General features: G+C 38.7%; 5 protein-coding genes across 9 annotated transcripts in view; 4 read left to right on the forward strand and 1 right to left on the reverse strand.

Moving 5' to 3' along the window:
* The first annotated feature begins 201 nt into the window (after positions 1–201).
* Positions 202–14,522, forward strand: xpo1b (exportin 1 (CRM1 homolog, yeast) b). Of its 2 annotated transcripts, XM_043262505.1 has the most exons (25): positions 202–562; positions 2,222–2,353; positions 2,673–2,774; positions 5,058–5,130; positions 6,002–6,063; positions 6,152–6,196; positions 6,363–6,544; positions 6,648–6,696; positions 6,872–6,991; positions 7,317–7,445; positions 7,523–7,681; positions 7,777–7,974; positions 8,069–8,207; positions 8,280–8,461; positions 8,544–8,700; positions 9,030–9,193; positions 9,312–9,446; positions 9,532–9,715; positions 10,125–10,231; positions 10,875–11,069; positions 11,244–11,412; positions 11,507–11,641; positions 11,867–12,026; positions 12,532–12,628; positions 12,971–14,522. In XM_043262505.1, the coding sequence occupies exons 2-25, from the start codon at positions 2,228–2,230 to the stop codon at positions 13,115–13,117; spliced, it is 3,216 nt and encodes a 1,071-aa protein (XP_043118440.1). In that variant the 5' UTR covers positions 202–562; positions 2,222–2,227; the 3' UTR covers positions 13,118–14,522. The 2 variants fall into 2 exon arrangements, with proteins under 2 accessions (XP_043118440.1, XP_043118441.1); XM_043262506.1 differs by lacking the exons at positions 202–562; positions 2,222–2,353; positions 2,673–2,774 and adding exons at positions 3,481–3,534; positions 3,734–3,800.
* A 3,293-nt stretch (positions 14,523–17,815) lies between these two features.
* Positions 17,816–30,090, forward strand: si:ch211-63b16.4 (kinesin-like protein KIF3B). Of its 2 annotated transcripts, none has more exons than XM_043263745.1 (22): positions 17,816–17,999; positions 18,823–18,905; positions 19,062–19,153; positions 19,308–19,391; positions 19,482–19,632; positions 20,016–20,089; positions 20,884–21,022; positions 21,152–21,232; positions 21,672–21,703; positions 21,865–21,888; positions 22,569–22,673; positions 23,195–23,274; positions 23,372–23,528; positions 24,262–24,321; positions 24,799–24,970; positions 25,047–25,447; positions 27,014–27,205; positions 27,291–27,386; positions 27,850–27,897; positions 28,265–28,454; positions 28,553–28,685; positions 29,467–30,090. In XM_043263745.1, the coding sequence occupies exons 2-22, from the start codon at positions 18,842–18,844 to the stop codon at positions 29,597–29,599; spliced, it is 2,508 nt and encodes an 835-aa protein (XP_043119680.1). In that variant the 5' UTR covers positions 17,816–17,999; positions 18,823–18,841; the 3' UTR covers positions 29,600–30,090. The 2 variants fall into 2 exon arrangements, with proteins under 2 accessions (XP_043119680.1, XP_043119681.1); XM_043263746.1 differs by having other exon boundaries at positions 24,265–24,321.
* LOC122362320 (protein FAM161A-like) lies at positions 30,082–35,682 on the reverse strand. Of its 2 annotated transcripts, none has more exons than XM_043263748.1 (4): positions 33,246–35,682; positions 32,785–33,038; positions 32,485–32,566; positions 30,082–31,119 (listed from the first exon to the last, which is right to left on the reverse strand). In XM_043263748.1, the coding sequence occupies exons 1-4, from the start codon at positions 33,339–33,341 to the stop codon at positions 30,226–30,228; spliced, it is 1,326 nt and encodes a 441-aa protein (XP_043119683.1). In that variant the 5' UTR covers positions 33,342–35,682; the 3' UTR covers positions 30,082–30,225. The 2 variants fall into 2 exon arrangements, with proteins under 2 accessions (XP_043119683.1, XP_043119682.1); XM_043263747.1 differs by having other exon boundaries at positions 32,785–33,053.
* An 8,793-nt stretch (positions 35,683–44,475) lies between these two features.
* On the forward strand, positions 44,476–56,647 carry b3gnt2b (UDP-GlcNAc:betaGal beta-1,3-N-acetylglucosaminyltransferase 2b). 2 transcript variants are annotated; one of them, XM_043263214.1, is made up of 3 exons: positions 44,476–44,610; positions 51,229–51,356; positions 52,993–56,647. In XM_043263214.1, exon 3 carries the CDS (start codon positions 53,011–53,013, stop codon positions 54,202–54,204), a length of 1,194 nt encoding a protein of 397 aa, XP_043119149.1. In that variant the 5' UTR covers positions 44,476–44,610; positions 51,229–51,356; positions 52,993–53,010; the 3' UTR covers positions 54,205–56,647. The 2 variants fall into 2 exon arrangements, with proteins under 2 accessions (XP_043119149.1, XP_043119150.1); XM_043263215.1 differs by lacking the exon at positions 44,476–44,610 and adding an exon at positions 44,617–44,761.
* Positions 56,648–69,795: 13,148 nt separating this feature from the next.
* Positions 69,796–70,797, forward strand: part of ehbp1 (EH domain binding protein 1) — a 110,727-nt gene continuing 109,725 nt past the window's right edge. Inside the window, 1 exon segment of the mRNA XM_043262698.1 lies at positions 69,796–70,160. The gene's annotated coding sequence lies outside the window, so the exon portion shown is untranslated.

The raw sequence follows: 70,797 nt of genomic DNA on the forward strand, positions 1-70,797 counted from the left end.
GGCGCTCGAAAGAGTTGAGATTGATCGACGTGCGCGTCGTCCAATGGACCACCAGTAAGGACGTGCTTAGCAACGCTGCGTCCAATGGCAAGCCTTCATGGGCGTGACGTTAATCCAAACTTTTCGCGGCGCCATCGGCTGAAAACTAAACCGAGATGGAATCTCCCAGTCTGAACCGGTTTCAACCGGTTACGAGTTTGTTGCTTGTGAGAAGAAGAGGCACAGGCTCAGTCTCTAATACCGCCCTGGTGCAAAATATACTTCAGTACAGAGCACATTTCTTAATTAAGGTTAACTTTGTTTCGTAAAATGAACCGGACTGAGAAAATACAGAACTCGCCGTGATTGTTGGTGCGGAATTCACATCCTAGTGGTCCTTATATCAAGCAACTAGCTCGTGTAGTCTTCACAGAGGAATAGTGTGACTGGCCAGTCAACGGCTCATCCTAAAGCCAGAAAGCGTGTACAAACCAGGCACCAACGATACTGGATCAAATAAACATAATTTTAGCAACTCTGGCAGACAAGCCCACCTTCTTTCACTCAAAGGCTTGGACTTTAGGTAGGTAAATACGGGGTGAAAACTTGCAGCTAGAGTGCTTGGGTTGGTTTGTGCTCTGTGGAGAATGATGATGCTGTGAGATTGTGTAGAAATGCCTAGAAATTGCACGTATGGAGGTTAAGGTCGAGAGAAAGTGAAATGGATTTGCTGCCGAGGGTTTATGAGGGATGTTGCGGGCGTGTTGCGTGATGGCTCGTGTTCAGCACTGGTGTGACGCTCGACTGAATAATGTATCAGGGTTTTGTCCTTTTTTAACAATCGTCGGTATCTCACGTAACGTCAAAACAGCCACAAAACATCACTAGCTACTAACGGCTAACCATCCGCGCGGTGTTGTTTCAGCGAGCAAAATTCAATCGCGAAATTCATTCAGGACGATTGTGGAGCTGTAGCGTTCGTTTGAAGAATTAACGGCATATAAAAACGCGGTCTATTTCTTACCTGGTTTAACTGCTAGTAAAGCCTGCAGAGCTTTCAGGTGAAGGGTGCAGAGCATGCTGTTGGTGGGAGGGGTTGCTCTGGAGTCAGGGAGGGAGATCCTTGCAAAGTCACCCCCGTAGAAGTCATCCGAGACGGGTGTAGACCGTCAGAAACGTCGGTGTTTGTTATGGGCAAGGTGCTCTCTTGACCGTTTTTAATGTCAGTTGCGCACTAAAGCATTTGCCTTGCCGTCCATTTAAGCGCATTAGTACGATAGCATGCATGCGGAATTGTTGCCACCGTATGTAAAGCGCTGCGTTATTAGGCGTTTAACGCGTAAACGTGGCTAAACGAGCTACAGCGACAGCATCGGTAATAAGTTAGCGCGTTGTTGCGCTCCTCTGCGTGCATCTTAGTCCAACCCAGTTATGTTTTGAAGACGTGTGCGTGAAACCAGCTGATAAGTAGCTCTGTGTTAGGAGACGGGTCCTATTGTGGCCATTGCTTAGTGAATGAAACAAGGTGAGGTGTGGAAAAGGCGGGTAAATCAACAGGTTGCGCAGTACAGAGGACTGGTTATGGCACCATCGCTTTATTTAGGCCGGAGAGACCCGTGGTCCTACAAAGCCCGACTGTGTCGTGTCCAATTCTTGAAATTTCTTCCAATGCCAAACTTTTTTTTTTTTTTTTTCTTCTGGGTTCTTGGCCGTAATGCTTACCTCGTTACGCAATAGTTTGGCTCCGGGGTGCAAATTGAATTAGCTTGAGCGTTGGCCTTTCAAGTGCCCTTCAAACCGTATGTAAGCATTATTTAAGTCTCGCGGTCTTATAAATGCTCGAAACGAGTAAAAAAAAAAGTTTGGAGAGCTCGGTAAGTCTCTTGTGTTATATGTAAACAGAATGACGTCAGCGAAAGGGCTGCCTAGCACGTGGTCTCATTCAGAGAATAATGGCTCATGTGATCACGAGCCCAGTGAGTGGCCCTTGTTTCTCGGACATATTAGGATATTCATTCCGCAAGCATGTTACCTTTATCGCACCACCCACCTATCCCATTGTTATTGAGGATTAAACCCTTTAGATGGCATTGGCGTGTTGGCAGGCCAGGTCATATAAGGCTTTTTGGATGGTCCTGGGTCGAGGGAGGGGGGTGACGGTCAGCTGTTTGGATTTGTGAACCCAAATGTTCATTTCACTTGACTTTGCCCCTGCTGGATGTTTCCTCCCTGTCACCCACAGAGCTCTATGCCAGCAATTATGACAATGTTAGCCGACCACGCAGCCAGACAGCTGCTGGACTTTAACCAGAAACTGGATATCAACCTGCTGGATAATGTGGTCAACTGTCTGTACCATGGGGTTGGGCCACAGGTGAGTAAGATTTTTCACAAACAGGTGAAGTACAGTACCAAAAAAAAAAAGGAAGGACCAATTACATTGAACAGAAGTGACAATAACACATTTACGATGCTACAAAAGATTTCTGTTCTTTTGAACTTCAGTAAAGAATCTTGAAAAGAAATATCACCATTTCTACAAAAAATTATATTAGGTAGCAGAACGCACATATACAAGTATGCATACATGTGTGCATTTATACACCACTGTATGCACTGGCATCATTAATATTTATCCACTTTTTGTTGTTGTTGTTATAGTGAAAGTTCTGACAATTGTTTCTCTATTTTAGCAAAGAATGGCCCAGGAGGTGCTGACTCATTTGAAGGAGCACCCAGACGCTTGGACACGTGTTGACACTATTCTGGAGTTTTCTCAGAATATGAACACCAAAGTAAGCTGAGTCCCAACTTACTCAGGTGGAGGGTCATGGTTTCTATACTTTGAGGAAGATCTGATCTCTTATCACACATTATACAGGAACACAATTTTGTTTTCTTTCCCTTCAAATCAGCAATACCCATTTCTTAAGTGTATTGGGGTTGCTTAGCATCCTGCCAAAAACAGATTCCTCTGTACAAGTGTGAGATCACATTTTCCTACACCTCTCTTCACATCCTTGCCCTGGTCAAGCAAAGTCATAGTTAAAATTGGTGTGTGAGGATCCTCGGTTGATGGTGAAATACCTCAGTACCTCCATCTGCACAGCAGCCAGAGGTGTTAATGACTGACTGTTTAGGGTCATGATGTATAAAACGCTTATTTCATTTTGTTTGTTTTCCTTTTTTAATGCATAGTGTAGAATTTCAAGTACACTGAAGCATAATTTCTGCATTGGTAAACTGCGTAATCCCATAGTTCATATCAATGTAGTGTTTTTGTTTACTTTCTAGTGTGTAGACTGAATGTAAAATCATTTAGTAGTGTGTGAACAGTGTAGTATGTGGGATGAATTGTCTTCCTCGGTGTGTTAATAGACTTCCTCAAAGTACTGCTGACCCATTTTGCCGTCTGCTTGCCTTTTAAGATTGCTCTTAACACTCTGGTCATTACTAATGTTTGAGTTGGTTTATCAACAGTATCTGTAATTTCAAAATGATAATGGCCCAAAAGTGAGGGCTCTAGAAGAACAGACAGGAAAATATACAGAGCAGGTAAATTCTTTGAATTTGTCTAAATTCATCAAGCAAAATACAGAAAGAGCACATTAAAGTGCTTTTGAACATTTGGCTTTTTGCTTAATTTATTTACAGCCTTTTTTGTAGGTGAAAAAGCAAACAAAAGACAATTAATTGAAGTTGTTCATATTTGATATTAATCACAATGTTCCATTATGTTGATTGCTTGTAATAGGACGAAAAGGGGTGTGTCTTCCTGTGCACCTTGACACAGCTAGGCTTTGGCGGCAGGCCTCCACAAGGTCTACCTTTTCATTCCCTTACTCTCAATTCTGCTGTGCCTCCATTCACACTGCACATGCCTCATATGGAGCTCAGAGACGGCAGGGAGATAGGCAGGCAGTTTACCCCCTTTTTAACCTCAGTTATGGATAGTAACAGTTATTTCCACTGTAGGGATCATCAGTGTCTCTGTGTGCTGGTTCCCCTTTTTTCCCAACAAGCATTCTTCCTCTACCCTAGTCTACCCTATTTTCTTGTCTCGGTCATACACCAAAACATATTGCAACATCACATGTGAGCAGTTTGATGCTTGATGCTTTGTGTGAGGTTGCAATGTTTTTCTGTCTTGCCTTCATTTATTTATTTATCGATCTATGAAAACTTAAAGGTGAAAGGATCCTGGTGATTTTTTTTTTACAGGGTTAAACATGTCTGTATACAAGTAACCTACTTCTCCAGGCCTCACCTTTAAAATCCTCACTTAGTATGTGACCTGTATTCCCTGTTTTGCTTTAACACATTAACATTTTTTTCTCTTTTCTCATTAATCCCTACAGTTGAAATGCTGTTAATCCAAATAACACTAGTGACCATAACAAGAACACTAATGCACCATGAATGCCCTTTTAAGAGCAGTTTTTAAAACATCTTAAGGCAGTCTATAGACCCAATCCTGTGGTGCGTCTTGCTGTTCCTGAGACCCACACCAGTTTCCGGTGAAAACAGTAGTGTCGCATAAAGACAGAAAGGGATTTGTTCTTTATTTGACCAACGGGAAACATAGCACTGATGATTAAAGCCTTGTGAGTGGCTGTTGACTCTTTTTGGGAAACAGTCGTTGCGTTGCTCCCCCAAGTTGCTTGCCTTGTTGTGGCCGGGCACAGAATCAAACCATTAGCTGTTTGCCATTAACATCTTCTTTCCTGTCTTTCACATTCTGGTGTGACATGGCCAGAAACAGCAAAACCTCTGCAGAATCCCATACAAACATTGTATAGTTTTGATGGGGGATTATGGATTTTTTTTTTTTTTTTTGGTTCTGTTTTTGAATATAATAAAATTCTTACTGAAGTCAAATCTGCATGATGTGTTTTTTTTGTTCGTTTGTTTTTGTTTTTGAATCTGAATTAATTTGAAATAAACCAAAGAGTGTTGTTAGGCAGTCAAAGTTAAGAGCAATTTTTTTTTTGTTTTCCTTGTGTAATTGTACACCTCTGGCAGATTGGCTGGTTAATGTTTGAATCATTAACTCTTGATTTGTTCTTTTGGCATTACAGTACTATGCTCTGCAGATTCTGGAAACAGTTATTAAAACAAGATGGAAGATTTTGCCCAGAAACCAGTGTGAAGGTAAGACTGACTCACAAGAATTCCCCTCACCACAAGTAATTCATAGCTCAGTCTAAATCAATTCTTAAGTCATAAGCAGCTCAAAGGCTGGATTTGGACAAGCGGTGAAGGGATCATTGAAATGTAGAAGTAAACAGTTCACTCTGCGATGGACTTGACTCTTCAAGATGTTTATAGCAAGCCAACACATTCATTAGAATCAAGTGTGTGATTGCCAAGTTGAGCTGAATTCCCCTTTTAAAAATGCATGGAGGGTCGTCTGCTCAGCTTAATGTTCATCTGTTTCCGGAAAAAAGAAAAACAGAATCTGCTCTGTGGAAGATCACATGAAATGAAAAATGTGATGTAAGATTTTTCAATTCGTAATGAATCATATCTTAGATACTTGTAAACAATATTGATGTCTCAATGTCCAAAACATGTCCCTGTATGAGCTGTCAGTCTGCACCCAGCCAAATGAATAAATAGAATATTACACAAAGATTTTGGCTAGTTTGACTAATGCTGTAGACACCGAAAGGGGAAAGAAAATAGCATAAATACTGTGGCATAACATTTATAGTTTCGCTGTATATATCATTTTTTATTATTATTTTTTTGTGTGTGTTAAATTAAGCAGTATTTGATATTCAGTCATCGTTGCATCATTCACTTTAAAACATTTCACTTTTCAATTTTAATTTCAAGTAGTGTTCTTGTTTCTGCAAATGTGAGAAAGGCAGCAAATCTTTAATATGCTGATGCAGATCTGTAGATGAACAGATAACAAGTCCTCTGAGACAAGCTTCTTTCATCTGGATGGAGAGCTCTTGGGGTTTTGTGCTCCTTTACTGTATGCATTGACGCTCTTTGCTGCTCTGCTTTATTTCAGGCATTAAAAAGTATGTTGTGGGCCTCATTATCAAGACATCATCAGATGCAGCCAATGTTGAGGTCAGTGAACTTCCACTTATTTTGTTTACGGTCTTCCTGTGGTTTCTGTCCGGCTGTCTGGTTTATGCTATGCTCTGGCTCTTTTCAGAAAGAGAAAGTGTACATTGGAAAACTCAACATGATACTAGTACAGGTGAGGTTTGTTTAACTTTACATTAGATATTCATAGCTACAGGTTTATGAACAGCAGTAAATGTCACATAACATAATGATGTGTGTGTGTGTATTTGATGACTGCAATGAAAATGTCTTTTACCTTCCAGTTTGCGTAATGCTTTAATTGATGTTTTTGTGTTTAGATACTGAAGCAGGAGTGGCCGAAACACTGGCCTACATTTATCAGCGATATTGTTGGAGCGAGCCGCACCAGTGAGAGCCTTTGCCAGAACAATATGATCATTCTTAAGCTCCTCAGTGAGGAGGTGTTTGACTTCTCCAGTGGTCAGATGACACAAGTAAAAGCAAAACACCTGAAAGACAGGTATGATGGTATTAAAAATATTTAATGTAGAGAATGAGTTCACGTTCACATTACCTGTTCCTGACTAACCCACATTGTTTTGTGGTCTTATTTCTATCCGCAGCATGTGCAATGAGTTCTCCCAGATATTCCAATTGTGCCAGTTTGTGATGGTATGTGCTGTTTTCATATTGTTTCTTGCATACAAGAACAAATATTTCCATTTAAGCACACACACACTCAGTATATTGTTTTAGTTTGTGATTTTAATGATCACCTTTATATGCGCAACAAACAATATGTTAGTTTTAGTGGCCTAAAGGCTTATTTCTTTCCACACAATTTTAGGAAAATTCCCAGAATGCTCCACTTGTGCATGCTACATTAGAAACTCTGCTGAGGTTTCTCAACTGGATTCCCTTGGGCTATATCTTTGAAACCAAACTCATCAGTACTCTGGTGTACAAGGTAACATACCTGGAGATTTTCTTATTCTTACATACTTGGCTGTAGTAGAATTCTTTTGCTGTTTTTTGACAGATAATTTCTTGTGTACCTGATATTATCCAATACAAAATTGTTTATTAAAAAAAAAAAATCTTAGACTGCAGCTTGCGTGAATTAGTCGAATATACCAGACAATAGTTAAATAACTGGATTAGTAGCTTCTGTTTTTGTTGTACAATGAAATACAGTTACGTAGTAATGCAAGTATAACTGCAAAGATTGTATTTAACACTTACAAAGCAGTGGCTAATTGTTGACCCCTATTCTCTGTTGGATTGATCTGTAGTTTTTAAATGTGCCGATGTTTCACAACGTGACGCTGAAGTGCTTGACTGAGATAGCAGGAGTCAGCGTCAGCCAGTATGAGGAGCAGTTTGTCAGTCTCTTCACTCTGACCATGATGCAGCTCAAACAGGTAATTCTATAGTCTCTATAGTGCTCATATATCAGATGCTTTTGGGCCAGTCTCATGCTCTATTTTGTTATTTGAAGATGCTTCCTTTGAACACCAACATTCGATTGGCGTATGCAAATGGTAAAGATGATGAGCAAAACTTCATTCAGAACCTCAGCCTCTTCCTCTGCACCTTCCTCAAAGAACACGGACAGCTGATAGAAAAGAGGCTGAACCTCAGAGAGACTCTTATGGAGGTAAACACTCATGGACAAAACATCATATAGTTATGGAGAATCTGTTTCAGTCACAGATGCCAATGTTTTAAGGCCCTGTTTGTGTGTCTGTTTAGGCTCTACATTACATGTTGCTGGTGTCCGAGGTGGAGGAGACGGAGATCTTTAAGATCTGTTTGGAGTACTGGAACCACCTGGCAGCTGAGCTTTACAGAGAGAGTCCTTTCTCAACATCCACCTCTCCTCTCCTCTCAGGGAGCCAACACTTCGATGTACCGCCCCGCAGACAGCTATATCTGCCGGTGCTGTCTAAGGTTGGCTCACAAACAGAAGGTTCAAGAAGAAATTTTACCTGAAGTGGCAATTTTAAATAGAAACTATAAGGATGTTTGTGTTATTGTCCTGCAGGTACGTTTGTTAATGGTGAGTCGCATGGCCAAGCCAGAGGAGGTGCTGGTGGTGGAGAATGATCAGGGGGAGGTGGTTCGGGAGTTCATGAAGGACACAGACTCCATTAACCTCTACAAGAACATGAGGGAGACGCTTGGTGAGAGTTCTGCTCCCTTATATTATAAATGCATAGGTTTTGGCCACTAAGTTTATATTTTTCTCTCTACAGTTTATCTTACCCATCTGGACTATGCCGATACAGAGCGTATTATGACAGAAAAGCTTCATAATCAGGTGAACGGTACTGAGTGGTCCTGGAAGAACTTGAACACGTTGTGCTGGGCCATTGGTTCCATCAGTGGAGCCATGCACGAAGAAGATGAGAAACGCTTCCTTGTCACTGTCATTAAGGTGCAGAGATCCTACAATTCAAAGATCCAAGGTCTTGTATTGTAAAACTAGAACTGTAATAATGTGCCCCTGTGATCTACAGGACTTGCTAGGTCTATGTGAGCAGAAAAGAGGGAAGGATAACAAGGCCATCATTGCCTCCAACATCATGTACATAGTGGGCCAGTATCCACGGTTCCTACGTGCACACTGGAAATTCCTTAAGACTGTTGTCAACAAATTGTTTGAGTTTATGCATGGTGAGTCACAAAGTCTTTGAGTCTTAGAATAGAATCAGGCATTTGCATCTGTGTGCAGCTGTAATATATTTGGATTGATCTTTAAATAGAAGCAGATTTGATGTCACATTTGATAACACATACACAGCCGTGCTGCATTTGATTCAGTTATGAAGCAGCTCTGGTTTTATTTTTATGTATGTATGTATATGTGTGTGTGTGTGTGTGTGTGTGTGTGTGTATATATATATATGAACTTCTAATTTCAGCTTGATTACGAGGAGATCATGTTCTCTTATATATATAATCTTATATTCTCTTAGTAATATTTTAGCTTTCTTTCTTCATAGAAACTCATGATGGAGTGCAGGACATGGCGTGTGACACTTTCATTAAGATTGCTCAGAAGTGCAGGAGGCATTTTGTGCAGGTGCAGGTGGGAGAGGTGATGCCCTTCATTGATGAGATCCTCAACAACATCAACACCATCATCTGTGACCTCCAGCCCCAGCAGGTACCAAATAATAACCCCATCCATCTCAGTTAGCCTGCTCTGTGTGTTGTTGTGACACAATGTGCTTTATATATAGCTTTTGGGGAAATGTTGCAGCGTGACCATTTGCTGTTCTCAGGTGCATACATTTTACGAAGCTGTCGGCTACATGATTGGAGCACAGACTGACCAGGCTGTACAGGAACACCTTATAGAAAAGTACATGTTGTTACCCAACCAGGTGTGGGATAGCATCATTCAGCAGGCCACCAAGGTGTGTTTTGATTTTGCTTATGTTTGTTTTTTCCCCCAAATTTTTTTGAAACTGACCTTGAATGAATGCTGTTATCCTGCTGTAGAATGTGGACATCCTGAAGGACCCAGAGACAGTAAAGCAGTTGGGCAGCATCCTGAAGACCAATGTCAGAGCGTGTAAAGCTGTTGGACACCCTTTTGTTATTCAGCTGGGCCGAATCTACCTGGACATGCTAAATGTATACAAGTGCCTCAGTGAAAACATCTCTGCTGCCATCCAAACTAATGGTGCGTTTCTCATCATAGATGGGCATGTGTTTTAGAATTATCTTATGCATGTGCATCTCTGTTGGTTATCTCAGGGTGATGGATTCACATTAAACTGAAGCCAGTTTGATTACACAAACTCACTCAGCTGGAAGACAAAAGGCTGCTGCAGAGCTAAGCTCCATGTGCATGTGTGAACAGCAGTCCATTTCAGGGCTGTCTGAGCAGCTATATATAGCACTGCAGCTAGAACAGAATGAGTGAAGTTTAACTAAATTGTTGCCCAAAGATAATTCTTACTAATGAGGAAGTCATTATTTCTCTGAACCTTTTTCTTTTTTTTGCGTGAACATTAGATAGTTGACTGCACTGAAGAACCGCAAGTGCTGTTTGTCTCTTTATTTGATTTGTTGTTGTCTGTTTTAAACAGGTGAGATGGTGACAAAGCAGCCTCTAATCAGGAGCATGCGCACAGTGAAGAGAGAGACTCTAAAGCTGATATCAGGCTGGGTCAGCCGCTCCAATGACCCACAGATGGTGAGACACAAATCAGTTTTATTAAAGCAAAGGGTCTGTACTGAAAGTGGAAAAGAAAATCAAACTGTTAAATTTGTAGTTGACAAAATATGTCTTGCAGTATTGCATTCTTACAGCGTTCTCATAAAGTTTTATGAGTTGTTTTACTTTTTAAAATAAAATATCATAGTCACAATGTTACCAGCAGCATGAAGTAACTTTTATTTTTTGACAACATTTTGTAATCATTATAGATTATTATAGAAGGCTATTAAAATATAAAATATGCATGCAGCATATTTTTACTTTTAAATCTTTGACACAGCACATTTAAAGTTAACTAGTGACGGTAACAGAATCCAGACGATACACTGAACTAATTTTAAATACGAAATCTAGATTTTGTGATGTTATGCAACAACTACCTACAAGCAGTTCATTACATCTTATCTGGGAAGCAAGTGCAGCTTGAGGCTTTCAGATCTCATGTCTTTGTGTGGGTTAGATCCAGTATTTGTATATCTGTGCAGATAATTCTGTTATACCTGCTTCAGGTCTGTCAGTCTGGACCTGTTCAGATTAGTGCTGTCCTTACACAACACATACTTATCCGCTCATCCTTTAAGCCTGTCTGCGCATGTGTGTGGTTTTTTTGTCTGGCCAGGTGGGGGAGAATTTTGTTCCTCCGCTGTTGGATGCTGTGCTTATTGATTACCAGCGCAATGTCCCAGCGGCAAGAGAACCTGAAGTGCTTAGTACCATGGCAACAATCGTAAACAAACTGGGTGGACACATTACTGGAGAGATCCCGCAGATATTTGATGCAGTGTTTGAGTGCACATTAAACATGATCAACAAAGTAAGCTGCCATTATTAATCCCTGTGCTAAATATTTAATATTAGGTATTATAACCAGATTTTGTTTCTTTATTCTATTGTAAAGTCTTTTTAATTTTTTATTTATTTATTTAGAAAGTGCGTAATATTCCTTGTTTGCACATGGGTTTATTTTATTTATTTATTATTTTTTTAGGATTTTGAAGAGTATCCAGAACACCGGACGCATTTCTTCTACCTGCTGCAGGCGGTGAACTCTCACTGTTTCCCAGCATTCCTGGCCATCCCACCAGCTCAGTTTAAGCTTGTGCTTGACTCTATTATATGGGCTTTTAAACACACTATGAGAAATGTGGCAGACACTGGTGAGAACACTAATGCATTTATTGAAGCAATGCTTACCCTAATTATTTATCATAACATGCATACAACAACTGTACCATGAAATATGTCATGCAGGTCTTCAGATTCTCTACACACTGCTGCAGAACGTGGCCCAGGAGGAAGCAGCAGCTCAGAGCTTCTATCAGACATATTTCTGTGACATCCTACAACACATCTTTTCTGTCGTCACAGATACATCACATACAGCTGGTCAGTTCTGGCCACACTCTTCTATCTCTTGCATTAAAGACACTGTGTAATCATGTAGTTATTGTGTGTATTAAGTTTTTATCAATGTAACTATTTTTCTGTTATATTTTAAAATCCATTTTTATAGCAATTAGTATTTATATAGTTTATATAGTGACAGAATATGATTAAATCTATAAATGCATCTTTTTCTGTTTGTTCAACGTCTGCATATTTGTCTTGCAGGATTGACCATGCATGCTTCTATTCTGGCGTACATGTTCAACCTTGTCGAAGAAGGAAAAATCAGTGCAACTCTAAACCCCTCAAACCCAGTCAACAACCAAGTGTTTATTCAGGAGTATGTGGCCAACTTGCTCAAATCAGCTTTTCCACACTTACAAGAGTGAGTATCCCACAGTGCACCTTAAGCTTGTGCACTCCAAAGACTGCATCTGTTCATGAGATACATGCACTTTATTTTAAAATGTCTTTGTTATATGTTACATGTAATTATTATAATATACAATAAATGATGCAAGTAACCCTAAACTAAATCCTAATCATAACCATGTCATAAGTATGTGTATTAATATTACATAATCAGAATTTACACTGTAACAAGGACATCTTAAAATAAATTGTAACTTTTTTTTATTTTTATTATTTTATTTAAGAAAACATAGGTCCCTGTAAATACAGCAATTGCAGTTGTGATGATTTTTGCATTTGGTTGAACAACATATTTTTTTGGAATAAGCTTGCTGTCTCTCAGTAGGCATTTTGCTCTCAGATTAATTAAAAAGTGTTTTTGTTCCACAGCTGCAGCCTTTTTTGAAGTTTTTGAGTTTATGTCTGGTTTTAATAGTATTTTTTGTCTGACTTCATGTTTGTTCTCTTCTTCTTTGTAGTGCCCAGGTCAAAGTATTTGTTACTGGCCTATTCAGTTTAAACCAAGACATCCCAGCATTCAAGGAACACTTGAGGGATTTCCTTGTACAGATCAAGGTGAGCTGCAAGGATACTGAGAGCCGTAGTTGATCGTATAATAACTGTTCATAAAGTCTTATCTGCCATATGCAAATGTTAGGATATCAGTAGGAATAGTATTTATTCGGCGGGGAGTGTGTGGTACAGGAAATGGAGATGTGTGAGAGAGCGTGCTGTCACTTGACCTTTAAAGGATCGTGAAGCATGGTGTAACTCTATGGGTCATCTGGAGTGCACGGGGACAGAAGGTGTGTGTGTGAGATGCAGAGAGCGATTATAGCAGAGATGACAGCGTTCTGGCAGAGCGGTCAGGGAAAGCGGACTGCACAAATGCTTACCCGTTTCTCTGTGTACCTGTAGGAATTTGCTGGTGAGGACACCTCGGACCTGTTCCTGGAGGAGAGGGAGGCGTCACTGCGTCAGGCCCAGGAGGAGAAACACAAGCTGCAGATGTCAGTGCCTGGCATCCTCAATCCTCACGAAATACCAGAGGAGATGTGCGACTGAGTTCGCACGCAAACGCCCAGCACACACACTGCGCTGACTCCTAAACAAACTAAACACACGACTAAAGCAGTGTCGTGGCTGCTCTTCTGTGGGCTGTCTGTGTGTTTTCTCGTAAGCGTGTGTGTGTGTGTGTGTGTGAGTACTTTAGGCTCTTCCTGCAAGGAGACGATTTCCGCACTTGGCTGTCTCTTGACCAAAACAATGCCAATATGTAAAAGATACTGTCACCCAGTGGCCCTATTTGCATAGTACGCGTTTCATACAGACACTTTTACGTATTACCTTTCCATTGTTAACTGCTTTCCGTTTGGTCACTGTAATCCGAATGTGCATGAAGTGTCACATCTGTACAATTAACTCGCTTGTGCTGGCTTTTATTTTTGTTGCCCCTCTTCCCTTCTATTTCCTCCTCTTCTTCCACACATCATGTATTTGTTCATGAATATTATATATAAAGACCAGAGTGCAGTTTGTTGTGTTTGCGGAGGGCTGTATGTATTCTGGCAGCGGGTAGATGGTACCTGGTTGTCAGTGTGTGTGGGCCAGTGAGCGACGCACCTGGTCCAACCTATGAGAATGTCAACGAATGTCTGTGATTGGTGAGTAAGCAGAGGTGCTGTGCGCTCATTGGTCTGTGATTCGTGTGTGTTGGGTGAGCAGCATGAAGTGGTTCGGGACTAAAGTAGCTCTCAGCAGAATGTGAAGCGGATCGCTGAGTTGAACTGTCTGATCGATGCTGCTGTGGTTGTGAGTGGCGTTTCGAAACGACACTCCATTCGCTTTTTTTCCTGCACAGGAGTGTTCAGTAGCCCCTCTACATGTTCATATCAGCATTACTGTACAGCATCTTTACTATCATGGGAACACGCGGATGTTTCGTCCTGTTTTGTTGTGGGTGTGAGAGCGTGCGTGTGTGTTGTCGCTAAGCCGACATCAGGTTTTTTGTTTTCCTCAATGAGGACGGTTGCTCCTTTTGTGAGCTTTCATTAAATTGAAGTTTAAAAAAAAAAAGTGGTTGAAATATTTATGGGTTCTTGTAGGCTACACCTTTATAACTGCTCATGTTAACTCACTCAGAGACTGCTTTGGAGTTTTTCAAATTGTACTAATTTACATTGTTTACCATGCTGTAGTGCTGCAGGACACTACTTAGAGCAAAATAAATCTCAGTTTACATTTAATTTTGTATTTTTGCATTTTTTTTTTTCATTTTTATCTTTAAGTCCTGTCCTAATAATAAAATGCAGGGGTTTATTTGGGATACAACTGCATTAATGCCAACATTCTCATTAGGAAGAAGAATGTACCAATCCAAATACTGATTATCAATGGTGAATTTCCCCCTTTACTATGTGTTGCATTTGTTGTGAAACTTTTTGAACTGATTAAAGTTGGAAGAATTTTATAATTTCGTCTGATTTTTCATATTTTTCTGTGTAAATTGGAGATTTAGAAGTACATGGATAGTTCACAGAAAAAATGTAATTCACTTATCCTCATATGTACTTTCTGCAGAACACATAAAAATATATTTTTTGTTTATTAATAATTAAAGTCGATTTAGGGTCTTTTTTGGACTTTTTTTTTATATGCACTATACTTAACAGTTTCTTCACAGTGATGCTAAGAGGAATCATTTTTGGTTTCATGAAGAACAATCTCTAGCTTTTTATAATATGAAGAGCATTCCTTTGCAGCAAAGTAATTTTTCATGAAACACAAATGTACTTCAGATGTCATTGGTTCTTTATGGAACCTTTTAGACAAAAAGCTTCTATGGCATGAAACTCCTTTTATTTTTAATAGTTTATTTAACGTATTTTTATGTTTTGTTTAATTTTCGTTAACAACACTTTCACAAGAATGTCATGCGTGTTTTGAATGACATGACTGAGTAAATGACGAGGATTTTAATGTATGAGCTATGTCCAGCACCACATTGGTAAAAAAAAGAAAAGAAAAAAAGTTATATATATATATATATATATATATATATATATATATATATATATATATATATATATATATATACACACACACCCCCTCACACCACACCAGCTCAAAACAAGCAGCTGGAATCGAACCAGCTGATCTTTACGAATTCTACCCTCCACCTGCTCGTTTCTAGCAGCTGAGATCCATTTCCGCACTAATGCTTCTCCAAGGCCTCGGTTAAAACGAAACCCGTCATCCACTGAGCCCTTAACAGTATCCTGCTGTTTGAATAGATCTCGAGAGCGATGTGACTGGCACGGAAGAGTAGTGTTGAGTTTCTCCTCTGGTGCATTTTCCTTGAATAGTTTACTCTGATATGCACATCCCAAGAAACGCATCTCTTTCTGTGTTCTCACGAGTGATCCGCACGCAGACGCAGGCCTCATTTGACATGCTGTGACAGTTGTTTGAGCGCACGGCCGCTGTTTGTTTTTGCCAGTACCGCATCCAACACAGCTCTGGAGATACGATTCAACAAAGTCTCTGGAATGCCCGGGGAATGCGTTGGAGTCTAGAACTTTTCAGAAAACACCCAAGTGACATCCCGAAGCCCTCCGGATTCCACCGAAGTTCTAGAACTCTGAAAATCCTGCGACTCTGGGTTTGAAGTTTTAAACTGTGCCTGTGTTGTAATTGCTAATAATCTATTTCCTGTGTGCTTGTGTGACAAGTTAGATGCCTGCAGTAAAACTCACTCCCGTGGAAAGATGAGCTCTCTCCCTCTGACCCACTTTACAGCTGGAATCTGGTCCAGTGGGTTCCAGTAGAACCTCTTCCAGAATTCTGTTCAGGGGTCGGTCAAGTCCAGCCCCACTCATTTAAACAGGCAGTTTTTGTTAAACGAACCTATTTAACAATTTAATTTAGAATGAAAAATGTGAAGTTTGCAAACAAACAAACATAATATTAATAACATCTGCAGCACTGTGTTAATCGAGCGAGGATTTATGTAATAACGCACAAAAAGGGGCATGTTTTATATAATGTAATATACATGAATGTTACATAATCATACGAACAGAACGAGATAAATGATTCTTTCTTCCTTTGCAATGTGGCTCCCAACCTGTACTATCTGGTGTTCACAGTGTTGTAAATCCTACACTGCCATCTATAGGTGTGATTTGCACCATTATTTCAACCTTTTTGATTCCAAGGCCTTGGGCGCCATTGTCTTGTAACAACACAATAATTATATTTCATAATTCCAGACGTTTTAAGCGTCGCATGTACTTTAGGATTCTTTTTTTTTTAAACCAGTGAATTTATATTAATGAATAAGGATTAAGAAATTTTCTTTTTTTACCTGATGAAATATTTTTGAGCTTTGAGTAGTTCGAAAAATGTGTATTTATGATAAAAAACCCTTTTTAGTAGATGGTTGTATTTTACTGCTTGTTTTGTATCATTTTAAATTCTACTGAGAATCGCTCAAAGGATTTAAATGTTAATATTGTTCCGTCTAAAGTAAAAGTAAAATGGATTGTGTTTATTTCCAACAATAATAATTGCACCCAGGGGTGCCTCTATGATTTCTGGGCCCCCTGTGATCGTGGTTTTAACCTAACCTCTCCCCTATTAAAGTTCCCCCCGTATATACGTTTATGAAATGATAACAGATACATTTTTATCCCTTTGGAGCTAGTTTTAGAGAAAGGATAGATCCGTGGTGAAGTGACACAGTTACACTAGACTGTAAGACACCGAGATACAGAGCATCAGGAATCTGTGCCCTTTGACACTGACACAGCTGGCAATGGCAGCACTAAGCTGTGTCCCATCACTCCTCTCTCTCCCTCTTTGTTTCTCTCGCAGTCCCTGGTACAGTATGAAATACAATGCTATACACTGAGTAATAGTTCTTTGCTCTCATTGTGCGTATACTACATCTTCATTATTCAATTATGCAGGCTCAAATCGAGCAATATTTCTGACAAATGTATTTTGAGGTTATATCAAAAAGTCCATCCACTGGCTCTGTCCCCCCTTGGATATGTGGGACTCCTGTATTGCGTTTGTGCATCAGAAGCTTGAACGTCCCATTTTATGATGCACATTCCTCCTCCAAGCACCTTGTAAAGGAGTAAAGGACGCTGCTGGAGGAGAGGTACAGGGGGTCAAGAGGAACAGCCATAAGCTGTCACACACAAGCATTCCTGACTGGTGCTCCGGCAACGTCTGGGTGTAAAAGAGCGTGGCATGGTTGGAAATACAGCCCTTTATGAATAAACAAATATGGCCATGGTAGTTATTTAAGAAGCAAAGCTTATTCAAAAGTCACATACAGGACAGAACATTCCTGACACATTAAACCACCTTAAAATTATTCTCTGATTTTAGCTCTTCATTTTGCTGCTTTGCTGGTCATATCGGACAGTTTTTAGATGAGTTGGCTGGGGAAATTATCTGTGAGACCGTCGTAAACCGTCAAGAACACCTTCTTATACTGGTTTGTGTGTTTTTGTAAGGCTGTTTTGTTGGGCATTTGAATATAATAAAATGACACTTAGGTACAAATCTGAATGTAATTTGCAGTTTTTTTAGCGGTTCAAAAATGTTTAGATTTTCGGAACGCAGACACGGTCCGAGCGAAGCGTTCACACGCCTCCATGCGCGCGCGTGGATCGCATGAACGCCAATTAAACGGCGCTCGAGACCGCTCGCTCATCCGCGCGACCTGAGGTGAGGAGTGATTAACAACGGGAGCTCTCAAAATATTAAAACAAAAACATGTCAGCAACACTCCAAGTGTGACACTCCAAGCAGCTCTGCAGAGACAGGCTGGTTATCTGGAAGCGGATTTCAAGGTTGTTATTCCAGGAGTAATGTGCTCTGGAGAGACTGTAGCTTGATTTCATGAAGAAACAGCTGAAGCAGTTGAACAGAGGTAGGTCTCTCCATAAATTATCCCACACTGGGTTTTTTACTTGACGATTTGAAGCGCGTTAACTATAGGATCAATTTTTAAGCAAACATTTTTATGTCGTTTTAGTCAATATCAGATTAATTTCAGAATATGTAATAATAATCAGGTACAGTTTACGTAGGCCAACTCTCGCTTATTGTATTTTTTATAGTTTCATCTGTTTTTACGTGTAAATTGTGGTGTTTATCGTACACTTTATGCTGCTGGGTAAAGGTTTAATGTTATTTAAAAGTCATAGGTATTACTGGGATGGTGTTTTGTATTTGTGTGTAGGCTTTGACAGAGTACATTAAATCCAATACAAACATAACGGATTAGTCCTTATTTACCACAATGGTTTCTCAGTATTTTATGGTCATTTCTGACAAACAAATCTTTACTGCATTTAAAAGCAATAGTAATGCTAAAAAAAAACCTAAAATAAAAAAAAAAAAATTATTTTTAACATTCATTCCTGTGAAAATGTAAATTTCCTTAACACAATTACTGTTACATTATATTTTATATATTATATATTTTTTTTACATATTCATACATACATGTTCACACATACAGTATTTTACAATGTGATGAAAGTTTCTTACTTTCTATAAAACCGCTTTACTTTTTTTTGATGATCTGTCTCTGTCTTGCTAAGAAAACAGGTATCAGTCATTAATATGATCATGTCTGGTTAAAATGAAAGCTGCATTATGCTTGAATTTAATTAGTAAATTATTGTTCATGATTATAATCGTGCATCTATATCTCTGTCTTTGTCTACAACATTTATCCAATGGGCAAGACGCCAAAGTTTGAAGAGGATGTCTGCGGCCAAACGCCTAAACACAGAGAGGAGTTTCAGAGTGGTTGTCCGTCTGTGTGCCCGTGAGAACACACACTCACACACGTACATTAAAACAATGCATATAAGCGTCTGCACGACTTTTACTGAAGATTGCGTGTTTACTTTATTTCATTGTATTACCTCATTCCATTGTACTTATCTTGAAACTATTTAACCCACATTTTTCAATTCCTCAGTGAACAGACCAGAACATTCTGTGTCTTTAGATGAACCCAGGGCCTCCATCAAAGTGACACATCTCAACAGAGTAGTTGTTGACACTGGAAGGGTGAGTGTTGATTTGAATGAGATCAAAGATGTCACTTAATTAGATTCACCGTGCTCTTTTGCAAAAAAACAGAACGAAATGATTCAAGTGAAACCAAAGTATGCAATAAAGTCAAGTTGAAGGTGTTTTCAAAATGTTTTTTGTCCTTCTCCAGAGTCACAAGCCTCATATTATAGACCTTGATGCAGTCTTAAATGAGGAGGCATCACAGAGCGATGTTTATGAGTCCACAACAAAGGTTCAAAGAACGTTCACAGCAACACATTAGTACTTAATATATTTTATTTGTGCATTGAGATACTAATCTATCTCTGTCTTTCTGTGCCAGTCTCTGGTCGAGCATCTAATGCAGGGTTATAATGGCTGTGTAATTGTCTATGGCTCTCCGGGCAGCGGGAAAACTCATACCATGCAGGGATGCAGCGTGTCAGCCAAACACAGAGGCATCATTAGCCGCGCTGCTGAGGACATCTTCACCTGTATCAAATCTTCAGGCTGTGGGTTTTAGAAAGTCACATCTTTAAAGGAATAGCTTGTCCAAAAATTAAAATTCTGTCATCATTTACTCACCCTCAAGTAGTTCCTAATCATAGTATTTTTTTTTCCTTCTATGGAAGTCATTGGTGACTCAAACCTTTTTTCAGTATATCTTTGTGTTCAGCAGAACAAAGAAATCAATACAGGTTTGGAACTACTTGAGGGTGAGTAAATAGTGACAGAATTGTCATTTTTGGGCAAATTATTTCTTTAAGATTTCATGTTCTGTTTTAGGTAAGAGATATTTAAAACACATACTGTTTATTGTACATAATAGTACCTGTTCATTACCGTCCTAGAACAATCCTTAATTCAAATCATCCAGCCCCCAAGGCATCTTACTGCAAAGTCAGAGTCTCATTCTACCACATTTTCAATGAAAAGATTTATGACCTATTGGTAAGTATTTGAAGTATAATTACATTACTGCATCAATTAAATCAATTACAATTATTATACATTAATTAATTGGGCAAATAAACCTTTTTTTTTAATTGTATACTTTTATCAGTTCAAGGGAATATTTGAGTTATAAGAACAAAATATTAATTAATATTATTCATCAGCATTATGACATCATAAAGCATGATTCTTATTACAACATTTTAATGTTTTTGGAAGACATCTTAATAAAAATATAAACATTAATATTGTAAAAAAAATTACAATTTAAAATAAGAGTTATGCATTTTAATATATTTAAAAAGTAGTTTCTGTGAAGGCTAAGGAGACATCACTCCAGGCTTTAATGTCACATTATCCTTCAGAAATCAATATGCAGCTGAAAAATTGCTTATAACAGTGCTTGTTAATATTTTTGTGATTTTTTGTTTTTTGTTAAAAATGTATGTATGTAAGTGTATATTCGTATATATACGTATATATATATATATATATATACAAATTAATACATTTATATATATATATATATATATATATATATATATATATATATATATACATACATACATACATATATATATATATATATATATATATATATATATATATATATGTTTTGTTTTGTAATAATTTAAAAGTATTTTGATTAATGCATCCTCGCTACACATTTAAGAAAATTGTACTGTAGGACACCAGTAAATTGCGGCATTTAAAAAAACCTTTGGAATATATGAGACATGTGAAGTCTAAGTGTTCAGATGTTCTTTTGTCTCTCTTCATGATCTTTTCAGGATCCAAAAGGGAGTGAGGTGATCTGGGTGCGTGACAGTGAGGAGGTGGTGCGTCTCGATGGGTTGACGGAGGTGGAGGTGAACTCCGCCCAAGATCTGCTACAGGTGCATCGCCGCGGCTCTGCCCTCAGACACACAGGTTAAGAGCCAGTAACTCAATCTGATCTGATGAGCAAATACTATTTCATTTAAAAATATGAAGATCAGGGTGAACTAAGCTTGCTTTATTAAATCTTTTCATTTGTCACAACTCTCTTACATTCTTCAGGGATTTCAAAGGGAGATTTTTCAAGCCGATCCCACATGGTATTCAACATTGTGGTCATTAACACAATGCTCCAGTCCCCTGGTAGGTGTTTTTATGTTTCCAAAACATATATGTCTTACTAAAGTCTCCCTGAATTGTCTAAACTGTCATTTTTTTTTTTAAATCTTAGATTGAAAAAGATATTATATAAAAAAATGTTATTCATACATGATGCTTCAGGAGAGTTACACTTACAGTCTTTAATATTTTGTTTGTTTTTAATGGGTAACTTAGTCCATTTGTCGGTCAGTTTCTCCCCGCAGTCAACCCCCTACGCATTAGTCAGCTCTAGGAACCTCTGCCTGCAGTCTGATTGTTATTGTAGGGAGATATGAACATACCAGAGCCTCCCACAGGGTCTCCCTGTACCCCCCGCAGTGGTGTGTTGCAAACTCACAATGTCGCGGCGTAATTATGTTCTATTAATACAAATCTGATTAACTACCCTCCCTTCGTGTGTGTATGTGCTTAATGGTTGCAGAGGGAGTTTTGACAGCCAGCAAACTCACTCTGGTAAGATGATAGCATCTTAGACTCCTTTTTTTGGCATGACTGAAATATTAGGTATTCTCTGTGTGAAATACACATTCTTGGCATACTTGTAGTGAGCACCATATTTGTGGATTGATTAAGATTTATGAAACTCACAAAGCACGATTTTTGCTTTTTGTTAGGTGGATCTGGCAAGCTCAGGAAAAGTAAGTTTATGTTACTCTGAGATGTTTTTTTTTGTCAGATCATGATATTTTAGTAAGACATTGATTATAATAGTAAAATATTATGATTATTCTAAAATACTGACCACTGTTTTAACCAAGTTTCCAAGTTGAATTCTGTTTTTAACGTTTACCTAAAGAAAAAAAGTCTTTCTGAACTAATCATTATCAGTGATTGACCATCTTTATGAATGATTCGCCTAAACGCTAATGCCACACATGTCTTAATGATAAAGTCTTTGAATTATTGAATTATTGTTTGATCCAGGCATTAAATGGTGATTTGTCTTTATAATTAAGTCTTTGAATTTCATCTATTTAAATGATTCGTTCAAAATGGTTGATTCAGTTGTAATGTAATAAAACACACAAATCTACAAAATGTTGCTCATAGAGGCACAACAACATGGCTTTGTGTGTAAAGTTTTTTTTTTTTGTTGGTGCACAAATAAGCTGAAACAGTAACTGTATCTATCTGACATGCGATTTTGTCCAGTATTAACTAAAAAGAAATCATGTGATGTTTTTCTGAATATCAGTACTGTTGATTAGCTGCTACAAATGGTCAAGATATTCCAGTTTTGTTATATACTTTAATACAGGTTTGGGTTACAAATAATAGAGTTAAAATTGTAATGTTTACTTTTTCTCTCAACCCCCAGTGTCGTAGTTCTGTGGTTCCTGACATTAGGAGAACTTTTAATGCCACAAATGAAAGCCCACAAGAGACCAAGATGCTGAAACGTTCCCTCACCATATTCGGAAATGTTAGTAATACGTCAGACATGTCAGCAAAAAAAGAGCATGCTTTATCTATTATCACTGTTGTCCTGGTCAGACTAACAGCATTTTTGAAGAGCAGAGTTTGTTTTGAGTATCTCAAGACATACTCCAGTGATTATTTATCAGTCTAAGAGCCCTATCTTAATCATATCAATGTGTTGGCTGCATATGCAGGAAATTAGACACAGGAAATGATCTGTAGGATTACATAGCTTTCCATTTAGGGAAGGGAAGATGTCATGTCACATTAACACAGAAAAATGATTTTTTCTGAATATTGACCTCTTCTTTTGATTATTTACGTTTAGATAATGTGGAGGCCTCTTCTTCCTGATGCGGCCTCTTCTTGTTCTTGTTCTTTTGAAGAAAAAATTCCATAATATGAGAGTCATTTTGGACATAGATTACATTAAAAATGTTTTGATACCTGTCCTGGACTACAGAAATTATACTACAAAAAAGTATTAAAATGCAAAATACAGAAAATCTCACTCCTTTCTTCTAGGTGATTTTTGCTCTCAGCTCTGCAGGGTCCCAGCATGTCCCATACAGAGAATCCAAACTAACCCGAGCTCTTAGAGACTGGTGAGCATCATCAACTCATCATCGCGTGCATTCTCCACTCTCTTCAACATTTGTTGACTGCTTCTGAGTTTGATGTTTATTTTGTCTTCTGGTTTAGTTTGGGAGGAAACTGCCGGACATGTTTGGTGATCACAGTGTCATCTCAGTCATCTTTAATATCTGAAACTCTCAGTTCTCTACAGTTTGCCTCCAGAGCCATGGCTGTTCCTTCAAGACCCATATACACATCTCAGTTACATTACACACCTGAGCAGGTATACACACTCTTCCTAGGAGCATTTTCATTCTGAAAACACATACTTTCAGAATATGCATCACACTTCAACAAATGCTCATACAGTCTTCCCACAATACGACATGTAACTCAACTTAAAAAACCCCCCCAAAAAATTATTGTCCTATAATAATAATAGTCTTTTTACAAATATTTGCTGACAGTTTTAACCCTTTTTACACCTTAAATTTCTTGAACTTTTACTCACACTCAGGCCATACAACATGTAGATAAGTTTGTTTCTTCATTTGTGCATTTTTGAAGAAATTTAGCTTTGCGTCGCTTGCTCACTATTTTATCCTCAGCTTTGAATGGGTTCAAACAACTGATAAACTTTATTGATGGACTGGACTCATGTGGATTTTTGTGATGTTTTTATCAGCTGTTTGGACTCTCATTCTGACAGCACCCATTCGCTGCAGTGGATCCACTGGTGAACTAGTGATATAATGCCAAATTTCTCCAAATCTGTTCTGAAGAAAAGACAAACTCATCTACATTTTAGATGACCTGAGCGTGAGGGTATTTTCAAAAATCTTTAATTTTAAATATAAGTTATAAATAAATAAAATATACATCTTTGGCAGTGACTACACTTTCATATCAAGTCTTACACACACCGCTCTTATCTAATTGTTTTATAAAATCATGTTCATCATCATAAATTATGTAATCTCACAAAAATAAATTTATGTGTGTATTTGAATGGGAAGAAGGACATGAATCACCTGAACAGACAGCAGATTTTACCACCAGTCGGATCTGACAGAAAGGTGAGATTTAAACCCACACACATACACAGCACATATTCACGTAGACATAATTTATAGCTTCACTTTAAACCCTGAATGTGTTTGTATGTCAAGTGCCCTTTTGCAGCTGAGTGAGTCGTAAAGATGAAAGGGGCAACTTTTATTGTGCTCATCAGTTTGACTCTTCATTTGAATAGTTTTGCCTCTAGTGGCCTGTTTCTAAAGTTACAGTATAGTGAGAGAGAACATCATCAGAACACTCTGAGCCAGAAGTGGACAGTGTTAATCTGAATATACAATATACAATGTTTTATTAAGACATTCAGTTTGTCAAGTACATTTTAACTATACAAGTTAAACTAAACAACTATACAAATACCATAAAATTCCCATGGAACAAGCCAGATGGTACGCTAGACATTTAAAGCTTTATTTTAAAAATCATTCACATGAGAAAGTATCTGGTCTGGTATGTTCACGTTTGTCGTTTAATTTCAGCTTCCCAATCTTTTGAGTTCAGTCAGTCCAGTTCAGCTCAGTTCAGGTCACTGTGGAGATGGGCAGGAGCTCAGAACTTTTCTTCCCCAGCTGGAGAAACCAGGACAAATCGAACCACCTGGGCATTACAGTCGCGGATCTCGACCTGGAGATGAGAAAAACAGAGCCGATGGTAACAAACTGCAAATTTTCAAATAAAATCAGTAATCACTTTAAACGCTAACAAGGAACTATTAACTACTTTGCAGGTAGGACCCGCTCCCTGCCCCGTTCCCTCTCCGGGGCAGTTCTCTATGATGCTGGAGGGAAAGAAAGAACTGTAAAGACATCAGAGTTTTCAACTTCACAGCGCCGTTCTGTAGAGAGGTTCTCTACATCTTCTCTTGAACCTTTTTCAGCTCCCTCAGCAGCTGTGGAGTGTCCTAACTGTTCCCGGGAACGAAAGATCAGAGAGGAATATGACAAGATTATCGTTCAGGCTAGGAGAGACAAAGATTCTCTCAGTCAGAAAGTAGCAGAAATGGAGAATGAATTGAGAGCAAGAGCAACACAGGAGAGACCAGAGGGACTGAGCTGGGAAAAGACAAGAGGAGATGAAGAATCTACAAGCAGTACATCTGCAGATGTGGGAGTATTAAAGACTGCAGAGGTACCAGTAATGCGCTAGATTCTGTCATAGTATGTCACTTTGTTCCTATAGAGCAGCGGGTCTTAATTTCAGTCCTGGCGTACACCCACTTTGCATATTTTGCATGTCTCTCTTAGTTAACACACCTGATTCTGATAATCAGCTAGTTAGAAGAGATCTCCGTGCATGAACTGTGTTCCGACTGATATGGTCCCTATACAGTGTTCACTGCTCCCTACACCGTGAAGGGGGAATCCATTTGCGCTGTGCAGCATCTTCACATGGACAAGGGTAAAATATATTCCTTTGTAAATAAATGTGATTTAAATTCATGTCTCGCATGCTTCAGTGCCTTTTGAATGGAACATATATGTTTGCTTTTGAACAAACATTTGAAGCGATAAGAAAATGTGCCAAGCGGGGGTATGCAAGGACTTAAATTGTGAAATCACTGCATTTATCGGATCAAAAATACAGTAAAAATTCTACTATTGTTACATTTTCAGCATTTTTACTTCAGTCTTTAGTGTCACGTGATCCTTCAGAAATCATTCTGATATGCTGATTTGATGCATAAGAAAAATGTATTATTATTCATATTCTGTGCTGCTTAATATTTCTGTGGAAGCCTCCGGATTCTTTGATTAACAGTTCAACAGAACAGCAGTTATTTAAAATAGATAACTTTTTTTACATTCAACCTGGTCTCATAAAAATATGTACCTCCTTTCAAAGTTTCAAAAAGAGGTGTCCACAGAGTGGTGCTAAAGCATAGGTTCATTGTGTAAACCCTAGCTCATTATATTACATTGATATTGATATGAATTGCGGTGGTTCAAAATTTAAATATTCATGGGCTGTTTCTAAAAGTTAATGCTCTTCGTGTAGGACCCGATAGTGTTAACAAATGCAAAACTGATATAAAAATGCATTTGTTGACGCAACCGTGCCATTTCAACTTCCTTTAGTGCAGATTTGAACTGTTTTGTCGAACCATAAGTTACACAGGATTTGAACCGGAGCTCCTCACCTCCAGTATAGCTACCGAACAAACCTACCGTCTTTGAAAACACAGATATGACGTTGTATATGTGAGATGCTAACATTAAAAAGCATCAGTTTTCAAATATAAGCATATCAATATTGTTTTGAAATCATAAATCACATTCTTCAAGTAATTGTGCAAAAAATTACGCTTTATTAATCAAAACTTTGTAAATCTTTGTGAAGAGGAATAAAAGGTGTCAGAGTTTTGCTGCCTCTAGTATTCATTTCTTTTATAAAACTGATATTTTCTTGCATCCTTAAATGTAGAAAGAGTTTATAATAAAAATAGAAAATTAATAGCAATAGAATAAAAAACCTTAAATGAAAATAACAAATAAGTTACTCAGTTATGTAAAAGTGGAGTTAAATAAACAGGTAAATATTTGTTAATGTTTTGACATTTATATTTTAAGAAAGATGGTAATTTTGTGATTTCGTCTGTGTGCCATTTTCAACACCAACCTATAGATTAAAATGCAAATTGTATGTTTTGTGCCATAGACAGTGTTGAGTACAGTAATGTCTCTGCCTGTCCCTTAGGTGTGTTTGCAAACAGAAGCAGAGGAGCTGAGAACAGAGCTGAGCTCATGTCGTGAAAGAGAGAAAATGCTGACACAAACGCTGCTCTCTGAGAGAGAGAGACTGACCCAGGACGTCCAGAAACTGCTCACACAGCTCAACAGCACCAGAGAGAGAAACAGCCAGCTTGTGTCAACCCATAACAACCAGCGGGTACAGATCACATACAGCCTACCAATGTTGAGTTTTAGGACATCTGTTTGATTATGTGAACGTGATATTATTGTGCTTTTTGTAGGAGAGCTTGTTAGCAGAACTACAGACCAGCAGAGAAGAGCTCAAAAGATTTCAAGAGAGTGTGTCTCTTTCGCTCAGCCAGCTCAAGACTGAAAAGGTTTCATGTTTCATTCTGTCCTTATAATCTTAAAGTATTATTCAGTTATTTTAGACTTTTTCTTAAGGTCATCTTCTACAGATCTTTCTACAGAAACAATACACCATTACCAAACCATTACCAAAGAAGTGTGTAATTTCGGTGTTTCCACCGACACCAAAATAGTAACTTCAAACAGTTTTATAAATGCTCCTCCTGTGGCATCGGTTAGTCAAACATAGTCTCACCTCGAAACTCACACCATAGTTTGAGTCAGTGTTACATTGTGTCATTGGGAAGCTTTAAACTATTTATTTTTTTTACACTTTTTGGAAAAATCAGCCTACACGTTGCTTACTTTCAGATGTCTCTGGATATTTATAGAATAATCATAAATGTTGAAAAAACTGGAGAATGTAAAACTAGATGTGTATTACCCTTTATTTGTAGTTTAAGTGAATTTCAGTTTAATTTCATTTTACAGGTTGAACTGATGACACACTTAGAGGACACAAAAAGTTCCTATGAAAAGGTAACGAGTTGGTAGGATTTGTTTATGTTTTTGAAAGAAAAATAACCAGGTCTGCATCTAAATGACAAACAATATAAAATTGTAATATTGTAAAATATTATTACAGTGTCTTTAGGAATAATTTAATTATCCTTGTGATGGCCAAGCTACATTTTTAGCAGCGGTTACATGTGTTACATGATTCATCCATTCTTATCAATATTGAAAATATTTTTGCTGATTAATTTAACATTTTTATTTTATTAGTTTTTTGGAAACTTAATTTTTATTATTTCTAAAAACATTGTTTATTTTAGTTAAAAGAGCAGTAACGCAAGTAAACAAAAGATGTTTATGTTCTGCTTATGTATGCATGCTACTTCTGCAGGTGTGCTTGGAAAATGCTGGTTTGAGACAGAAACTCAAGTCATTTCTGAGGGAGATCAGCTCGGCACCGTTCACAGAATTAGGCAGTCCAGATACAAAGACTTCTCACTCTCACGCTGTCACCACGAACACCGAGATGATTGTCGTCTCACACCATGTGTCTCAGCAGTGTCCTGCAGGTGTCACACAAGGCAATGATCCATATATTCTCCTTTATATCTTTTGAAAAAAACGTTCATTATTCAGTATTCCTTTTAATGTTTAAGGTGTTGTTTTGTCATGCCAACAGGAAGTGAATGCTGCTTTAGTCAGTGCGAAGAGGTTCAGCATCCTGAGGAGGAGTTTACAGAAAAGTCTGAAACCACAAACAACAGCAACTGTGAACAGCCTCTTTATAAACCTCAAAACCTCTACAAGCAGTTGTGAGCATCCGGTTTTTTTTTTGGTTGTTTTGCATGTTTGTCACACTTTAATGTTTCAGATTAAACACATTTAAATATTACTCGGTGGAAGATAATACAGGGGGAAATAAAATCCAAACCCAAATGGCCCTGTGTGAAAAAGTGCTTGCTTCCCAAACCTAATAACTGGTTTGGCCACCCTTAGCAGCAACACTCATGGCCCACTCATCTTTGCAGAATTGTTGTAATTCAGCCACATTGGGGGGTTTTAAACATAAACTGCCTTTTTAAGGTCATGCCACATCATCTCAATAGGATTCAGGTCATGACTTCGGTCTAGGTCACTCCAAAGTCTTAGTTTTTGCTTTTCTTCGGCCATTCAGAGTTGGACTTGCTGGTGTTTTTTGGATCATTGTCCTGCTGCAGAACACAAGTTCTCTTCAGTCTAAAGTCACGAACAGCCATTGCGAGTCATTGCCCTACAAGATTTTTTTGGTGTGGCAGTAATCAGGCCTGGGTGTGGTTAGAGAAATTGAACACAAGTATGATAAACCACACTTAGGTTTTTTCACACAGAGCAATATGGGTTTGGATTTTGTTTTGCCTTCATAATAAAATTCATGTAAATACTACATTGTGTTTACTTGTGTTATCTTTATCTAAATTTGTGTGATGATCTGAAACATTGAAGTGTGTCAAACATGCAAAAATAAGAAAAATTCCAACACTTTTTCACACCATAGTATGTGCATGACATTTGATTGTCAGAGTTTATGTGGTTGGTTCTGTGTTGTTTCTGCAGGAGGAGGGAGCACAGTCTGTTACTGGATGTGATGCTGGTTTTGTACAGAAGAGAGTGGTTTCTGCAGGACGCCATTCCATATGTCAGACGTACTCTCAGGAAGTGTGGACTGAGGCCTGAGGATATAGACTAAAGGCTGTACTTGTGTGTGAGTCAATGAGGGATGTGAAGAGTAAAAGTTATCCTGTAAGGTTAATCTTTCCACCTTTGTATTTAGCCCTGTATAGTACATATGAATACCTTAAAGGTACATATTAGTACTTTTAAGTACATATTATTAAATAAAATGTAGAGATTAGTAACATTTGCAAGGGTACTGCCCCAATGATCTTTTAAATTTTTTTAAATTATTTTTTCATAATTATATAATTTTTTAAATTAAAGTTTTAATTAATTGATAAAGAAGCATTCATATTTCGAAAGCACTGTAAAAAATATATATTTTAGTTGAACATAGAACCCTAAAACTGATATGATAATATACTTCACTTAACTAAAGAAACATTAAAGAAAAAGCACTGCTAATAAAGTAATGAACCTGACATCCGAAGTCATTTCAAGTTATTCAGTGCAATAATTTGAAAATGAATTCAGTCAAGACGAGACATGTAATAGAAATTAATAAATCGGTTTTTAACTTTATTTATTGTTTACATGATTTTATTTCTCCAAAGTAATACAAGGAAAAAACAAAACAATATCTGTTTCTATAGAGTTATAGTACTGATGATATATTTTGTAATGTAGGCTGCTTCAGATTTAAACACTGATGTAGTCACTCTTGCAGGTGTTCAGGGGTTCTTGCGTGTGGCATAGGCTGGTTCTGCGTAGGGGATGAAAGTAGGACCAGTCTTTGTCTCTTTCCCTGTTCCTCTTTCTCTCTATCTCTTCCTCCACCTGCAATGCAGCCTTGTTCTTCCATTTCCTGAGGTTGCTGCTGCAGCGTGATATATCTGTGCTCTGTGGCCTTGAAAATTCATCATCATACTCATTCTCGGTCTCTTCTCCCTCCTCCAGTGTGTCACCCAGAATGCTAGGAGGCAACGCTGAGCTTCTGTGATTCAGATGAACTGCCTCGTATATCTGGCAGGTTGGTGAGGTGGGCCTATATAAAGATCTCGGTACGGGTCTGGCTTTGAATGCCCTTCGTTCTGTTTTGGGAGTCAGGTTATTTAGCTCATCCGCTAGTTTTTTCTCTCTTTTCTTTCGCTCTCTTTCAATGAAGCTAAATTGCTGTTGCGGAAGAGGTGGGGATTGGCCTTGGGTGCCTTGTTTGTGTTGGTTTCCATGGTGATCCATTTGGTTGATTTGATTAGACTTTTGCCGCTGGAGCTTATTTGGGCTCTTATTGATGATGTCATAGAAGAGCAAATAAGTGGAGGGGGGGGCTGGTTTAGCGCGAAACTTTTTGCTACATTCTTTAAGCTCGTCCAGTTCTTTCTTCAGTCTCTCATTTTCCAGCTCCATCTCAGAGCGGGTTTTCACATTGCGCCGTTTGCGATCCTCTTCGCGAAGCATCATGCGAAACGGTTTGGGAATGGTTATTTTGGAATTCTGTCTCAGGCTGTCCATGCCCTGATTGGCTGCACTGAGAGATGAGTTCTGCTGAGAGTGAGACAACTTCCTTTGCTCCTCCAAGGAGTTCTGCCGAGCCTGCATTGGAAGAAATTCAAATTAAATTTTATATTTTTATACTGTTTTCTGCAACTCTTTGTACATTTCGATCTTAAATGGAGTTTTGATTTTTAAATCAGTACAAAAAATGGTCAAAATAATATGCGATGTGACTTTGTTTTAAGTGTGCAGTGCATAGATATCTAATGGGTATCGAGGGTTAGTAATTTTTTATATTTTTGTTTTCTTTGCTCTCAAAACTATTTTTATAGCGGCATAAAATTATGGTCGATGGTCGATTTATGGTCGATGTCACATGCATAACTGACGACTGACTATGTTATTGATGACTTTATTACCTTTCTGGGCCTTGAATGTGGTAGTTTCACTGTCTAAACAGGGTCAGAAAGCTCTTTTATCAAAAATATCTTGTTTGGTGCTATGAAGATGAATGAAGGTCTTGAAATGCCATGAGCATAAGCAATTCATAACATCAAAATTAAGAATTTTAATTTTAGAGCAAACTGTCACTTTAAGAATTATAATTTAGACCAGTGGTTCTCAACTAGAGAATCTCAGCAAACGTCCAGGGCCAAACATAAATATTTAAGATATGTAGCTAGCTTGATAAAATTACACTTTTAAAATAATGTACCAAATTAAATTGGTATAATATTTTTAAGTTTGTTTATATTATAACAGAAATGTATGTCAGCTTATTTTACTCAATTTCATTGATTTCAGTATTTTCCCTAAATTACATTATCAGCATACCACTCTCACAGAAATTTAGTTTTTAATATTTACATGAATTTCAGAATGCCAGTATTTATTTTGTTCCCCTTTTGCTTAAATGACATCAATACTATAATAGAATATCTTCACAAGTTTGTATGACACCTGACCTAATGATCATATACCTAAAGAGGATCTTGTGCTTAAGTGGACCCAAGATCATCTTATGATCGGTACAAAAGTGGTTCACATGATTAATGTTACAAATTTGCTTACTCTATTAATGACATTAACACTGAGCAGTGAACAAACACTGAACAAACTGAACAGTGTGGGTCTCTCAGCTCTCCCTGCTAAAACCACAAAGCATTTAAAAGTAACCGTGTCCTGACTCATAATGGTATTTCAGTGGAAACTGTCTCTGTTTTTTTATAGACAGTAAAAGTTAGTTGCAAAGGCCAGAGAATGTTGCTGATTAAATTTAAGCTAGTTATTAATTTGAGGGGTTTTGTAATGCACATACTTGATATGTATCCAAATCAACCTTCAGGTTAAATCCTGGGTTTTTTTTTTCAAGTACCTAATACAGCTTGTCTTTTTTCAGAGAGTGTTAAAATATTTGATGAAAAAAAATCCTTGAGTAACTCAGCTCCAGGTTCACTCACTGACCTTTAACTTCAGAGGAGAAACACCATTCTTCAGATGGCCCACTGAAGCCTTTCTCCCAATCTGGATGAGCTCCACCTGTTCACTAATGCAAGAGGTCAAGGAAAAAACACCATGGGTGTAATCTGAGGTTTTTAAGATACAAATGAGTGAAGAAAGCACATTACAATTAATATAAGCCATCAGTTTCAACAAGTAGTTGAATGTTTGAAAATATAATTTATTTCGAATTGCATTAAAATGGCAGTGAGATTTATTTCAACGTATTTTCCATGTTCTGTTTAGCTCATTTGACTCGCACACCTCTCTGTATCTTCTCCATTTTGTCTCCAGCAAGCAATAAGCTGTTTTTCTCTCTGACCAGGTTTGTTTTGGCTCAGGTAGACTTTTTCCAGCTCAGCGATGTTTCTCAGGTGTTCTCTCTTTAGCTCGTCTAGTTTGGTGTAGTATTCCTGTTTGGAGAACACAGGTCCCTGCAGATGAGGGGCTGCACATGGCTGCCCGTAGTCAACATCAGAAAGAGAACTCAAGTCGCACGCCGAGGTGTCCCCTTCAGACTGCAGCTCACACACCCGAGAGACCAAAAGCAAACAAACCGTAAGCAAACTACTGTCCAAATGGTAAATTGAAACCAAAAATGTTACAGTCAAGTATAAAAAAGTATACCCAGTGAGTCTTCCATTACAGAGTTTATATCAGTTCACCTTAAAAATGTTTAATTATGAGGTGAATTAGTCTTTTATATTGTACATTCAGATATCTACCTCTGTGTGATGAACAATATCATTGAGGGAGCACGAATAATCCTTCTCCTCTCCAAACATAGCCTGAAGTTCACTCGGCTGCAGCCTCGCGGTCATGGTCCAGGTGCTTTATTCTTCGGTGAATCTGCTTTCATATAGCTTCAGATAAGTATTTCTCTGCTCCCTTTCGCGTCTTGATTTCGTTAGCTCCTCTCGTAGGTGAGGGACCGCCACACTGCAGTAGGTCAGGATTTCTTACCACACATTTAGATGTGCCAATCACAGTTCATCCCTGTGGATAAGCCCCTAAGGGTCACGATTTAGAGGCCCACGCCTGTTCACCATATGTCCCATATATTCTTTAAACCCCCGATTTACACCTTCAAATGTGATTTGAAGTGAACCGTCCTATTCCAAACCTCAAATTAGATTTAGAGCTTAACAACAACTTCAATTACAATGCAGGTCCAGAAATGTGAAAGGGTTTAGCTAAAGATTTCTTCATTTAGTTATTTTTTTGTCACAGAAAGGTGCAGCATCTTGCGATTTGCAATTTTTATTTCTCACGATTATGACAAATGCAACTTACTTTTTCATAATTGCACCTTTTCTCATTGTTGAGGCTTGGCATGCCAATATTGTTACTTTATGCATTATAAATGTTGCTTGATAAGTGGTACTTTCTTTTTTTAAAACTTAACTCTCCATGACTTCCATCTGAAACGGTTTGCCTAGTGAATACATGTGTTTGCTTGTGCTGTTGAACTCTGTGTGTATGTGTTAAGGGTTAATCAGTTTACTGTTGAAACCTGTGTCCGCACTCACAGCTAACCTACACCTGACACCTCAACCTGCCAAGCCATCTGTTCCACAAATAATAACAAACACATGCACACAACAACCTAATTACTAGACTAAATCTGACACCCTACCATTTACTGGACAGGCTTAGCACAATGCCATCTATGTCCATTGTCTTTTCTCTGTAATTCGCTCTTAACTGAGATTTCCAGATTGTCAGCCGCTCTGTCCAAACACAAAGCTTCCTTTACACAGCTGAGAGAATTTGTGGTATATGTATTTGTGGGGCCGAAGATGAATTTCCACAAGTGTGGACAATACATTTCTTTTCTATTTTCCAGAAGGGGGCGTTGTTGTTCTTAAGTAGTCAAGCTGATTTTGAGATTTGCGAGGTGGAAATGATGCAAAGGGCAAAAAAGGACAAATTTTAGGCCCTGTAATATGTAGGGATGAATACACTTTGTGAAATGTCTATCAGTATTAGATCAAAGAGGAAATTTGCCTCACTAGTCTATTTATTGCAGCATTACTCTTACGCGTGTGCACCTCTCATGAAGCAATCCATGTAATTATGAGCGCAGTTAGGCTTCAAATTCAGCTGTTAGTTTCACCTTCCTTCCTCCCTTCACTTCCCTAAATTTGTCAAATCACACTTGCGTAAGCGTGACCTATAATCACAAGTTCCTCACACCAATGCTCTCATACAAATGTGTGAGAAAGTTTTCCTTCGGAGGTCATATAATCCAGAGTACATAAGTCAATGATTAGCTACATGCCTTACTCGAGGTCAGCTATGAATAACGGAAAGTTACAGAATGTGTTGATAGGCTAGTGTGGCTGAAAATGTCCTGACCCAGAAGAGCAGTTCGTAGACACACAGTCATTCTGAAGTCTGGTATCATAATGAGGTGTCTCCTTCTCCTCCTCAAGCATTGCCTGGGTGGAGTGTCACCGTTACGTCACGTGTGCTCTTGGACAAGACTGTGATTTTCTTGTTCTGATCTGGATATGAAAGAGCCCTGTGTTCTGTAAAAGGACAGTTTGTGTAAACAAGTCTTGCTCCCGCTGTAGCCAAACATGCATGAATGCGTGTGTTTAACTTGGAAGTGCTAGTGTGTCACAGGAGAGTCAAGATCTCACTCTCTGCTATAAATGTGTGGGGTCAGAAAGCGCTGAAATGCTTTTATGCAAGGAAAAATATCTAAAAAGTCTTAAAACGTGTACTTGTTATATGAAAAAAGGTCCACAATATAATTTAACATAACATTTTTTTAGGATTATTTTAATCATGGTATGTATACAAGCTTCTTAACTTTTAATTTAGATAACTAGAGATCTACATTTACGTTGTTTTAAGAAAAAACCGTAACATTATTTTTTTAGATGTTTCGTTTTCATTGTAATTGTTTAGTTTTAGTAGCTATTAAACTTAGTTTAAACATTTTATTTCAGTTGGAAAGCAACATTTCTAATCTGTGTGTTATGCTTGTGTTGTGATTTACAGGAAATCAGTGGAATTTTAACTTCGTGAAATATTCATTTATAGCAAGATACAAATGATATGTGCACAGTTTCTTGTTTAGAACATTTATGTTTGTAATGGAAAACAGGACTTAAATGCTTTGCAGTGAGGGTACTGTAATTTCCCCTGCAGCCACAGAAAAGCACACGCTGCTCATGCTGGATGCTTGAGGTTCAGCAGAATTCTCCTTCCTGTTCTGTTCAAAACCACATCAAAGGGAAGTGTTCAAGAAACCTACAAGAATGAAAACTGAAAGAGAAGTTGCGCGCAAGTATATCGTGAATCATTGTCTCTCGCGCACACTTTCTTATATGTTATTCTTTCCTTTCTCACTCTTATCATAACTTCCTCTCTCACATGACCTGTCGTGCCTTCCTTCAGATTGCCATTTTTGCGATTTATATTCTCCTGACAATCTCTCCTCGTGGTTAGACTTATGCAGTTGGATAAAAACCGGCTTCACGTAATTGCGTAATTGTGTTCTGGTGTAATTTTGTCCGGTTACTCTAAGAACACAGGCTTCCTTTATTTTCCAGATTTAATCAGCGCTCTAGATCTCAGAAGGGCCTTTTCTTTCCTCTACTCTCTCTTCTTGATAATTTCCATGCTGCTTCATTTTCTGAGGTGCATACTGAAAAACAAAAACCAAACCTTGAACCTCTTTGTGTAATTCTTCTCCATTCCTCTGTGATTCCATTGAGAGGAGACTCTGAAGGGAGCTTGTTCTCTGCCTTTCAGGTGTGTGTAGTCTGTTGGTTCCATAAATAGTGTCTTGCATTTCTGCTTATCTTGTGTAGCAAGCATTTAAGAACAAATCAATCCTGGTCAAGAGTCTGTGAGGAGATTTCATCTGGCTGAGAGTGAGATCAAGGTCTGAAGCCTTTTGTTTTTTATAGCTGGAGAAAGAAGTCTGGACAAAGTAAACAGTGAGTGAACTACTGCGCTCCTTCCTCTTCCTCTCGCTCTCTTTGTCTATGGAACATTACCAATCTTCCAAGCCTGTGTTTACATGTCTGCTGGAAGTTAAATGGCTTATATTTATGTGCTCGCTCTCGTTTCACAGTACAGAGATCGTGTTTCGCAGGAGATGAGATGGAAGACAGAAAGCAGAAGGGAGGTGCTGTGTAAAGTTCATTGTTCACCTATAAAACCCTATCAGAAATCCTTTTGTTGCCTAATATTCTTTATAGGGATTTGGTGCAGAAATCCCTTTGTGTATAATGCAAACTTGGGATGTTAGGATTCTGGGATTTTCTGTTTATTTATAGGGCAGTCATCTTTGTAAAACATGTGATCTCAATCTTGTAGGCCTGCTCATTATGAAATATTTGAATAGCCTCATTTTTTTTAATGACCTAATTTTATACCTCATGAGACTTAATGCCTTTCTTAGGACTGTTTAATAAGTCAACTTGGTAGTTGCATTTAAGTTACAGTTTATTATATGGCAAATACACATTTAACAAAATGAGTGTTTTTCAAAATGAATTTTTGCCTAATTTACTAGGATAGGAACGTTTATGACATAGGAAGTCCTTGAGCCAGGGCGCTATATGTCCAACACAAAATAATAGTTGCTAAAGATTTGCACAATATATGTAGCTTGTATTGCATTTCTTGCATGTCTTTCTGCGCATGCACAAGATACCTGCAAGACAAAGATGAGCTACGACTGACCCTTCTCAAAAACCCTCCCTCCTTAGACACTGTTGCTATGTCTGGTAAGCCACGCTGCTCTCACGCTACACATCATGTTCTCATGCAGTAAAAAACACAATTCAGAGCAAAGAGGAAACTGACAACACACTGATAGAACAGAGTAGGTTACTTCTGATAGGAGCCAAAGTCTTAGTTTTCAAATTTTATCAACATCAGAATGTATTTTATTTCAACAAAAGGTAATCTGCTCACCTGTCTGATTTGCTGTCGAACTAGTTTGTGGATATAATGACACCTGTCAATCAAGCTGTTTGCCTATGGTCTCTCTCTTTCTTTCTTTCTTTTCTGTCACCTACTGTACTGGGGTGTGTAAGATCAGGATTATCCGTTAAGGGTCAATTGCGTCAAATCGGACTGGTCTTTAGATCTCTTTACTAAAAAATTGAGTTAGTGAAACAAGTCAATTTGGAGATTAGATTTTTTAGAGTAATAAAGAAATAAAGAGCCAGATCATACCTAGGATAATATAAAGATGCAATTCCAGATGTTTTTTTAATTGTTTAGCACCGTGAAGGTAAAGTACTTCATTTTAGGTTGGTTTTGTGAAGGCACATCCTTTAGGTACATGTGACTGTTCCCCTTGAGAACAGCTGGTCCTCTGTGTCCGAGAGAACGGAGAACGCCCACGTGGATTCAGTGACTGCACTGAAAGACAAGCTCTTTTTTTCACCCCATAGTCAGCAGAACAGAGATCCAGCAGATCTGGTGGTTTGATGTTACAAAAAGTACTGACCCCGAGTCAGAGCAAGGTCACATCCTAAATTAACAATAAAGAATTGCAAAAGCAGAAATAACGGCATGGATGCTGGTGGTAGCCAGGTCAGTTACAAGCCAGGGTGAACTTCAGATCACCTGATCTATCACCAATAGTGGTCAGGTCAGGTTCCTGCAGGTAGGTGGTTCCACAGATAGTAAAGTGTAATTGGCTTTACATAAGAGACATCTGCTACATGGCGAGATGCTCAAACTGAATTACAGAGATGGGAGATATTTCACCTCTATATGTTGATGTCTTTAGAACATAATTTGCTCTTTGATTCAGTAGTTACCGTCTCATAATCAGATTATTTTCTGTTCCCCTCTTTTGATTGATCTTTTACACCACAATGTTTGTTGTGTTGCCATGGCAACAGAAACAGTGGAATAAATGCACTGGGACCACTGCATTATTGATTAGTGGTAATAATTAAAAGTGTGACAGAATGTGTATAAGGTCTTTAACCTGACCCATTCCCTGCTGTGAGTGTATGGGCCTTGTATTCACAACACCGCGGGAAACATATAGTCTCAGGTAGCCAGACCTTCAAGACTAACGGCTGGAGGTCTGCAATACATAGTAACTTTTATTGGCCAAGGCCAAGTAGCTAGTAGATTTTGGGGGGGAAAAAACACTAGCCACAGTGGCTGGTGAGCAAAAAAGTTCATATCAAGCCCTATATATGTAGGTGCATCTCAATAAATTAGAAAGTCATAGAAAAGTTCATTTCAGTAATTCAACTCGTTGTTTTTGTTAAACTTGTAAATTCAATGCACACAGACTGAAGTCTTTTTTTAAATCGTGATGATTTTGGCTCACATTTAACGAAACCCCCCCAATTCATTCAAAAAATTAGAATATGGTGACATACCAATCAGCTAATAAACTCAACACACCTGCACCTGGGCCTGTCCGTTTGGTTCGCTAGGCTAAACAATCACGGGGAAGAAAGTTGATCTGACAGTTGTCCAGAAGACGATCAATGACACCCTTCACAGACATTCATTACCAAAGAAGCTGATGTTTACAGAGTGCTGTATCCAAGCATGTTAACAGAAAGTTGAGTGGAAGGAAAACGTGTGGAAGAAAAAGATGCACAACCAGCTTTATGAGGATCGTCAAGCAAAACTGATTCAAGAATTTGAGTGAACTTCACAAGGACAGGACTGAGACTGGGATCAAGAGAATTAAAAGTACCAAAGGCTTAAACTACTTCAGTCTGTGTGCATTGAATTTAATAAGTTTCCCACAGTTGAATTACTAAAAAACAACGGTCTAATTTATTGAGATGCACCTATAATACATATAGGCCTACACCTCATTTAAAAAAAAATTACGATAAAAAATTATACAAATTAATAGTTTTATTCAGCAAGGATGCATTCAATTAATCAAATGTGACAGTACACATTTGAACTTTCTATTCACCAAAGAAAAATCCATCACAATGACCACCAAAATATTGAGCAGCACAACTGTTCTTAACATTGATAATAATAATAAAAATAATAATAATAAAATGTTGCTCGAGCACCAAATTGGCAAATTAAAATAGTTTCTAAAGGATCATGTGACACTGAAGTCTAGAGTAAAAATTCCTCTTTGCATCACAAAAATAAATTACTGCACATATTAAAATACAAAACAGTTACTTTTGTTTTTAATGTTTTTTTTAATTAAAAAAACAAAAAAAAACAAAGGAGACCTATACCCCTTTTTACAATATTTAATATAATTACATTAATATCATTACATTTTAATTAGTCTCAGGTGTCCCTATAATGTGTTTATGAAGTTTCAACAATAGTCCACAGATAATTCATGATATAATTCTAAAAAGGCAGAATTTAAGTGAAGGCAGAAACACAATGTTTTCGTGCATGTCTTTTTAAATGCAAATGACCTAGGACTGTTTGTTTTAGAACATCTGTTTGGTTTTGATGTCACGCTGAAATCATGTATGGCTTTCTGAGCACGCGTCTGAAGAATGCACATAGCACATAGCACATCTAAGTTATCTTTCATGTCTGTTTACGTTTAAACTGTCAAGTACATACAGGTTTATGTTAAAAACAAATGAGTTACAAAAACAGGTTAAACTGTGAAAGGTAAACAGAAATTGCAAGTTTATATTAAACGTGTGGCAGCATTGGAATATACAGTAAATCAATAAATTGTCTGTGCTTGTCAGAGCTTGAACTTTTACCATGGCATTAGAACTGCCGGAGATGGAAAGATAAGGGGCTGTAATATTCTAAAAAGACCCCCTCTCTTTATAACAGGGGAAGTGAAAGCTGAACTTACAGAGAAAGGCTCACCAAAAAAATTTTTTTTTTTTTTTTTTGGTGAATGCACTGGGGACCCAGTTATATCACTTAAACAGAAAAAGATTTTTATGACGCATATTCTTTACGAGACCGTTTTCAAAATGTTGTTGACCTCAAATGTTTGAATAGCAGTGTATACGAATCTATATATAATATATAACAGCACACATGAACTAGCTTTGAGACTTAAAGCAGAAGCACAACTCTCACACATGTGACATGCTGTATGACTACAGATAGCGTAGGTTATGAGTTTTATATGTCACGAAGACTGCAGGAAATTAAGCCTAATAGTCTGCCTAATGTGTATTAAAAAGACAGCCCTCGGGGGGACGCCGAGCTAATGGTCTCAAATGGAAAACAGTAGTCTGTATTTTGCTCTGTGTATCTGCGCTTTTAAAAAGCTTGGTTTTGTTTGCATAGGGCAGCTTTACATGCTTCGAGCACTAATAAAAAAAAAATGTGACAAGAACAACGAGACCTTTTCACACTTCTGAGGTGACACTTCATTTCAAAGCAGCAGTAAGAAGGAAACAAGAGGGTTTTCTTTGAAAATGCTCAAGGAGGGGCCTCGCGTAGAGAACATACTCTCACGAGACTCTCTTTCGTTACCGTGGCTCTTTCTCCCCTGGTGATGATAATGTTCTCTTCCTTACCATCTCTATGGTTACAGAGTTCCATATACCAGAAAACATTTAGAATTCTACTGTACTGAGAGCTTGTAAGCTAGCAAAATAAACAGCACAGAGCTTCTTGGTACTTAATGGCCTTTGAGCAGAGCTGGTCACAAGACCACAGAACAAAGCATGTGTTGTTGTTCTCAGCATGTCTTGGTGGATTAACATCTTAATGTCAGTGATCTTAACCTTGCGCACTGTATAATCTGTAATGATGCAGCAGTGGATTGTGAAGCGAAATACAGAATAAGTACTAAAATAACATTTTGACATGTCAAGCATTGTCTTTTTTTTGTGTCGACATTTAAACATACAGATTCAAGAGGGGTTTTTCCTTTAAACCACTATGGGAATCCACAGAAATCAGTCACAGAGTTTTGACCTACTATGATACTGAGCTGTATGACGATCTGCTTAGAAATCATTTATGTACCAGATCAAATTCATTTACTACTGTATACAACACACAAGTGATATTTTTAAAATAACAGCTAGTAATTGTCATTTATTCTTTGTCCCAGCAGAGATACTCTCAGCCAAAATCAGTGGATAAGCATGAATGCTTGATTTTTAGGTTTGAGAAAGGTTAAGCAATATTATATATAAAATATATTAAATGTTGTATTTGGTAAAGATGTTTTTTTTCAGTTGGGAAGCTGTCACTCGAGATGCATTTTTTATGACTCCTTTGGCAGACAAACTTCTATTTTTGTTACATATTTTTCTAAAACAAACAGATTCTCTATTCCTCATTCTCACAATATCGTGTGGTTCGTGTATCGTCATCGTCATGCAACACAGACTGCACAGGCGTTATGTAGAAACTGTAGGTTACTGTGATATTGTAATAAACTGCTGTTTACGCTTCGGGAAAATATTTTCTTTGTTTAATGTATTGTAGGGTATATTTGATACTCTACTAAATGTCAACAAAGAGTTTTCTACATTTTATTTCGTCTATAATGTTGCCACAGCAGTTTCCAAACAACAGGATGTTTGTGTACACACACACACACACACACACACACACACACACACACTAAATATTTGACCATATCCTTTCACATGACCTCAGATGTGGATCATATTCCCAAACTTTCTATAAAAGGGTTAGCTTACTCCAGAATAAAAGTTCTGTCATTAATTACTCACCCTCATGTTGTTCCAAACCAGTAAGACCTTCATTTATCTTCTGAACACAAATTAAGATATTTTTTTGGATTAAATCTGATAATTATCTGACCCTCCATAGACCACAACACAACTGAAATGTTCCCAGGTCTGGAAATGTAATAAATACATTGGTAAAAAGAGGATGTGACATCAGTGGCTCAACTTCGGTTTTGTGACGCAATGAGAATACATTTTTGCAACAGAAAAACAAAAAATAACTTACTTATAATTTACTTAGCCAATCTTCTGTTTGAAGAGAAGGTATCCTCATGAACGGAAAGCGTGCATATGCTTTGTGATGATCTCTAAAATGGTGAGGATGTGACTTCTCGTAGCGTTGTGAAATGTAAGTTGATCCACAGAGGTCACATGGACTGTTTTCCCGATGTATTTACTACATTTCTGGACTTGATCATTTCAGTTGTGTGGAGGGTCAGATAGTTCTCAGATTTCATCAAAAATATCTTAACTTGTTTTACGAAGATGAACAAAGGTCTTATGGGCTTGGAAGGACACGAGAGGGAGTAATTACTTACAGAATTTTCATTTTAGTATGTAACTTTTAGTAGTAACTTGGGATGAAAGATTAATCTGAAGGCCAGAACACAGTTTTAAGAATGCAAAAAGAAGATATTTTGAAAAAAGAATTACTATTATATATATATACTCAAGTCAATGGGGTCCAAAACAACACTTTCACTGCAAAGTAATCCATTAGACAAAAAAAGACAAAATAATCTTCTAAGTGATACATCTTCCTTGAAAAGCAACGTGCTTAGTCTAGATGCGTTCATTTTTGTTTCAGAAAACAGGCTATAATAATGAGATTGATAATAATGATGATAACTGAGATTAGAGCTTTGGACATTGTCGGGGTCTTTTACAAATTGCTCTAAAATGCTCTCCAACCCTAACTAATCTAATCTAACTAATCTAATCACACTAACACAGTGCTCTTGATATCATTCTTTTATCATCTCTTCAGTTCCTCTCACTTGCCAAAGCAATGTGGTATTATCTGTTTTACTCGAATCTCTGTTTTCTTGCATATGGAGTGATTGAGTGATTTGAGCAAAATGTGAACTGAATCTCTTTTTATAATCACTGATGTGGATGTTTTTGAGTCTGTGATCCTTGTGTGACCCATAGCCATACCAAATGCTATAATTTGTTCATTTTTTGCATAACTATGGATCTAGAGTTGCTGCTGCCATGGCTGGCATGCAAACCAGCCTGGAATTATGCAAGAGACATGACTGGCCGATGTTAGGAGGCTTTCGTAGTCCATATGTGTGTCCGTATAGGAATGTCTATTTTAAGTTACAGGGGGTAAAAGAGAGCTTGGTCTTCAGTCTAATTTAATTTAAATATTTCAAAAGGTCATACTTACTGGAACAGTATTTTGAAAAAAACAAAACAAAAAAAAAGCTATATTAATATATGGAATGTAGATAGGTCTGGTTTGTCTCTCTTGGGGTGGAGCAAGAATACCACAAGATTTATTGTAAGGAATGAGGTAAGAGCTGTTTATACTTCCCCAGCATTGTGATTGGTGGATTCATGTGAACACGTTCCTCCTGAAGCCGCTGTAAGGAGGATTATATCCACAGTTGTTAGCTTCACCTGTCCCTTCAGATGAAAACAAAAAAGAACATAACCAATGAGGACGTGTGATCTCGTTCAACTCAACGTTTCAAATATACCCATTGTTCCTGTTAAGCAAACTTACCTTTTAGTGTTGAACCAACAGACAAAGAAAAGAATGGACAGAGACTTTTTAGACAGCGGGTGCTTTGTCTGTGCTATGCAAACAATGGAAAAACTGAGATTCATTCAAAAAGTAGGCTTATGACTTATTTCCTCTTGTGACAGACCACAAAGAGTCATGCTCAACACATGACCACACTTCAGTCAGACTGGAAAATAAATTTCTACACTAGCCTGGTAGTTTACTAGTGTTCCGGGCTGGCTTTCGAGTCGTTTGTTTTGCTTGTCCAAGTCATTTGCTGGTCTTTAACCTCAAGCCAGCTGGTAAGTGGTTTACTGCACTAGATAGAAAGCTGTATTCTACAGCATTGTTCCTCCTCAGATTTACGCTAAGAAGTAATTACAAGTAAATACGTACATTTCATACTATAATTCGCCAGGTTAACACTAAAAACCGATGCAAACCCAAAATAAAACAACCAGTCGAAGTACAAGGAATTGCCAGAAGTCTTTCCAGGTAACATTAAAGCAAACACTTTTCGGTTTTCATTCGAAGGAAGCACTGTAAACAAAGTGGATGTATGGTAAATAGAGCGGTAAATAAGGAGGGTTTACACCCCGCCCTGGGAGGAGTGGATGCATCATAAGCAGATCTGGAGACAGGCAGGATGTGAACGCGCTCTCGCGCAGCTGGAGCTAAAAGGTAATAATGACTTTGACGAAGATAAAGGCAGAAGTTTGGTGTTAGATCAGTTCGGTTCCAGTCTGTGTTCGCTGAGTTTTGATAGCAAGACGCAAGCTTTAACTTTCATGTTTCGTGGCGAGGAGAGCGACACGGAGTCGTCCGCGCGCGGGTGAGTTTTGACGTTAGCAAGGTCCGCTAAAACGCTCCTTTTATTTGAGTTACGCGTTTGTTTAAATAAAGGTGCACGCGGCTTCTTTTCACATGCCGTTTCAGCGAAAGCTGATGTGTCTGGCGTGTGTCTCTTCGGCATTTTACCGGTCAGAAGTAAAGTTAGTTTGTTAGTATCTCTTCGGCGACGATACCTGGCTGAGATGTGAGGCGCTGGCGCGGTTTGCTTATCATAGTTAAAATAGTAAACAGCTTCGCGAAATAACTTGCAGGCAACTGGTAGGCTGATTCAGAGAAATAACTAGGCTACTCCAAAACAGTCTAAAATTAGTCGCTGACATGGTTAGTGTTATTTATAAATAATGCTCACGTGTGTGTCTGCAATGTCCACGTTATATTTTATCAGGTAAGGTTGATGAGGCGGTGTGATTTTAATAGATAAATATTAAATGAATCCTCGTTAGGTTGTGCTCGTGGTCTTTGTCAAGTTGTGACCTGCCTAATCATGTCAGTACAAGGGGTGTGTTTACTTTGACAGTTGGTGTGGTGTAACTGGGTTTAGTACAGCCACAGCACACTGAATTCGTAGTAGGAACAGAAACATTTATGAAGTGTATCATTTAATCTAAATTGACTTTTAACCAAGCACTTTGCACAGTTTTATGGTGCGTGCCTTGTTAGCATGTAGTTTATGTTTTGGTTCCTGTACACGGTCAGGTTAAAGGGGAAGCAAAATGTCAGTTTAATTAAAAAAAAAAAAAGTACTTTTAGGGAATCGAATGTCAACTGTTAAAACGCATTAAATGAAACCCTTCCATTTCCAGCTTTCTGTGAATTCTGGATTCATAATGTAACTTAAGATATGTCCTCTCAGTTACAGGTTCCTTATTCCCCGAGGCATTGTTTGTTGTTACAGTTGTAAGTTAGGAATGATATAAAGTGTTTGATTTCGTCAGCGATGCTTTGTAACCTAAATGCATTCAGACTGTTCGCTGAAGGGCCTGTAAGTGAAGATGAAGATTAGATCAGTGGCCAATTGCTGGAATGTTTCTTAAGAACTCTTTGATTCTGAATGCTTTTTCTTAGAGAAGGAGAAAGAATTCCTGGAAGGAGAAAAAAAAAAGAAAGTCATCCTTATGGAGTAACCGTGTACTAGGAATTTACAGTAACAACCAGTCAAGCAAATGTATTGTAGTCATCTTAAAGAACTAAAAAAAAACAAATGTGAAAAAATTATTTATAATATTACACATTTTCTGTGCTGTCTTGTAATTTCACGCTCTTGTCTTTCTGTTTAGTGATCAAAGAAGCATAGTAAAAGCCTTTTAATTTCTGGGGGAATTATCCATTGATTGCATGACTCTTGAACATTGAGAAAGACAGCAAATGTTGCGTTCACCTTATAACTGCTAGCGGTAGTGGTAACGGCCTATCCTTCCTCATCAGCAAACCGCTTTAACGGTGGAGTCACAATAAGATTCATTCCTGCCTAGGTTTCACTAGCGTGTAGAATGTTAGCTTGATTATGGAGAGGTTGCATGCTCTTAGGGAATGTAGCCTACAGTCTTCTTCAAGTATGTGCTTAAGCTTAGCACAACCCCTCCCCTAGACTGCTTTGTTTTTGTTCTTTAGGTTGTAGCAGTGCATTAGGCTTGGAAAAATTGAAGTACAGGTTCTTGCATCGATGATTTCCTCTGTATTTCAAACTTTGCTTAAATTTTAGCGCTCCAAATCATTTTAAAAGTAATTAAGAAACTTCCCCAGTCATTGTGCATGGTGAGTAGGAAGACCAGGTAGTGCACGGCATGCGTCAGTGGGGTTTTTTGACTATCTATGATAAATCCCTCCCTTGGAGTTAAGATTCGCTATATATATATATATATATATATATATATATTATATTTTCGTGATGACTCAAGCAACGCACTGCAGTGTAAGTTTGTGCCCCCAAGGTGTTAGTCTCGTTTTACCCATTTAAACCTAAGCATTCTTAAAGTAACCTACATAATGTGTTAAAGGTTAAGAGGCTTGTATTTTGAGAAACGCTTTCAGTCAGTCAGTCTTACTTACCGGGGGTTGGGGGGAGGTTTCCTGGCATGTAGTGGTGTTCCTCAGTAGTGTCTTTTAAGATCTCTCACACTCTTTCATATCGCTGTGATTTGGTCACTTGTGTTCCATATAGCCGCCACATGGGAAAACTCCACCCAACTCCACCCTAGATAATTAGTTTCAGTGATAGAGAATTCACCCTCTTCCAGGAAATCTGCTCGTTGCCTAAAGTGACTTTAGATACATTATACTGGTAAAGGGGAGATGATAAGCTGGTAATGGCCTTGTATTGTTTCACATTGACAAGCTCTATATGTAAAAGATAAGCTTTGTTCACATTACTTCATTCGCACACTACCGTTCAAAAGTTAAAAGTATTCCATTGATCAAAAGTGTCTGTGAAACTGTCAGCATTTAAATGGTCTTTGAAGAACGTTACCTCACTGATCCCAGACTTTTAAGTAGTATAATGCTTAGTCATTTGGACCTGTTTTTTATTGTGTCGTTGTCCATGTTTTGATCTATACAAAATTTGTATTATTTTGTTTATCCAGACACGCTTCCTTTAAAAATGATTTAATTCACATAAATGCATTGCAGTCACCATGCGTCTGTGCCCAGGTAGTTTGCCCAGATAGAGTGTCCGGCTTGCTCTTTGTTTAACCCCAAACATTATTATTCATCTTCTACAACAACAGTGGGCTAGAAGTCACACAGAAATAATCATCAGTGAGTAAAGACAGTGCTTTAATCTTAATTGGAGCTATATAGAGAGTTTCTCATTCATACATGCAGGTACATACTCGTTACATGTTAGTTCTGCTTTTTGGTTTCATATTCTGCTTTGTTGACTAAAACATTGGTTTTCAACTGTTATGCTGGCAGTGCATAATTAGCTCCATTTTGTAAATTTTAATTTATTAATTCTTTTTATTCAACATAATTTGGTTGGCAAAATGGTTTTTAGGTTTTACGTTTTCTTAAGCACAACATCGAGGATTTGCATTTAGTCATACTACATATTTCTCTCTATATTCCTCTGGAATCTGACTGAATCTGAATCTGTCAATATGTGACACCCAGTCATCCTCAAAAGCCATTAACCAAACTATGCAACGTTAAAGAAAATATGACTAGGTTAGATACAGGTTAAAATGCATTTAGGATAAACATGGGACAAGCATAATCAATGAACCACCTTTAGGAAAGACATGAAAGCTAATGTTATACCCATAGTTCCACCTCTGAAATTGTGAAAACATCCATGCATGCACACCTGTAACTACATGTCAGTGGAATCCTGTATGTATGTATGCATTCATACAGGTTTCCACTGACTTGTGGTTACAGGTGTGCATGCATGGATATATACGCAAGTTGTGATGATAAACTCTGCTCTGCATTTTGCCTAAAGACAGAACAGTGGATTCTTCTTTGTTTTGACTTGTTCTGGACATGTCTAGAATGCTCTGTAAATTCTCAAGACATTCACATTCACCTTTTCTGAAGTGTAAAAAAAAAAAATCCATCCTGCCTGCTGATATCTGTGCATAAAATACAAATACAGGGTTCTGGACTAACGTTTTGCACTGTTTTTTTGTTTTGTTTTGGTGGACCAGAACAGAAGTTAGATGCACCCTAATTTTCGACTGAATTGCATTTAACACCTCAGTTTTACAAGTTCAAGTACAAGTTTTTTTTTTTTAATAAATAAATAGGGTTCTAGGATTTCATCTTTAAGAGGCTTAACCCTCAGAGATACAGCTACAAATTACCTAAATAAACAATGTTTTATGGTGCATATGAAAATTGTATTATAATTACCCATTAAATCAGTTATTTTTTTTTTTTTTGTTAGATTAACATTTTATTAGCCTAATATAAGAAATGCATGGATCCGTTATACTGATACACATCCAATATTTTCTTAACCATTTATATTTATAAGATGTTACCGACTGCATTTATTTAAATACTCTTCAAGACCGTCATTGTGACAGCAATAGGTTGTGATTTGCTTTATTTTCTCAGAAAAACATGAAAGTGTATGACCCAGTCTCATTAAAGTGTGCTTCAGTGGCACAATTTTCTGTTTCTATTTGGTGTTCTATTTATACGCAGAAACTGACTTTGGCATGCATATAAGATGCAATGGTTAGGTTAGAGGTGTGGGGAAGGTGTGTAACATAAGCACACCAAATAGAAACAGAAAATCGTGCCATTGAAACTCACTTTAAAGAGACCAGACGGGTGTATGTGCGCTTCATTCAAATATGCGTGCACATTAAAGGAACACTCCACTTTTTTGGAAACGGGGTCATTCTCCAACAGTTAATCGTTTGAGTTTTATTCTGTAGCTATATCGTGTAGTAAAAATGAAAAGTTGCTATTTTCTAGGCTGTCTTGACTAGCAACCATCATTCTGGCAAAATAATCAAGGAAGATATCACTAGGAACTGTACTCTTTATATATCATAAAAAGTATAGTTCCTGTCTGGCATAGTCATATCCGGCTGGTTGCACCAGTGTGACCTCAGATTTTTTTTTTTGGCACCATATGAGAAATTACGTTGCATGTATGACCAAAACTTTCACACTCTAGAGCCGTGAAATAAATACTCTTTACACACAAATGCATCTAGTAGCACAAAATACCTGTGACTGTACTGTATTATCCTATTTTTTTGGCATTGCCTAGTAGCTAGGGTTTCTGCTTTGGATTTTGCAAGCTGTTGCTTTAGTTTCTTTCCTGATCAACAGTAAGATGATTAACCAAAAATTTGGTTGTTTTTACAAACCAGGGAAGTTATTTCACAATCATAGAAGAGCTAGATGTTTCAATTAAGAAGGTTTAGTTAAAATCTTTAGAGTATTTGGAGTATTGAATTGGAGTATTGAAATAAAAAAAAAATTACAACTACATGAGATCATGAAAACTACATGAAATTGAGAACCGCTTGGCATATACAGATAGTACTTGAGATGCATGTTGGAAGTCTAGCTATTGCTTGTTTAAAACTTCAATATGTATTTTACAACATTCCAATTTCCTCCAATAATTTTCCCTTTATTATTCTGTAACCTGAGGAAGGAGTTAATTTTTTTTTTTTTTTTTTTCTATAGAGCATATTTGACTGACAATAAAGATCCATATTGGAAGGGCTTCTATTGAGCCAACATTTAGTAACTGCTTTCTTACATGCAACCAAAAAAAATCTTCAAGAGATAATATCACCATTTAGTTCATCATTCAAACCCTCTGAAGTGACCCTTAGTAACATAATGGGAAAGGACATATCTGTGGTAAAACCTATTACCCTAAATATAGGGTTGGGCAATATATCGCACAATATATTCATGCGCATTTCATCAGTAAAGCCGATTGTTCGATTAGATTTAAGTCTTCATCACCTCTTCTTAAATGGAGTGTCAGTTAATACACAGAGACCATTAGATCACTGACAAGCTATGCAATATAGGGTTCAGTATCGCAAACTTATCGCCTGTGAAACTGAATGCGATATTGCGTAGCTAAACAAAGAGCCAACTTTACGGACAAGATGTGCATTCATATATCATGTGATATATTGCCCAGCCCCGCCCTTCCTCAAAAAGACTGAATATGTGGATATAACCGAAATAATGCGGGCAGAGTCAGAACCATTTGTACAGGGCTAGTAAAAGGATCAGCGTGAGTCTTTAGTCGGTTGATGTCAGATGAAGAGAGATTCAGCTCATTGTTTACACAGCAAATGTACTGTTAATTATTAAAGACTTTGCCTCCTGGAGTCTCTTTAGCTATTAATGCACTTACGGTCAGAGAGAAGAGGAGCAAATGCACTAAATGTCTGATTTGTAGTGATCAGTGCCCTCAAAAGTGCTTTATGCCCTGGACATGGCTTTGAAATGTTTATAACGTTTAGACGTTATAACGTTTGTTTTTTGTGTAGTTCATTTGTAGTTTACAACAATGATTTATTTTTATTTTTTTTGTTTTTCTTTATATAAGACATTTATATTCATTTGTCAACTTTTGTCATGTTCTTATGAAAAACAATATATATGCCTCATTAAATGTGTGCTTTTAATAATTATTTTAATTTCAATTTGTCACTTGATTTGCATTGTGGATATGACAGCATTTGGAGTCAAAGCGGGAGACAATATGAAGGGAAGAGAGAGTCCTTTCTAAAAATCGCATCATTTGTTCGCTTTAGAGCTTGATCTGCCAAAAGTAGTAGTCTATATGCCAGATTTTCAGCCACTCAAAGATGTGTGATACTTTTCTGCTAGTCATTTCAAGCAAGGCCAACAAATAATTGAGCTCAGATCACGTGGTCTTATCCTCAAGCGTGAACAGACTCTTGCAGTTTCAGGCTCTTATGCTCCTTCAGCATGTTTGTTTTTCTTTCTCCCCAGATCTGGATTTCTTTCCACATCATTCCTGTTTCTGTGATTCACTCTGTTAGTGTCAGGATGGGTTAAAAACAACTGCTAGCACCTGCTCACCATACACCTGGACCTTCCACAGTATCACCTGTGCACAGGTAAACAGATACACGCTAATGGCCCTGAATAATTATTTCTGCTAAGGAAAAAAAAAGAGGAAAAGTTCTTATTGTATCATTTGTTGTATACAATGTTCAGTCACAATTCACTAAAATACCATTAAATTGTTTATAATTGAATTCAGAAATACCGGACATTATACAAGTCAAAACATAAAGATAAAACGGTTTCTTGTTGGGAAAAGTGACATTAACTGGCTCATATGTAGTCTTTAAATCATCACTGATCCCAGAGGCCGGCTGGCCCATGAGGCCACTCTAAATTTAGTCCTTTATGTCGTACCTGCTATGCCAGACCACCTCTAAACTCGCATTCAGCTCTGTTCCATAGGAAATACTAGGCCTTATACCGGTATTCCTTAGAGAGTTACAGCGAAGGGTGTGGGTTATACAAAGAATAAGACGGGAGTGTGCGGAAAGTGGGCTAGGATAGAGCAGAAAGAGAATGGAAAAGTAAGCTGAACTGAAGAATGTGGAATTGAATAAATGAGAGAAACCATGTGCAACAGAGCAGAGGGGTTGCTGGGAGACAAAAGCAACGAAACAAGAGAAAGAGGGAGGAGATGGTGAAAGAGAAGGAACAGATGGAGGAGAAAATGACATGTTCAGGTTAACTAAAAGTAATATCAGTCCTCAATAAGTGTGAATTGTCTGAAATTAAATGGAGTTTTAAAAAAAAGTGTTCTTTATCCTTTTATGGGTTAACACTAGATAAGAGTTAAACGTAAAGAAGTGCACGTGGTTTAATTTTAGCATGCCAGTCTAAAATTAAAACAGCCCAGCTTGAAATGGGGCCAAGTCCTTCAAGTAACTGATGTCTTTGTGTCCACTGCTAGTTTGTCTTCTTGACATACAATGTCTTTAGTCATCTGTGATTGATATTTGCACGCACTATTTGCATGCAGTAGTCACCAACACATGCACAAAAACTTTGAATCATCAAACAGGATTTGCTTTATAACTACGTGTTTGATTATGTATTTTGTGTGTGTGTGGGCGAGTAGAAACCTTTAGCTTGAAACTGTAAGCTAAACGTTTCTGGTGAGATATGCTTGAAGAATCTATCCTTGCAAATGGAAAGTGTTGGGATGAATTGCGTTTAAATGCGTTCTGAAAAACGGTATGTCTATGTGATTGAATAGTTCCTGTTTCTTCCACATTAATAAAAATGTCAAACTACCAAGAGACAAGGCAAGTAAAAATAATCTCAACTAGCTTCTCAGTTATAATCTGATATTATCTTGTGAAGATAATATCATCTTTAGTGTGCCGGTGTTTCCATAAATTGGCACTAAAACTGTTTGAGCAGCATAATATTTGAAATCTTTGTACCATTTACAAATCTTCACCGTCACAATTATCATCAGAATTAATGCATGCTTTAAAAATGTGCATGCCATAAATGCAGTCAGTATCAATACAGCGTCTAATGGGAAGTAAGCTGTCTGCATTTTTGTTCTATTTGTAATTTTTGGTCATGTATTTGGTTCTTAAATTTAGGAAACAATGACTTCCTGGTAATTTTTTAGTCTGTAGTCCCTCCTTATTTTTTTTTTTTTTTTTTTTTTTTTTTTTTTTTTTTTTTTTTTTTTTTTTTTATGTCTCTGCTGTTTAGGTGGTGAGTCTTGACACCATGCAGGGACCTCGGAGGAAGGTGAAAGTCATGGTGATGATGACAATGGTGTTCATCTTCATCGTGGTGGAGGTCTCTCGCAATGCTGGGAAGAGCGACGGAAATAAAAATAAGCAGCTCGTTCCCACAAAGCGTTTCTGGGCAAAAGATCTCCCCAGTGACGCTTACTGGAATCGCCGGCAGCAACATCTGAACTATATCAACAATCGCAACCTAGAAAAACTCAACTTCACAACTGATAAACTTCCAGACTGGCTGAATGACACAATCAGTCTGGACTCCTGTGAGCCGGACTTCAGGGTGACCACCCAAGTAAAGGATTACAACTCTCTACCAGATCGCTTCAAGGACTTTCTGCTTTACATGCGATGCAGGTCCTATCCCATCGTGATGGATCAGCCGAACATCTGCAAAGACCCACCGTTCCTCCTCCTAGCTATTAAATCTTTAGTCCCGCATTTTGATCGACGTCAGGCCATCCGTGAGTCGTGGGGCAAAGCTGGCCTCCTCGCAAACAGAACAATCATTACAGTGTTTCTTCTTGGAAATGCAGCCACGGAGGACCACTTTCCTGATCTCTCAAAGATGCTTCTCCATGAGAGCTCCATACATGGAGATATCCTTCAATGGGACTACAGGGACACCTTCTTCAACCTCACCATCAAGGAAGTTCTTTTCCTGGAATGGCTAAACACCCACTGTCCTGGAGTCAATTACATCTTCAAGGGCGATGACGACGTTTTCGTTAACACTCTCCGTATTATAGACTTCCTTAGCAATCTTTCTCATGCTAAAGGCAAGGAACTGTTTGTAGGAGATGTGATTACTAATGCAGGTCCACACCGGGACAAAAAGGTCAAGTATTTTATCCCTGAAAGCATGTTTGTTGGAGCATACCCTGCTTATGCGGGTGGGGGTGGTTATTTGTTCTCGGGACAGCTGGTCCAGAAACTTCATAACGTCTCGAGGTTGGTGCCTCTCTACCCCATTGATGATGTCTACACAGGTATGTGCCTTAAGAAACTGGGCCTTGCTCCTGAGAAGCACAAAGGCTTCAGGACATTTGATATCGAGGAGAAATATCGCGATAATGCCTGTGCCTATAAAAGCCTGATGCTGGTCCATCCCAGAAGTCCTCAACATATGATTAAAATCTGGGCCTGGCTGAATGACCCAGCCTTGAACTGTCAATGAACTGCTGATCCAGGGTTTTGGCTGCTGTAAAGGGATGGTTCACATAAAAAAAGCTAATTCTGTCATCATTTACACACCCTCATATCATGATTGAATAGACTGTGGTATTTCTTTCAGTGGGATCCAGGCTTTTTTGGTCACCAATGACCTTCATTATTTGGGGCGTGTTTTGTGTTCTGCAGTTTGGAACCGCTTTAGATTGAGCAGATGATGACAAAATTGTAATTTTTTTTTTTTTGGTGAACTAGCTCTTTAACTTTTTTAACGTTTTTCTATTGTGATTTTTTTTATTTAGCCTCTTTACTTCATTTCATGTCAAAGGTCAGTGGCGACGATGAGCTCTTTAGATAGTCTATATATATTTCAAATGTAGCTCAAAATTGCTACCCACATAGTATTCAAATGGCTTGAGTTTTTGTGTCAACAGCTCTGCTGAAAATGTTACAAGTATTTATAGAGTGCTCGTGGTTGTGAGATCAGCGGTGCTGAAGATTGTGGGAAATTCAGTTCAGCTGGTCTGAACATTGGCACACCTGATAAATATCTGCTGATCATTTTGATTAAATGTTGTTGTTTTTTTTTTTTTTTTTTTTAAATAGGAGAATTCTGTTGCATTATGATAAAGTGAACAGACGTGTTTCAACACACTATGCAGCCATCACAAGCCTAACCTATACTTGCTGCTCTAGCTTTCTGTAATGTGTAGAAACATATTGCCCTTCTGTTTTGCACATAGCCCATGCTCCTTTAGATTAATGAGGAGTTGGCTCATTTTTAGAGCCCTATTTGTGGGGACAGCGGGTTTTGGATACCAACTAAATATAGGTTGCTTACCCAAACCTCTACATATGTGCTTTGGACCTACCGGCTGTTTTCCTTCTAGATTATTTATTCTTTTTCAGGGGCAGACAATCAGTGGCAAGTCATAAAGCTTTGTATTAACAGATTAGCCGAAACCGGGCCATTGCGTCAAAGGAAGGTTTCAAATTTCCAAAATCATTAACTCCTTTGCTGAAAAGCCAGAGGATATACTGTCTCCCCTCTCAGATCTGATTCTTGGGATGTTTTTCAGAGCAAATGAAAGGCTATGGCTTTCATTTTCTATTTAAAATCCAGGGATCCCAAAATTTACCTTCACTAAATGAATGAAACTTCACAGACCGTTTTCAGACCTAAATGTAGCCTTTCGCTGTCATTTATTTTTTCCGTTTTATAAAGAGGCCAGGAAACGGTCTCAGCTGGATGACTTAATTACTGAATTTTACACAGTGGCCCCCAACTATGTCACAGTGACCCCTGCTGGCCTTCATGTTGTGTGTGTATTTTTTTTTGTGAAATAAACACTGGACCTTCTTTCAAATTTGCCTTAAGCTTGATTGAATATTTAAATCATGTTTGTGTATAATATATATTTCTGTTTTTGTTTCATTTATGACTGTTCATCATCAACTGCGTCTCCTGTTAAAGACGGTTAGGCCTAGTAATTATCATAGGGTGTGCTGAGTATATCCGTTCTATAAATAAAAATGTTACTTTTCTTTGTGGCTCACTGGTTGCTTGCTGAAGAGCTAAATCAAACTTGTCACGTAGTGTTTTTGTAGTGGCACAATTTGTAGTGTTTAATATTAAGTTGTCCACCCAGCTATGAGGAATGAAGGCTAAGGATGTGGGTTGTTGTTGTTTTTTTTTTTTTTTTTTTATTATTGTGTCTCTGCTAATGGCAAGCCAAGCACACCGTTTAACAGCCTGATGTAGTGTTTGGTGGGAGCAACACAGTGTTTACATGAGTTCATGAACATTACAGAAAGCTTGTATTTATAAACTACAATTTTATCCATGACAGAGGTAGATTATGCAAGTTTTTATACACTGGTATTTGCTGTACACTTGTGAGTTTTTCATAACTGTGACGTTTATGTATTAGAAATTCTTTTAAAAGTAATTCAGTTCCACTTTTGTTACTGCCTTCAAAATAATTCTTTATTCCCATCATAAGATATTTGAATGTTAATATGATGCCTTAAATGTGGCTTTAGACGTGCTTGTATTTATGTCGATGTGTATAATCATGAAAATCCAGTTCTAAAAATGAAATTATTGCTTATGATGAAATCATGAGTTTGTATTTTTGAATTATTACTCCATTGTGTGTCTATACAGAGTTTTGAAAACATTAATTTTGACTTTGCTCTAAATTTTAATATTTTTTTTTTTGTGGAAATCAAATGACTTTTTCGGCATGTTTTTTCACGCTGAAAATTATCTGGCAATGCCTCTTACCAAAAAAACATTGAACTACACAAACATTTACCAAAATGTGCCTGTTAATTGTGATCATTGTCTTTTGTAATTGAATATGCACACGCTTATTTTGTCATGTTTCTGACCGTCTTTTTTCAAGTTAATTCTTGTAATAAATTGAATAAACTGTCTTATACCTCTATCATTCCCGTCTGAGTGCTTGTACTGTTTTAATTTTCAGTTCAGTTCTGCTATCAGATTTAATCTTATTAAAATTTAATAAATGACTTTTTTTTTTTCTCTCTCTCTCTCTCTCTGCCCTACTATTGTGTGTGTGTATAGCTGTAGCTTATTTTTACCAGCAGAGGGCATCTTTGTTCCTTGTGTGTCCTTTATAGCATCAGTATACCTGGGCTCTCCTGTGGTGGATAATTTTTGTCACTCCATTTTATCTGAAAAACACATTATCAGTCATTTCTTCTAACTGGATGTCACCCTCTATTTGATTCAGTGAGGTGCTTTGCCATGATCAGTTCTGTGAAACTATCTTGTCCCAACATGCAGCGTAATTTCTCCTCTGACATTTAATTATAGCGGTGCTCACAAATCATCTGCGGCTCTGTAAGAGATCTAGCGCTAAACACTGAATTTTCATACCTAACTGCACTTAACACGTTCCTTGTAGCCTACTGCAAAAAGCACTAAATCTTATTTGCACTTCTTTGTGTCATTTACTACCCGCTGAGATAACAATGCAGTACATGCACTTTCTTGTTGGTTGCTAAGAAAAAAAGACAAAAAATAGTTTTGATGAAAATTTAGATGGGTAGTCAAAATGTCTATCATACGCTGGAGATTTCTTCAATATTATGACTATAAGCAACTTATAGGCTTGTGGAGCCTGTCTTAGCTTTAGCCATTATAAAGCAAAAAGAGACTAAATTACCGTAATTAATATATAGCTTTTTACTCTAATTAATATGCTGTTAATATAAAAATGTCTTTCAATGTAAAAGTTTGGTGTCATTTAATGGAAAATTATATTTTGAATTAGTAGTTGAATTTTCATCAGCTATTTATTTCAGTCTTCAGTGTCCTTCTGAAATCATTCCAAAGCTCTGATTTAGTTCACGAGAAACATTTTTTAATATAATCAAAGCAGTTGAACCTTTGTCGAAATCTAAAGATTCTAAGAGAATTCTTTGCTAAATTAAAAGCGTATTTTTTTTTTTAAGAAAGGAACCTTTATACTGACCTCAAACATTTGAACAACATAGTTTAGAGATAAGTATTCTTACTTGCGTACACTTGTAGAGGGATGCTTTTAAGCAGGAAATTAGCACACCCTTTCCTGACATCTTGTCCCTGCAGACATTGAGCGAGAGGACAGCTGAGGAGTTGCTATGGAGACTTATCTCTCTCGGGATGGAGAGGTGCTCTTCTTGTAGGGTTCTTTTGGGAGAGGGTGCGTGTAAATGTGCGAGCGAGAGATTTTGAATGAATTTTCTCTCACTTAGCTGTACCGTGGTGATCATGGTAGTGGAGTAACAGTGTGTTTTACAATCTCATAACCTTAAGGGAATGAGTGAAACCAGTGTGTGTGCAATAGGATACATGCGTTTGTGTATAGCAGATGAAGAACGATGAGGTGTCTGAGCATGTAGGGAGTATAACATCATTACCTTTTACTTTCCCTCTCCTCCGCACACACAGAGCGAGCATTTGAGGCCATGTAAGGATATGAGAAAGCAGAAATGAGGCATAAAAGAAACCTAGATGATAGAGGAGCATGTGCTGAATTCTGTTCAGCTTGGCTGTGGTGAATCTGGCTTTGCCAAGTCACTCTCTTATAAGCAGCCAGCATCATCTCCTCGTGTTTTCCTTTCGCTCCCTGCTTTCAAGCGCTCTTATTTTGAAGGATGTCTCTGTACGGAGATTCACATTGTAGTGGACTGTCAAAGAAGAACCAGGTCCGTATTTCATCTTTATGACTGGATACTCTACAGGATTCAATGGAGATTTCACAACAGACGAAGTCCTTTCATTCTCATTTGTTTCTTTGCCTCAATGTTCTCCAGAAGTAACCCCGCCCCCTCCCAATCCCCTACACTCTTAGCCATTTTTCTTGGCGTGCGATATGACAGCTAATTTCTCTGGCACTCTTTGGACATGTTGGAATTTAGAAGCTGTTTTTTTTTCATCTTTCTTCTGCTAGTGTTTGCAATAGATCGCAAAGACATAGACATGTACACCTACTGTATTCACTGGATGAAGACAAATAAAAAAAATTTAAAAACATGAATGCAAAAACACGCATTGTGTGAACTGCCTCTTGCTATAAATGCCCACTGTATAGCGTACTCTCTCTATAAATCCATAGTTAAGCTTGCTAAGACATCTATTGCTAGTACTCATACTAGAAATACAGGGATGTGAATAAACCCTAGCCCTATAGACATTTTGTAGCTTGGACTGCTCATTTTGTGCAGCCCTCAAATTGTTCAAAAATTGCTCAAATGCTCATTTTGACTGCTCATTTTGTGATTTTACTTTCTAAGCAATTTAGTAAATGGCAAGGTAACATAACAAAAACCCTTGGACTTAAAGGGACAGTTCACCAGAGAAACGCAAAATAACTTTTTGAAGAATGTTGCCAGACAAACAGTTGACGTAGCCATTGACTTCCATTGCATTTTTCCAATCGCTGGCTGCCATCTACACTTCGGTTACCAAATATTTTTTTAAAATATCTTCCTTTGGGTTCAGCAGAATAAAGAAATGATGACAGGATTAAAATTTTTGGTTGAACTTTACCTTCAACAGCCTAGCAAGTAGACAGAAACATGGTAAGGGTCGACTAGTACAACATTTTTGCTTTCCGCTAATCTGCTAAACTGTCTTTGACAGTTATGTTGTCTCTATTTGTTTTTAAAGTTCAACTTTCAAAAATGTGACTCACGACCTTCTATTCTCTTAGATTCATTGGCGCTGTTACACATTTTGAAACATCTAAACAACTGCATAGCAACATCATGACAGTTTGACCTTTGTATAAGTTTGTTACAGAGTGATCAAGACAGTATCGCTTATCTTGAATAACTGCTGCAGAGGGACATGCACCATTTCAACATTTTTTTACAGGCAAAACTGGATGACCTATGAATTCAGATTTTTCGTAATAAGCCCTCAGCCCCCCCACCCAACACCCGAGGAATGTGTGTGTTTGAGAGAACTGGATCTTGGGCAAACAGAGACCACCACAGGGATATATAACACTAAGAGCCTTCATCTTTCTGTAAACTAGCATGTTTGCTTTTCTGTCATGGTGGGAACTTTCCATTGACTTCTATTGTTTTCACAGTTAGCCAATTGTATTTTTATGCATACCCGTCATTTGACACAAATTCACACCTCAGCTGCTGTGCTTCACATAGTGGTGATCTGGGAAGATGAAATGAATCCGTAGTTGTGTTAAGTCCGAAAGATGCAATCATGCCCAATATCCTCATATCTATGGGACAGAGTGTTTCAACTTCCTTTGAACGGATCTAATGTGTCTCTGTTCTCCTCTGTGTTTAGACAGCAGCTAGAGATCTGAGGGGCATAGATAGAAAAGGTGCTGAAGAAGGCAATGCATCCGCCTCAGGACCTGGATTAACATGAGTTTGAAAGCTCCGTTCATCTCAGGTTAAAGTACAGTAAATGCATACCAAAACACTGTGAAAAAGAAAAGTGTTTCTGACATGTTTAATAAAGCGTGTGACATTTAATAATTACCTGACATGTCCAACGTGTTCTGATTCCATGTGAGTGATTCAGGTGCCTGTATCAAATCAGCTTTACAGATATTATAAATATTGCACACTTTATACTTTTTATGTTTACCCCTGTCCATTTTTATTAAATTTTTTAGGCATAATATAAAGTTTCCTAGAGATACAGATGCGATGTTCTGTATGAATGGAGTCAGTTCACAGAGGCTAAAGTGATGGCAATAAATGAAAATCGCGAGAGAGAACATTCATCAGATTTATTAAATCTTCTTTTGTTTGTTCAGAGTAATAAAATAACCAGTCCGTGCGTCCACTGAGACACAGGAGTCCAGTGGAAAAAGAAGCTACACAATAACACTAATTGTTACATAACAGATGTTAACACAGACTGGTAAAGACGGTCGGCTCAAACTTAAGCCAATGCAATGTGACAGAAGCCTGCTCGAAGGGCCTCAAATCCGAAAGCATTCATTATGTACAGTGTATGATTATTTTGTCTAGGAGACTGAGGTTTATAACAGCTTCTGTGCCATGTATTTGCACACACTCTCTCTCTGTCTGCAGTAATGGCAGGAGTCACTCAGTATTTCCATGTTGCCAGACTGGAAACTCGACAGGACTGGAAAAGTCTCTGTCCTTGGCATTCCCTTGACAAATTGTTTTACAGGGTGTTAATGTTCAGCCAGCACTCCTTTAAAAGAAATACAAGCACTTTCATAGTGAATGCTTTTATGGCTTTATGATTTGTGTAGTCAGACAAAGACAAAGGCACTCTATTAGCAGCTGAGCTTATGTGAGATGTCCAGCTATCATAGTTTAGGAAGATACGACAGTAAATGTTCAGAATACTTATGTATTTTGTTAGTTCATTCATGAAGTATTAACCGTATTCCTATCAATTAAATAATAAAAACATTATTTTCAATAAAACTGTCTTTTTTAAAAGATTCACCAGCTATGCTGATTTATTTTTGAATTATAATGTCACGGCGTGGTTGTAGAGAAGGGGCGCTGGACGAGCATATAACATAAATAGTCTTTTAATCTTCTACACATGAAAGAAACAATGTAGTTGCAGGCAGGCAGAACAAAACCACACATTAAAAGAAGACGATATGACAAACTTAACTGAAACAAACTGGACTTAAATAAAAAGCAAATGACTAAATTAACGAGACACAGCTGAACACAATTAGATAATTAACTGAAATTAGGGCACACAGAGCACATGGGACAAGAAAACAACAAAGAGTCCAAAGATGTGACATATAGGGACATTGGCAGTGTCTTCATAAACCACCTTCAAATTGCAATACGTCTGTCATATCCATGTCAGTTAAACAAATATGTGTCTCCATAAACCACAAATACTAACCAATACCAATTTTCTATATTTTTGTATTTAGCTCTTTGTATTTGAACCCGACAAATAAAAAACGTTTCTTCTGTATGATTATCATGGGGACCAAAATAATTGCCTGCTAAGATAAAGATTTTGAATATTACCGTCTTATGAGGAGACTTTTTGTCCCTTTAATGTAGGGTATACCCGACCCGCACACATATAACATGTTTGATTGGGTGAATCCTTTAACTTATGTTTATAGTCAATATGAGGTTCAGATTTAAGCAGCCAATGCATTCAAGAAGCATTTGGCACTCGGATTTAATGCTGAACACAAAAATGTGAAGCAGGAAGTGAGTAAGAAAAAGAGAGTGATTGATGGGAAGTTTTTCAGTTTCTGTGGATTCGCTTCAGGCACTTTCTTCACGAGAGAGAATGAGTGTGTGGGTGGACATGTAGCTGCTTTCTCCCCACTTACATGTTCTTCATACTTTAGTGCTGAGTTCCTCTCTCTTTCTCTCTCTCTCTCACACACACACACACACGCACACATAACTTCACAAGTGCATAAACACCCTTCAGGATCTGTGTCAGACACTTGTCCCAGTTCACATATGACACCGATATGACTGAATAAGCTGACACTGCATTTCCCCTGATGTAGGGAGTTCATTTCATCCCCTTAAACTAAACTAACTGCAAAAGTACTCCGCTTGGCCCTCCGGCAGCTCCACAGACGCCTTTATTATTTCACCTGCAAGCAATGAGAGCCCAACTACACACAGTATCAGCAGGAAGATCATTTTGCCTTCCCCCCTTTTGCTTTTCCTCTCATATCACATGCTGTCCTAAAGTCAGCTGCCTAGAAATATTTTTTTCCTTGTTTTTTCTTTTTCTCTGTTGCTTCATTTTTTCTCCTTCTCCATATACCTCTTTTTTATTTATTCATCTTAATCTTTTTTCAGCGGAGTGACTGATTAAAAGACACTGGTACTTAAGTTGTTAAGGAGCTGTGCTCTTGCAAAAGAGAGAGAAATAACTTTCATTTTGCGTATAAGCCTCTCTGATACTATAGGGTCAAATTCTGCCTACATCCTTGCACTACAGAGTAAAAACTCTCTTTATAAAAACTACATCACACACTCTTTTCACTCCTCTTCAAATTTTCTTCCCAGAATTCCATTCTTCTGTACTTCTGCTTTGTGGGCTGAGAAAATCGCCAAAGCTTATTGTGTGGCTGTCAGCAAGTACTGGAGCATATGCGCATTTGTGTGTGAGTTGCTCATGGCAGATAACAGCTTGCTTTCCCATCCTAAAATTCTGCCCACAGATTGAACGCACTGCTGTGGAAGATAAATGCGATATTAGACAGGCAGTGTAACTATTACGATACCCGGTAGATGAAAGCTGTTTTATATGGGTCATGCATTGACTGCATACATGTTTTATACGGCATGAATGATGCTATACAACCCAGAATTGCAGATATGTTGCCAGGTCACTTCAGAATTTGACATGTATTAATGTATCGTGCATATATGGAAATATAAACTCATTTATAATGTGACCTTTATGATTTCAGCCAAAAAGCAGAATCTGACTCATCAGCTGTGTGTGAGTGCACATGTGCAAGCCTACATACGCTGTGTGTGGGGCATTTTCTAATTTATTGAACAGTATACATTTTTGTTGTTCTTTTTGTCTCTCAGGTCAGTTTATGGTCAATGAGACATTTTAATGTAATGAACATCATTTTTCATCACCCTCATTCTTCACCCTCTATGCTGCAGCTCTGGTATCTCATTTGCATTTCTAATCAGACTTCCTGTGTTGTGAATGTGATTTGTCACATCACGTTATTGTCAAACTTGACATGCTGCATATATTCATGATATCTGAATAGAAGCCTACAGTGGAATGCAAGATTTTAAATTAGGATTTTATGAAATGATTAAGATTTCATATGATACATTACTGGTACAAACCACTTTGGAGCTTGACAGCCTAGATCCTCATTTATTTTAATGGAAAAAAATATTTTCAAAATATCTCTTTTTGTGTTTCACAGACGAAATCAGAGCACTCATGCAAGGCTGAACAAATCATTTTACATTTCTGTGAGCTGTCATTTGTCTCAGTTTCTCTTGATTCATAAAACTTCACTGCGTTTATAAAATGAAATCGATCTATATTCCTGGATCTCGACCTCTTTACCAGAAGCCTTGTCTATATTGTTAACATTGGTAGTAACAGCTGATCTGGAACATGATGAAATTGTAACAGTCTAGATTTTGTTAAGTCATGCACTCGTGCAGCTTAGTAGTGTGGGTTGCTTTCTCATCAGAGAGCACAAAAAAGATAAAGCTGCTATGTCTGCTTCGAATTAACAGTCCCATCTGTTCTCCATTATCCAGTGCTAGAGCAAAGAGAGAAAATATACCACTGAATCAGAAGATCTACAAGGAATCCCAAACACACTCGACTGTAATCTGCAGCAAGAACTAACATGTTTGTTTGTCCCCTTCCAGAGGTGACCCAGCAGCGTGAAATCTCAAAGGTGCGGCGATGGATCGACCCTTTCAGGCCTTGCCGACCCGTGGGAATCACTGAAAAACCCTTTGTTGGTCTCAAGAGGCCACTGTGTGACCTGAAGTGCCAAACAGCTGGAGGTGGTGTCATACTCTCACCTACTTACAGACAGCAAAACATTAGGAGTCAAATTCGTTTTTCAGATTCATTTACTGCTTTATTTAGATTCAAAATTTTATTTTAATAAATATGTATGACAAATAAAGACCAAATCCAGTTTATTATTATTATTATTATTATTATTAATACTATACAATTCAATAGAATAAAAATGTCATTAATCACTTTTGTTTACATACTTGCTTATGAAGCCTAGTGAAAAAAAATAGGCCTATACTATATACTAAATACTAAATGTATTTGAAATCAATTTATTTCATGCTAAATTGGAACAACTGTAATTTTGTGCTTAATGCAGTGGAAGTAGTGTCGAAGACCAACTAAAGATAAACTGAAATATATTTGATCGTTCTAGTTGAACTTGAACTATTTTAAGTATACGTCAGGTACAATTTAAAAATCTTGCATTTAAAGACTTTTATTATCAAAGATCATATAACCCTAATCAATAGTGACATTAAAACACATTTTAAGCCTAATATTAACAAAGATATTATATCAGTCTTAAGTGATATGTCAGTAAATATGTTAAAAAATTTGAACTATACTTAGTTTAAAATAAATTTATTTGAATTTTTTACTAGGAATGGCATAGCCTTGCATGCATAATAGCCATCAAGTGATCCTCTATAAAGTCAGATTCACATCTTTGATCATGTTTTTTGATGTTTTCAAAATCATGTATGTTTATACTCTTCAGTAAATATTGTTGAATAAACTATAATTTGTATGTTGAGGTTGCACTCTTTGTGCACTTCCTTGTGTTTATTTGAAGAGAACATTCAGCTGGAGTTATTTACAGAATCTTCTACCCACCAATTCTCTGTCTTCAACACAGAGATTAAGATTCAGTGCACACACATACATACACACACACGCAAACAGTTACACTGTATGTAATATTGTCCTGATCAACAGATGGTATCCATACACACTTTGAATCTTTAAATTGCATTAAGGACACTCAATGTTGAACATTGATTTCCTCATAATGGTGCACACAGGGTTCCGAAGAAATTGTATAGAGCATATAATGAGCCATAATGAGGCACATTACCGTTATAGTTTCTTCTGTGATGTCATTGTCTCTTTCTGCAGTCTGAGGTTCCAAAGCTTCCATTGTGTGTGACATCACTGTTCTCTCCTTTCTTTGTCTTCACCCACGGCTCTGCCCATGTGTCCGTGCCAGTGCATGAGGGAGTGATTCACTTACAGTAAGTGTGCTTATCTCACTGCCAGCGAACACACTCACATTACTGCTGGGACACACACAGGAAGAGAGAGAAAGTAAAGTCGATACACAGACAAACTGCAGACTCACACCAAGCCAAATCTGGCTTTGTGAAGATTTCGTTGATTCAATTGTGGAAAAAGACTATTTTTAGTAGTAATGTGTTCCTATTATTATTTTTAATTTTAAATATACAAATGCTTGTTTTATCGTAGAAAAAAACGGATCGGTTTTGAGCTTCTTTGATATCTTATCTGCTACAAGATGCTGTTGGCAGCCCTTAAACTTCCAGAGCAGTGGCCTGAGAGGTTTAATGTTGCCTAACACATGTCCTAAAGTGTTGGCAGCCCATAAAAAGCAGGATCTGATCTAGAGACTCCTTGAGTCTCAGTCTGACACATGGCAAAGGTGTCCGATTGGCTGTCTTTCAAAGTACTGGCTCTGTGACACTGCAGTCATGATGTTTGTTACAACTCTCTGTAGACACTGTGACTGCTTTTGAGTAGAAATCACACCCCCCCTTTGCCTTGTGTACCCACATCTTCTGATACACACGCACACACCCGTTCATCAGGGAGGAAACCCGTCTCATGCACTCAAAAGATAAGCATCGAGATGCTGGGGAAGTGGCAGAAAGAATCGTTTTGAGCGCTTCCCACCAAATACTTACAAACATATGAGTTTTTTCAAGAATGTTGGCAGCTTCAAAGCGTTTTTTACATGTGTCTCTCTGTAATATTAAAGACTGCGCAGGCATCAAAAGGCTTCTGATAAACAAAGAATATAATGAAGATAACCCCCTTCCTCCAGAGCTTTAATAATAAAAAGGGGTTTAAATTTAAATTAAAAAATGGTCACCTCTCTGGGGGGGAAGGAGCCTGAGTTGTTGCGTGAGGTTGAGAGATACCGGCTAGAGATAGTCGGGCTCACCTCCACGCACTGCTTGGACTCTGGAACCCATCTTCTCGAAAGGGGCTGGACTCTTCACTACTCTGGTGTTGCCCGCAGTGAGAGGCGGCAGGCTGGTGTGGGCTTGCTCATAGCTCCCCAGCTTAGCCGCCATGTGTTGGAGTTTAACCCGGTGGACAAGAGGGTCGCCTCCCTGCGACTTCGGGTTGGGGGGAGGACTCTCACTGTCATTTGTGCCTACGGGCCGAATGGCAGTGTAGAGTACCGGCCTTCTTGGAGTCCTTGGGAGGGGTGCTGGAAAGTGCTCCAACCGGGGACTCTATCGTCCTGCTGGGGGACTTCAACGCTCACGTTGGTGATGCTAGTGACACCTGGAGGGGCGTGATTGGGAGGAACGGCCCCGATCTAAACCTGAGTGGTGTTCTGTTGTTGGAATTCTGTGCTAGGCACGGTCTGTCCATAACGAACACCATGTTCAAGCATAAGGGTGTCCACCAGTACACCTGGCATCAGGACACCCTAGGGCGGAGGTCGATGATCGACTTTGTGGTTGTATCATCTGATCTCCGGCCGCATGTCTTGGACACTCGGGTGAAAGAGAGGGCGGAGCTGTCAACTGATCACCACCTGGTGGTGAGTTGGATCCGTTGGCGGGGAGGAGGCCGGACAGACTTGGCAGGCCCAAACGCACCGTGAGGGTCTGTTGGGAACGTTTGGCAGAGACCCTGTCAGGGAGATCTTCAACTCCCGCCTCCGGCAGAGCTTTGACGGATCCCGAGGGAGGCTGGAGACATTGAGTCCGAATGGACTATGTTCTCTACCTCTTTGGTCGACGCAGCCGTCCGGAGCTGTGGCCGTAAAGTCTCGGTGCGTGTCGTGGCGGTAACCCCGAACCCGATGGTGGACACCGGAAGTAAGGGATGCCGTCAAGCTGAAGAAGGAGTCCTATCGGGCATGGTTGGCCCGAGGGACCCCTGAAGCAGCTGACAGGTACCGGTGGGCCAAGCGGACTGCTGCCCGGGTGGTTGTGCAGGCAAAAACTCGGGTCTGGGAGGAGTTCGGGGAGGCCATGGAAAATGACTATCGAACGGCCTCAAAGAGGCTCTGGCAAACCGTCCGACGCCTCAGAAAGGGAAAGCAGTGCCCTGCCAACACCGTATATAGTGCTGATGGGAACCTGCTAACCTCGACTGGGGATATTGTGGGGCGGTGGAAGGAATACTTTGAGGACCTCCTCAATCCCGTCAACACGTCTTCCACTGAGGGAGCAGAGGCCGGGGATCCGGGGGGGGACTCGACCATTACCCTAGCTGAGGTCACTGAGGTGGTTGAGAAGCTCCTCTGTGGCAAGGCACCAGGGGTGGACGAGATCCGCCCGGAATACCTCAGGTCTCTGGATGTTGTGGGGCTGTCTTGGCTGACACGCCTCTGCAGCATCGCGTGGACGCGGGGGAAAGTGCCTCTGGACTGGCAGGCGGGGTGGTGGTTCCTCTTTTCAAGAAGGGGACCGGAGAGGTGTGCTCCAACTATAGGGGGATCACACTTCTCAGCCTCCCTGGGAAAGTCTATGCCAGGGTACTGGAGAGGAGAATCCGCCCGATAGTTGAACCTCGGCTTCAAGAGGAACAATGCGGGTTTCGCCCTGGACGTGGAACACTGGACCAGCTCTATACCCTCTCCAGGATGCTGGAGGGTTCCTGGGAGTTTGCCCAACCAGTCTACATGTGTTTTGTGGATTTGGAGAAGGCATTCGACCGGGTTCCTCGTGGTGTCCTGTGGGGGGTGCTCTGGGAATATGGGGTAAGGGGCCCTTTGCTAAGGGCTGTCCGATCCCTGTATGATCAGAGCAGGAGCTTGGTTCGCATTGCCGGCATTAAGTCAGACTTGTTTCCAGTGCATGTTGGACTCCGACAGGGCTGCCCTTTGTCACCGGTCCTGTTCATTATTTTTATGGACAGGATTTCTAGGCGCAGTCAGGGGCCGGAGGGGCTGGTTTGGTGACCACAGGATAGCTTCTCTGCTTTTTGCTGATGATGTTGTTCTGTTGGCTGCATCTGGCCAAGACCTACAGTGTGTGCTGGGGCGGTTTGCAGCTGAGTGTGAAGCGGCAGGGATGAAAATCAGCACCTCCAAGTCTGAGGCCTTGGTCCTCAGTCGGACAAGGGTGGCTTGCCCCCTTCAGGTTGGTGGGGAGCTCCTGCCCCAGGTGGAGGAGTTTAAGTATCTTGGGGTCTCGTTCACGAGTGAGGGAAGGATGGAGCGAGAGATTGACAGGCGGATCGGTGCAGCTTCTGCAGTAATGCAGTCGCTGTACTGGTCTGTCATGGTGAAAAAGAGCTAAGTCGCAAGTAAGCTCTCGATTTACGGTCGATCTTCGTTCCTACTCTCACCTATGGTCATGAGCTTTGGGTCATGACCGAAAGAATGAGATCCCGGATACAAGCGGTCGAAATGAGTTTCCTTCGTAGGGTGGCTGGCGCTCCCTTAGAGATAGGGTGAGGAGTTCAGTCACCGGGAGGAGCTCGGAGTAGACCCGCTGCTCCTCCACATCGAGAGAGGCCAGCTGAGGTGGCTCGGGCATCTGTTCCGGATGCCTCCCGGACGCCTCCCAAGGGAGGTGTTCCGGGCATGTCCCACCGGGAAGAGGCCCCGGGGAAGACCTAGGACACGCTGGAGAGACTATGTCTCTCGGCTGGCCTGGGAGCGCCTCGGTGTCCCCCCGGAAGAGCTGGAGGAAGTGTCTGGGGAGAGGGAAGTCTGGGCATCCCTGCTTAGACTGTTGCCCCCGCGACCCGGCCCCGGATAAGCGGAAGAAAAAGAAGAAGAAGAAGAAAAATGTAATCTGTTTGTTTTTTTCTGAACTGTTTGCCAGTAGCAGACTTTCCATGTTTTGCTTTAACATAAAATAATGAAATGAAGTTAAATAAAAATACAGTACAACAGTACATTATATTAAATATATTGACCTAAAATATCTCTTTAATAACTATACTTCTAAATATCTCTTTCATAGTTTTTGTTTTGTCTGTCATTTTTCATCATTCACTAATTGTCCTACTATAATAATAAATATTCCTGATATCCGAATTGCCTCATTCGGTCATATTCTTGCAGTTTTCTTATTTCTCTGAGGGACAACATTTTTAATACACTTTATACCTTAACACATAGAAGAAGGTTTAAATTACTCATGTTCCTACTCAACTCAGTATGCTTGCTCACACAGGCGGGTTAAAGATCTCTGAAAGATGTCTCTATCGACCAATAGGAGCGCTCACCGGCAACAAAAGCGTTAAGAAGTCTCATGAATATGTAAATATGTGCAGCCTGTCAGCCAATGAGAGACGCGCGGGGGCGTTTCTCTGAGACTCCGCACAGATGTTTGACTGAATGTGGGATTGGGGAGGAAAATGATGGAGTCTTGATGCGTTGAGTTTGTGTGTGCATACGAAAACAGCGCTGGAATTTCCTCCTTTTGACCGGGGAAACCGCCACTGCTTCTCAGCTTCACGCTCCTCGGTTCGGTCGTTGCCGGTATACGTCTGAGTATCCAAGAGATTTTTATTCCGCCGCCGCTCTTTACCCTGGGATAGCCTGCCTGGCTAAGATTAGCCTAGGCTGCTAGCGGAGCTCTATGGGAATCTCCAGCCGGAGCGGCTCTTTAGCTCGCTAGCGGACTGAATGCAGCCACGCGCCACCCGCCGCATCGGGCTCGTTCAGCCGCTACTGCTGCTGCATTATTCACGCGGTGAGTGCAGGAATGCGACCAAGACCAGGAGGTTTATGAATAATATTTGTAAACGGGTCTCTGCAGTTGCAGGGGTTTCATTATCGATTATTGATGAACTCTTAAGCTATCTCGCTAAACAGACATTTATAAAAAAGCACTGGACTTTAAAGAGGATCTTTAACTAGTAACCCGAGAACGCCTAGCTTAGGTCTCTTTAGTCGGTTTGACAGCACTGACAGTTTATCGGTTTGTGGTATGTGCGTGAGGATGTGAGTTGTTTGAAGAAGTCTCGCGTCGATGTAAAACTGTCATCTCGTGAATGTTTGAACAGCAACAGTTGTTAACGTAATTAAAAGAAACGGATTAGTTATTTTGGACGGCCCAGGACAACTTTTAACGCCAGCTGTGTAAAGTCTGACAGCATGGAACAAAGAAAAATGACAAACAAACTTCTTGTCAGCTGTGAGCTTTTTCTGTGTTTATGGAATAACACGATAGACAGCGTGCTGTTGTACTGAATATTGGCACAACTGTCAATATAATTAAGGGTGTAAAGTGCAGTTTAACCCCCTGACTACATACTTCACAGCCTCAAGTGTCTTTTTTAAAAAAAACAAAAAAACAAAACAAAACACAAAATATAATTATAAATGAC

Source organism: Puntigrus tetrazona, chromosome 17, assembly GCF_018831695.1.
Source record: "Puntigrus tetrazona isolate hp1 chromosome 17, ASM1883169v1, whole genome shotgun sequence".
NCBI classification, from domain to species: domain Eukaryota; kingdom Metazoa; phylum Chordata; class Actinopteri; order Cypriniformes; family Cyprinidae; genus Puntigrus; species Puntigrus tetrazona.

Excerpts from the sequence above, each read along its gene's own strand:
- xpo1b (XM_043262505.1), top strand. The coding sequence starts at position 2,228 with ATGCCAGCAATTATGACAATGTTAGCCGACCACGCAGCCAGACAGCTG. Across the intron at positions 2,775-5,057 it reads CTCAGAATATGAACACCAAA|TACTATGCTCTGCAGATTCT; the intron begins GTAAGCTGAGTC and ends TTGGCATTACAG. Across the intron at positions 6,992-7,316 it reads TCAGTACTCTGGTGTACAAG|TTTTTAAATGTGCCGATGTT; the intron begins GTAACATACCTG and ends ATTGATCTGTAG.
- si:ch211-63b16.4 (XM_043263745.1), top strand. The coding sequence starts at position 18,842 with ATGTCTGCGGCCAAACGCCTAAACACAGAGAGGAGTTTCAGAGTGGTT. Across the intron at positions 23,275-23,371 it reads ACCCGAGCTCTTAGAGACTG|TTTGGGAGGAAACTGCCGGA; the intron begins GTGAGCATCATC and ends CTTCTGGTTTAG. Across the intron at positions 28,455-28,552 it reads TCCTGCAGGTGTCACACAAG|GAAGTGAATGCTGCTTTAGT; the intron begins GCAATGATCCAT and ends TCATGCCAACAG.
- LOC122362320 (XM_043263747.1), bottom strand. The coding sequence starts at position 33,341 with ATGACCGCGAGGCTGCAGCCGAGTGAACTTCAGGCTATGTTTGGAGAG. Across the intron at positions 33,054-33,245 it reads ATATTGTTCATCACACAGAG|GTGTGTGAGCTGCAGTCTGA; the intron begins GTAGATATCTGA and ends TTGGTCTCTCGG. Across the intron at positions 32,567-32,784 it reads AATGGAGAAGATACAGAGAG|TGAACAGGTGGAGCTCATCC; the intron begins GTGTGCGAGTCA and ends CTCTTGCATTAG.
- b3gnt2b (XM_043263214.1), top strand. The coding sequence starts at position 53,011 with ATGCAGGGACCTCGGAGGAAGGTGAAAGTCATGGTGATGATGACAATG.